General features: G+C 42.4%; 1 protein-coding gene across 1 annotated transcript; it reads right to left on the bottom strand.

Annotated features, from left to right (window-relative positions):
- Window positions 1-21,562: 21,562 nt before the first annotated feature.
- LOC106580923 (ubiquitin-associated and SH3 domain-containing protein B) lies at window positions 21,563-65,495 on the bottom strand. The gene is made up of 14 exons (XM_014162481.3): window positions 65,180-65,495; window positions 35,702-35,755; window positions 34,843-35,029; window positions 34,111-34,309; window positions 31,645-31,814; window positions 31,121-31,329; window positions 30,710-30,857; window positions 29,718-29,841; window positions 26,769-26,891; window positions 26,560-26,652; window positions 25,555-25,699; window positions 24,141-24,247; window positions 23,763-23,872; window positions 21,563-23,516 (listed from the first exon to the last, which is right to left on the bottom strand). Exons 1-14 carry the CDS (start codon window positions 65,305-65,307, stop codon window positions 23,379-23,381), a joined length of 1,935 nt encoding a protein of 644 aa, XP_014017956.1. The 5' UTR covers window positions 65,308-65,495; the 3' UTR covers window positions 21,563-23,378.
- Window positions 65,496-72,089: the final 6,594 nt, after the last annotated feature.

The following is a 72,089-nucleotide window of genomic DNA, read 5'->3' as shown; positions in this document are numbered from 1 at the left end:
TGATGACTTTTACAACTGTAATTAAGCTTATGAGATAGACAATAATGTGTGATTTGATCATGTCCACTGTCACATCTGAAAACATTCAGTCTAAATCTTTTAATTTACTCATAATCACTGCTGTCATTTGATCAAAACCAGCCTAACGTGTTTCTGCCTCAATGTTTTTTTTATCTATCAAATGATTGAAAGATTGATCATATATCCTCTTGGCAATTCATCAGGCTACCAGCCTGCTATCTGTCAAATCTACTGACAAATCTACTGACCAGGCAGGTAGCCTAGCGGTTAAGAGTGCTGGGACAGTAACCGAAAGGTTGCTGGTTTGAATCCCCGAGCCAGCAAGGTGGTGGAAAAATCTGCCGTTCTGCCCTTGAGCAAGACAATTAACCCGACAGAACATCTGCTCTCTGTGGATGTGGATTAAGGTATCCCCTGCACCTCTCTGATTTAGAGGGGTTGGGTTACATTTCAGCTGAATGTATTCAGTTGTGCAACTGACTAGGTATCCCCTAGTGTAGCTGTTGGTTCATAGTCAAATACTCAGTGTAAAGAGGACAACAGGGTGGTTCATAGTCAAATACTCAGTGTAAAGAGGACAACAGGGTGGTTCATAGTCAAATACTCAGTGTAAAGAGGACAACAGGGTGGTTCATAGTCAAATACTCAGTGTAAAGAGGACAACAGGGTGGTTCAAAGAAATGCCTGTGATGTTGTGTTTCAGTCAGAGCATAACCTGACATTGGGGTAGGTGGGAGGGATAAATATGTCTGTTCGAATGTCCCCATAGCAGAACCCTTTTTGGTTCCAAGTAGAACCCTTTTTGTTTCCAGGTATAACTATTTGGGGTTCCATGTTGAACCCTCTGTGTAAAGGGTTCTACATGGAACTCAAAAGGGTTTTTATCTGAAACCAAAAGGGTTCTGCCTGGAACCAAAAAGGGTTCTTCAAAGAGTTATCCTATGGGGACAGCTGAAGAAACCTTTTAGGTTCTAGATAGAACCTTTTTTTCTAAGAGTGTATTGAAGAAAACCAGTTTTCACTCATTCAATGACCACTGTCAAATAAGATTGACCAGAGCCATGTACTATATCTCTACATACTGCTCCAACCTGCACGCCCACGCGATAGTCATTTCTCAGTGATTTTTCCTTTATTAAAACCACTTGGCTTCGGTCAAGACAGCAAGACAAATCCTTCTACGGCTAAGGCTCTGGACTCCTATTCCAAGTCTCTCCAAAAAAAGGGTCACATAATATGCTGTGGAAGAATGCAGGCAGTTAAACCAGTGACAGCCTACAGTAGGTGCCACTCAGCAACACTGAAGGGCATAAAGAGCGTCCACGTGTCTGTCTGCTCACCCTGTAACGTTGCACAATTCTCAACCAATAAATCCTTTCCAGGACGGTGCACCCTATAACACCACATTTCCACATACAAGCAAACATGAGATGAAAGAACTGTGCAATAACCAGGAAAAATAGATGAAATTGAAACTCCTGTCCCTTGCTCGAGAATCTCATAGTACTGACCTTAACAGAAGACCACAGGTTTCTCATCTCTCCTTCCTGCTCATACTTCACACCAGCTCCCTCTTGCCTTTCTTTTGAAGTTAGTCCCTCCAGATCCACTGTTTCTGAGGAAAAGTTAGTGGAGGAAAAGAACAACAGTCCAGACATTTTCTTCTCTTCATTTTCTTGCTTCTTTCAGCTGTTTTGTCTAGTCTTCCTCCCTCGGCTATCTCTCCACACCAAAACAAAAGGGGTAGAGAAAACAAAAGGAGAGAGCTGTGCAGCGAGAGAGCATGACAGAGACAGAGAATGTGTGGCACAAAAGTCTGCTCGGACACAGTCACCTCACAACTCTCCTGTTCAAATTTAGAGGCTGGACCTGGTAGAGTAGAGCCGAGCCCCGCTGAGCATGCTCAGAACTGAGAAGCACACTTTTAAATGAACATTAGTTCCTTTCCAGTCCCTGGCTTCCCCTCCCTCTCTCCAATATCTCTCTCTCTCTCTCCCTACCTCCTCCCGCATGCCTCACAGTTGAACAGGAATCAGGAATGCTACTCTTATACCAGAGTCAAGCCATTTTCCCTACCTCTCTGGATCAACACGTATAGCCCCCCTCTGACTGACAGACAGTCAGAGAGACAGCGGAAACAGTATTTAGTAATATTGGAGCAAGACATGCTCTACTTACAGGAACTCACAGCCTCAAGCTCATTTTCAATCCAGATCACTTGCAACAGTCTTTTCATCTTTCTGTGAAGTCTGGACAGGAATGACAGTTGATTTGAGGGTTTCTAATACTACAACCAAAATGCTAAGTCCAGTGTTCCATAGGTCAAGTCAGAAATAAGGTCAGAATGATGTCACATGTGACCTTTCTCATTTCCCCAACATATCTCCACACGCAGCACCTTGTCGGTTATCACAAAAACACAATTGCTTGCAAATGCTTTATGAAAACATGAAATGTTTAAACAATCATATATCTATTTAACTCTCTTTTTCTCTCTCTGGTCCCTTATATCTGGGCTTGACTGATAACAACATAATCTCTTCCTATGTGTGAGCCCCCTATTTGGCATCAGACTGGTGATCCAGCAGAACCTCAGCTTACTGTTCACTGTGTCCCACACCACTACCTCCCACAGATGGGTGACTTACTCCCACCACTTTTCACTGTTCCCACACACACACACACACACACACACACACACACACACCACACCACACACACACACACACACACACACACACACACACACACACACACACACACACACACACACACACACACACACACACACACACACACACACACACACACACACACACACACACACACACACACTGGAATCAGTGCAGTGTACTTGGCTGATAGCTTGGGAAATGGAGAGTCATTCTGTAGAGACTGTTTATATTGCACAGTGAGAGAAGCAGCAAGTTAGATCCTGAACAGGGGGGACTAACACTGACTAGTACATATGGCACATAATGTACTGACAACAACCTAAGCATTTTATAAACATTGAGCCACCTTAACACAAAATTACGTAACTGCCTAAAGGTAGAAATATTGGTTATTCCTTTAAATTGTTGATCTTCTGAGACCATGTTATGCAGTTAGGTGCCTGTGTAATCTCAAGACTCCATATTGACCCAATTCCTCTGTTTCATGGAATCTGTATGTATTGAAACCAGGCTATGCAACCAGGACAGCAGTTGGAAGACAAAAACATTCCTAATACATCTGTCCTCTGGTAGTATACAGTAGCAAGGACCACATCACAAAAACATATACACTCAAATGGAAAAGCAAAGCTATTCAATGTTTGTGACACAGAAGGGTTCACTGCTTAATTATTTGGTTCAAGATGCACTGATATTTTTCTCTAATAATAATATAGTATAAATGATTTATCTTTCATTTTTAAAGGACTGTTATCACAACAACGAAAATAGGAATTTCTGTAAAACGAAAATAAATTACATTTCAATGTATCTTGTTGACATTATAGCATTAAAGCAATCTGTCCAATGTATTGGAGCTAACCTGACTGATCATGCTCTCAACACTCTCAACAAGCTCTCAGTCTCACGTCAGAATTAAATGTTAATCCATGCTTCTCAAAAGTCAAATTTCGAAGCGTTTAAGGTTAAGTTTAGGCGTTAACTCCAAAATCTTAAGGTTAGGCATTAACTCTGAATGGTTAACGTAAGGGTTAAGGTTTGGGATAGGCTTAAAACTAAAATCTCAAAAACAACTTTCCATTACTGGATTCGAACATGCAACCTTTTGCATGAGAGGCAGACGCTTATGCCCACCCACCATCCCCCTAGCAAAACCAAAGCCTATTTGAAGGTAACAGCGCTCACTGGTGCCCGTAGTGGCCGGTTTCCACATCATCTCTCGACGTCCTCAGACATGGATGGACGTCTAATACTGACTTGTATCACGGGTGACCTGGCTAAACACGCTATCTTCCCAAATAAAGGGGAGCTCAGATTCAAATTCACAAAAGTCTGTTAATATGGGGGGGTGGACAAGATGGGGGTGAGGATCGGGGGAGGGGGTGTCAGTCAAGCTCCAGACGGTTATGGACTGGTCCTAAAGGTCAAAGGTCAATCAAAGGTCGTGGGAACGCACAGGTCTATATGGTGATGTCAGGGTGGTGTTCCAACTGACCAGGGAGCAGACAGACAGGCTAGGGGGGAGAAGGGTCCTAGCTACTAATTAATTACCTCCCAGCTTCATTTTTGAAGGTGAGGTTTCGAGCTGCGCGTCCCCCCGTGGTGGTCTCAGAGCAGCGTCACTATGTCACAATGGGATGCTGGAGTATCGCGTCTCAGCATCTGTGGACTATGAATTATGCTTTAGGGATTCCTTGGGATAGCTGTTTGGGGCATTGTGAGGTAGTTTATGGTAATTAACCGGACCTGGGGAGAGAAGGAGGCGAATCATCAACAAAGTGACTAAAACTAAGACCCTTTAGAGATAGGGCTTGCTATGCCTATCTGAGCTTCAGGAGATCCCCAGTAGGATAGTGGCCAGTCCCTCTTAGCTCCATGCTGCCTCATTAGCTTTCTTTTACGGGGGACATGGGGGCCGGAGGCCGAACATGACCTCTGACATTGTGTGCTGACAAGCTGTGCACCGAGAACAAAGCACTGTCATTAAGAGTAGCTCAGAAGGGGCTGAGCCTTACAATGTGCAGCAGTGTCAGTCTGTAATGAAATGAAATGGCCGAATGCATTAGTTCACCCAAACGCACTGCTTGTCAAATTAAGTCTGGCACTGAAAAGGGAAGGCAGGCGGCAACAACATGCTGTTAATAAACCACACTTAACGTCCACCTGTTCCTGTGCAAATACATGTGTAAAGTCTATTGTTTTTTGTTTTTGACCATCAAGTGCCTAAAATTCCCATAATCATGGTAGTCCACGGTAGTATATTTCCCCTCTCTTTAAGTCAATAAATCAAGAACCAAGAAAAAAAAAACATGTCTAAGGTGCGCAGAGAATCTAAAGCCAAGAGCCATTCAAATTGGAGCTCAAAACAATCTGATCTTAAGAGGTTGTGAACCAGCCTAGGGCTTGTTGTCGAGAGTGGTAGAGCAGTTGACTTGAAAACATTGAGGAGAAAAACATGTTTGGCCTGCCAAAGACCACTTCTACCATTAAGAGAGGGGGGGGGGGTCAGGAAAGGTTCACTAAGGTCTGCTGTGTTTTCTATGTGGAAAGTCCCCAAGGCAATAGCAAAATGAGGGAGATGGAGAGGAAACACGTTGCATTCTCCTGATAATAGCTACAGTATGAGGACCTAACCTCGGAGACCACTTTATGTATTGACATATCAATTAAAACCTCTTAGGGATAGGGGGCAGTATTTTCACGGCCGGATGAAAAACGTACCCAAATTAAACTGCCTGCTACTCGGGCCCAGGAGGTAGGATATGCATATTAGTAGATTTGGATAGAAAACACTCTGAAGTTTCTAAAACTGTTTGAATGATGTCTGTGAGTATAACAGAACTCATATGGCAGGCAAAAAGCTGAGAAAAATCCAACCAGGAAGTGGGAAATCTGAGGTTGTAGTTTTTTCAAGTGATTGCCTTTACAGTATACAGTGACTTAGGGTTCATTTTGCACTTCCTGAAGCTTCCACTAGATGTCAACAGTCTTTAGAACCTTGTTTGAGGATTCTATGGTGAATTTGATGGGAATAACAGCCCAAGGAAGTAGGTGTCCCATTACAAGGCATGGGCTCAGTCACACGCAAAGACTTGGGAGCGAGCTGAGTTCATATTCACACCTAAAGAGAACGGATAGGTCCGGTTGGAATTTTATTGAAGATATATGTTAAAAACAACCTAAAGATTGATTCTATACATCGTTTGACATGTTTATACAAACTGTAGTATAACTTTTTTGACTTTTCGTCTGGACTAAGTAAGCACGCGCATTGTGGATTTTTTTATTTTTATTTTTATTTTCACCTTTATTTAACCAGATAGGCAAGTTGAGAACAAGTTCTCATTTACAATTGCGACCTGGCCAAGATAAAGCAAAGCAGTTCGACAACATAAAAAAACACAGAGTTACACATGGAGTAAAACAACATACAATCAATGATACAGTAGAAAAAAATAAGACTATATACAATGTGAGCAAATGATGTGAGATAAGGGAGGTAAAGGCAAAAAAGGCCATGGTGGCAAAGTAAATAAAGTATAGCAAGTAAAACACTGGAATGGTAGGTTTGTAATTTGAAGAAAGTTCAAAGTTGAAATATAAATAAATATGGTGCAAAGGAGCAAAATAAATAAAATAAATAAATACAGTAGGGGAAGAGGTAGTAGTTTGGGCTAAATTATAGATGGGCTATGTACAGGTGCAGTGATCTGGGAGCTGCTCTGATAGCTGGTGCTTAAAGCTAGTGAGGGAGATAAGTGTTTCCAGTTTCAGAGATTTTTGTAGTTCGTTCCAGTCATTGGCAGCAGAGAACTGGAAGGAGAGACGAAGATTAGGAGATTTGGATAGTGAACCTAACGCGCGAACAAAATGGATGTATTTGGACATAAATATAAACTTTATCGAACATTTATTGTGGAGCTGGGGTTCCTGGGAGTGCCTTCTGATGAAGATAATCAAAGGTAAGTGAATATTTATAATATCATTTCTTAGTTTTATTGACTCCAAAATGGCGGGTTTCTGTTTGCTTGTTGTTGGTGTCTTCTGGGCTGTACTCAGATTATTGCAAATTGTGCTTTCGCCGTGAACCTTTTTTGAAATCTGACAAAGCGGTTACATTTAGGAGAAGTGTATCTATAATTCCGTGCATAACACTTGCATATTGATCAAAGTTTATGATGAGTATTTCTGTAATATGTGTGCTCATTCACCGGAAGGTTTGGAGGTTAGTGAATCAAAGGTTAGTGAATATGTTAGCTGTATTTCTGTTTTTTGTGATGCATCTAGTTGCTTGGAAAATGGCTGTGGCTTTTCTTGTTTATGTGGTGTCCTAACATAATCTAATGTTTTGCTTTCGCCGTAAAGCCTTTTTGAAATAGGACAATGTGGTTAGATTAAGGAGAATCTTATCTTCAAAATGGTGTATAATACTTGTATGTGTGAGTAATTTTAATTATGAGATTCTTGCTGTTTTGAGTTTGGCGCTCTGATTTTTCACTGGCTGTTGTCAAATCAATCCCGCTAACGGGATTTGCGTGTAAGGGGTCACTAACAGGTTAATGGATATACAGCTAACCTCTTACATCTAGACGTTCCGCTAGCGGAACACCTGCTCCAATATCCAATGATAGGCGTGGCGCGAATTACAAATTCCTCAAAAACACAAAAACTTCAATTTTTCAAACATATGACTATTTTCCAGCATTTTAAAGACAAGACTCTCCTTTATCTAACCACACTGTCCGATTTCAAAAAGGCTTTACAGCGAAAGCAAAACATTAGATTATGTCAGCAGAGTACCCAGCCAGAAATAATCAGACACCCATTTTTCAAGCTAGCATATAATGTCACAAAAAACAAAACCACAGCTAAATGCAGCACTAACCTTTGATGATCTTCATCAGATGACACACCTAGGACATTATGTTATACAATACATGCATGTTTTGTTCAATCAAGTTCATATTTATATCAAAAACCAGCTTTTTACATTAGCATGTGACGTTCAGAACTAGCATACCCCCCGCAAACCTCCGGTGAATTTACTAAATTACTCACGATAAACGTTCACAAAAAACATAACAATTATTTTAAGAATTATAGATACAGAACTCCTTTGTGCAATCGAGGTGTCTGATTTTAAAATAGCTTTTCGGTGAAAGCACATTTTACAATATTCTGAGTAGATAGCCCAGCCATCACGGCTAGCTATTTAGACACCCACCAAGTTTAGCCCTGACCAAACTCCGATTTACTATTAGAAAAGTTTGATTACCTTTGGTGTTCTTCATCAGAATGCACTCCCAGGACTGCTACTTCAATAACAAATGTTGGTTTGGTTCATCGCAACAAAGCATCCTTCACTCATGCTGCGAAACATACCCTCGTAAAACTGACCATCCTACCGATCCTCGACTTCGGTGATGTCATCTATAAAATAGCCTCCAACCCTCTACTCAACAAACTGGATGCAGTCTATCACAGTGCCATCCGTTTTGTCACCAAAGCCCCATACACTACCCACCATTGCGACCTGTACGCTCTCGTTGGTTGGCCCTCGCTTCATACTCGTCGCCAAACCCACTGGCTACAGGTTATCTACAAGTCTCTGCTAGGTAAAGCCCCGCCTTATCTCAGCTCACTGGTCACCATAGCAGCACCCACTCGTAGCACGCGCTCCAGCAGGTATATCTCACTGGTCAGCCCCAAAGCCAATTCCTCCTTTGGTCGTCTTTCCTTCCAGTTCTCTGCGGCCAATGACTGGAACGAACTGCAAAAATCTCTGAAGCTGGAGACTCATATCTCCCTCACTAGCTTTAAGCAACAGCTGTCAGAGCAGCTCACAGATCACTGCACCTGTACATAGCCCATCTGTAAACAGCCCATCTATCTACCTACCTCATCCCCATACTGTATTTATTTATTTATCTTGCTCCTTTGCACCCCAGTATCTCTACTTGCACATTCATCTTCTGCACATCTACCATTCCAGTGGTTAATTGCTGTATTGTAAATACTTCGCCACCATGGCCTATTTATTGCGTTAACTTACCTCATTTGCACTCACTGTATATAGACTGTTTGTTTTCTTTTGTTCTACTGTATTATTGACTGTATGTTTTGTTTATTCCATGTGTAACTCTGTGTTGTTGTATGTGTCGAATTGCTATGCTTTATCTTGGCCAGGTCGCAGTTGTAAATGAGAACTTGTTCTCAACTAGCCTACCTGGTTAAATAAAGGTGAAATAAAAAATAAAAAACGATGCCAGTTGATTCATGATTTCGACTGGCTGAGAAACGCTGCCTGCTTGTCTGTCTTGTCCCGACACGTTCATTACTATGGGACAGCTGGAGATCGAATTTGAATATTGAAACAATGTTGCAAATGTCGGAGAGACAGAAAGCAAGGTTTATACAAATCTCCACTGTTGAAAACTAAATGTTTGTCACACCCTGACCATAGAGAGCCCTTGGTTCTCTATGGTGTAGTAGCTCAGGGCGTGACTAGGGGGTGGTCTAGTATGCTTATTTCTATGTTGGTGCTAATATGGTTCCCAATTAGAGGTATCTGTTTATCTTTGCCTCTGATTGGGGATCATATTTAGGTAGCCATTTCCCCACCTGTGTTTTGTGGGATATTGTTTGTGTTTAGTTGCCTGTGTGCACATCATGACTTCACGTTTCGTTGTTTCTTTATTGTTTTGTTTCTTTCACAGAGATAAAAAATATGTGGAACTATACTCACGCTGCGTCTTGGTCCGTCACTCCACACGATCATGACAGAATATCCCACCAAACCAGGACCAAGCAGCGTGTTCACCAGGTAAAGGAGTTTTGGACATGGGAAGAAGTGATGGGTGGATGCTAAACCCTTCCTTGGCGGCAGACGGAAGGTAATAATGGAGGACAGCGACGACGCCAGGGTTCGTGGCCACAGAAAGCCCAAGGACAACTCCAAGTTTTTATTTGGGGGGGGGGGGGGGGGGGGGCACAACGGGTGGCCGGTCGATCCAAGGAGAGTGCCAGAGCCCAAATGGCAAACTCTGGAGGAGCGTTCGTCAGACCACGGCCACAGAAACCCCAAGTTTTTTTTGGGGGGGGGGGGGGCACATGGAGCTGGCGGCTGAGCCGCGGGAAGAGCCAGAGACTGTCAGGGAGGCAATGGAGAAGTTGGGAGGGAGAGAGAGAGATGTTGTGCAGTGTGTTCTTCTCAACATCCGACCAGAAGATCCGGTTAGCAGTCTGGTGAAACCTGTGTTGGCTCCACGCATCTGGCCTCCAGTGCGCCTCCCCAGTCCGGTACGTCCTGTGCCTGCTCCTCGCATTCACCCTGAAGTGCGTGTCCCCAGTCCGGTACGTCCTGTGCCTGCTCCTCGCACTCGTCCTGAAGTGCGTGGAGCCAGTCCGGTGCCACCTGTACCGGCTCCACGCATCAGGCCTCCAGTGTGCCTCCCCAGTCCGGTACATCCTGTGCCTATTCCCCGCACTTGCCCTGAAGTGCGTGTCCCCAGTCCGGTACATCCTGTACCTGCTCCTCGCACTCGTCCTGAAGTGCGTGGAACCAGTCGGTGCCACCTGTACCGGCTCCACGCACTAGGCCTCCAGTGCGCAATCACAGTCCAGAGCTTCCAGCGATGTTTCACAGACCAGCGCTTCCAGCGACGTTTCACAGTCCAGAACCTCCTGCGATGGTCCACAGTCCGGAACCTCCTGCGACGGTCAACGGTCCGTAACCTCCTGCGACGGTCAACGGTCCGGAACCTCCTGCGAAGGTCAACGGTCCGGAACCTCCAGTGACGGTCAACGGTCCGGAACCTCCAGCGACGGTCAACGGTCCGGAACCTCCAGCGACGGTCCATGGTCCGGAACCTCCTGCGACGGTCAACGGTCCGGAACCTCCAGCGACGGTCAACGGTCCGGAACCTCCAGTGACGGTCAACGGTCCGGAACCTCCAGCGACGGTCAACGGTCCGGAACCTCCAGCGACGGTCCATGGTCCGGAACCTCCTGCGACGGTCAACACAACACACCTCCTGCTCCAAGGCCGGAGCCTTCCTCTGCTCCGATACCCAGTCCAGGCACGGTGTCCAGTCCTGCTCCATGGCCGGAGCCTTCTTCTGCGCCGGTGCTCAGTCCAGGCACGGCGTCCAGTCCAGCTCCGGGGCGGGAGCCTTCCTCTGCGCCGGTGCCCAGTCCAGGCACGGCGTCCAGTCCAGCTCCAAGGCAGGAGCCTTCCTCTGCGCCGGGGGACAGTCCAGGCACGGCGTCCAACCCAGCTCCAGGGCCGGAGTCCTCCTTTGCGCCGGTGCCCAGTCCAGGCACGGCGTCCAACCCAGCTCCATGGCCGGAGTCTTCCTTTGTGCCGATGCCCAGTCCAGGTACGGCGTTCAGCCTGGCGAGATGGCCGGATCCGGGGTCTGGACGGGGGCTACGACCTGCACCGGAGCCGCCACCAACACTAGTCACCCCCCTACCCTCCCCATTTGGTTTCAGGTTTTGCGGCCGGAGTCCGCACCTTTGGGGGGGTTACTGTCACACCCTGACCATAGAGAGCCCTTGGTTCTCTATGGTGTAGTAGGTCAGGGCGTGACTAGGGGGTGATCTAGTATGTTTATTCCTATGTTGGTGCTAATATGGTTCCCAATTAGAGGCAGCTGTTTATCATTGCCTCTGATTGGGGATCATATTTAGGTAGCCATTTCCCCACCTGTGTTTTGTGGGATATTGTTTGTGTTTAGTTGCCTGTGTGCACGTCATGACTTCACATTTTGTTGTTTCTTTATTGTTTTGTTTGTTTCACGGAGATTAAAAATATGTGGAACTATACTCACGCTGCGCCTTGGTCCGCTCATTTTCAAGAACGTGACAATGTTAGTCTAAAAGAAATGTGAGATAATGTCTAGATGCTTTTTATAGTGGAGATCAAGTGTATAAATTGCCTGGCTGGGCTGTTGAGACAGTGGATTGTGCAGTCAGAGTAAATAGTCATTTTAACGTCATAGATTTAGCCAGTGGTAACTGGTGGAATAGACACCGGCTGGAATGCGGTTTTAACCAATAAGCATTCAGGATTAGACCCACCCGTTGAATAAATGTAATTATAAACTGGGTGGTTCGAGGCCTGAATGCTGATTTGGCTGAAAGACGTGGTATATTAGAAGTTATAAACTGGGTGGTTGGAGCCCTGAATGCTGATTGGCTGACAGCTGTTGTATATCAGACAGTATACCACTGGTATGACAAAGTCATTTTTACTGCTCTATTTACATTGATAACCAGTTTATAATAGCAATAAGGCACCTCTGGGATTTGTGATATATGGCCAATATACCACGGCTAAGGGCTGCGTCCTAGCACTCCGCATTGCGTCGTACTTAAGAACAGCCCTTAGCCATGGTATATTGGCCTTATACCGACCCCATCGGGCATTATTGCTTAAGTATACCACGGGTATGACAAATCATTTATTTGTACTGTTCTAATTACCTTGGTAACCAGTTTAGAACAGCAATAAGGCACCTCAGGGGTTTGTGGTATAAGACCAATATACCACGGCTAAGGGCTGTATCCAGGTACACCGTATTAATTATCTCTCAGTGATCCAAGCCATTTTGAGTCAGTTGAATTGTCAATCAGACTTATAGTATGCATATTACATACAGTAGTATGCCTTGTTATATATAAGATTATAACAAGTTATACAACATTAATGCATACCTGCATTGAAAATAAAATGTTACACAAAGAAAACAAGGCAACCACGTTGTCCCCTGGAATTTGGGCCAATCAGAGCCCTCCACACGACCTCTCCAATCTGTCTTGCAAGAGAGAGGACTTGATGACAGCTTGGTAAATGTTCTGTCTCCTATGACTGCTGGGTGTATCACTAACCGTGATCAAAAAAGGCAACAGTAAACATGTAGTCCCCCACGAATTATGCAGCGCCCCCCTTGGGCCAATCATTGTAATTTTGTTAATGATCGCTCTCTATGGCAAGATGCATCATTCACCCAAGTTTTGTCAAAATCGGGCCAGTGCTGTCTGAGATATCACATGTGATTTATGTAGAAACGGACAGACTGAGACAGATCCACAGTCCCTTCCCCGATTTCATTGTAGGTGACAATACAAATACATGCCTACTTACTGTACATTATTTCAAACAATGTAACAACAATATTCACAATTCTCCAAGTGCGGCAGCGTAGCCTAGTGGTTAGAGCGTTGGACTTGTAACTGAAAGGTTGCAAGCTCGAATCCCCGAGCTGACAAGGTATAAATCTGTCATTCTGCCCCTGAACAAGGCATCACATTGTATATCAGCCTTCATATGCTGCTTTTAAACAAAGTCCAATGCAATTGAGCAAATAGATTTCCAAGACGGGCAAAAGCAGACCTAAATCGATCTATCCCTGAAAACAAATACATTGACGACACCCATTATTAATGTTTTTCTTAGTGGGGAATAGCGACTCATATCCAAATTGCGCAAGCCATTGAGAGCACCTCGTGTCACGTGCCTCCTGGAGAATGGAATAATTTCAGGGGTTCTTGAGTCAACATTTTTGACACTCCAATCAACAGTTTGGAATCGTTTCTTGTACTATTTCACTGTGATATTTGTACATGTTTAGCGATCTTCTAGGTCTAGGACATAAACCTAGGAAGCAGCAGTAGCCTAGACTATGGAACCATATTCAATTGTAATAATATGGAACCATATTCAATTATAATAATATGGAACCATATTAAATGAATGTACGATTAATGCACTCTTCCTAGGCCGTCATTGAAAATAAGAATTTGTTCTTAACTAGCCTAGTTAAATAAAGGTAAAATAAAAAAAAATAAAAAAAGTGCAATGACATACATTACCATGAAATAACAGTTAAAAGATAATCAAAACATAGACCTACATCAATGCCAATTTAACAGCGTTTTCAACTGTAGGTCCTAAGGTCCAAGACAGATTACAACATAGTTCGAACCAGAGCAACCAACAACAGTGACTGGATTGTCGAGGGCGCTAGCTTGGCTAGAGGGGTTGGAGCGTCATGTCTACACCTCATAAAATGGAGCTCTAGTGACACTCACTGGATTTAAATTGCACATCATCTCACAGGCGTTTCGCTTTCAGATGTTCTATCACTCATTTGCCTAACGTCCATGCCTGATCATGTATCCAAGTAATCGACAGTGAAAGCCACCAAGTTCATTCTAGGAAAAACTAGAAATAGAAATGATAACCTCTCACCCCTCATTGCATTAGAATACCAGCATCTACAACCAGTCTCTCCACTGATGCAGTCGTCACCAAAACATTTGCAGAAAGTCCATTCAATAAGAGAGGGCCTTATGTGAAATGTATCCATTATTTACTGTATGTAAAGTGTACACCTTATTATTGTCAAACTACCATTTTCATCTTGAAACCCATATATTTTGCAAATATAAACGTTCCTGGAAAAATTCTGAACGTTAAGACACAATTAACCGGACTAATGCTGAAATGACCTCTTGAATATGTTTGCCATAGACAACTGAATTCAAACAATACAGGCAGACAATAAACATAGACCCAGATTTCGACCTACATGTTTACGTTAATTGCCTGATTACTGAAATTTGAATTGATTAATAATTAGGCTATTATTATCATTATGAGCATTATCATTATTATTATCATTAATATACTACCATTATTATTATTATTACAGGATTTGATAATCAAATAGGCCTATAAATCAAGAATGGTATAACATTACATACCTGGCTCTTACAGCCTATCGCGTAGCCAACGTGTCAAGTGCAGCGCATGGTTTGGTCCTCTTTTGGTCCCTAATTTTGTCAGAGAATGGTCAGGAGATATTCTTTGGTCACCTGTTACGGTAGACAAGCCTGCAACTGAGTTTGCCAGCATCACTGATGCAGGCTAGCCTTTATACGCTGCTTTAAAACGAAGTCCACTTTTATAGCCTAAGGCTCGAGGCAATGCAATTGAGCGAATAGATTTCCAAGACAGACAAAAGCAGACCTCAATTGATCTAGCGCTGAAAACAAATACATTGTCATTGACGACACCCATTATTAATGTTTTTCTTAGTGGGAGAATAGCGATTCATATCCAAATAGCGCACATCAATTGCGCAAGCCATTGAGAGCACCTCGTGTCACGTGCCTCCTGGAGAACGGAATAATTTCAGGGGTTCTTGAGCCAACATTTTTGACACTCCAATCAATATTTTGCCAATTTGGAATCGTTTCTTGTACTATTTCACTGTGATATTTGTGCATGTTTAGCGATCTTCTAGGTCTAGAATAAAAACCTAGGAAGCAGCAGTAGCCTAGACTATGGAACCATATTAAATTGTAATAATATGGAACCATATTAAATTGTAATAACAATGCAATATTGATTTATTTCATTCTAAATTGTGTTTTTTTTAGCAGTGCTTACCATTATTGCACCATACATAATGTAATATTGGGTGCCCGGTGCTTTATTGTTGTGAAGCAACCTTCTTTATCGGGAAAGAGCACAATGATTATTCAAACGTCTGGAAGTCTATTGACTCCCCCAAACAACGAACAGAGTCCACCGTTGGAAAGTTATAGCTCCTTCAATATGTGAAAAGGCGGGGGAGATGTTTGAGGTGGGAAGTATAGCTGTCTCGAGAGCCTCCGTCGCCGATAATTAGCGATCAATCACGAATTAGTTTAAAAGCTTGAGAAGAACACCGAGAGCACTATTAGATTGCAAAGATTCACTGCTCTCCGATAATTACTTGTTTTTTTTTAGAGGAATGAAACCGCCTGTGCTTTTATCAGCGTCTTCGGTGGCCTATCACTCCATAAATCAAGTGGAAATTTAAGGCAACAAACACAGGCCTACAGTGAATGAGACGTGGGTAGGCCTATGGAAAACTGTTGCTTGCTAATGTAGTAAGGGCTTAAAAAAACGTTCTAATCAACTGCAACTAGTTCATTATTTCATGAGGATCCATTTTTTTTTTTACAAGTATTATTTATTTTCTGATCATTAAGACCAGCCTGAAAGACATCTGTACAACAACCCTAAGTCAATATCATTACTGTACGATCAGTACTTCAGCTGCTGGAGCTTCATTTCATTGATAGTGTTGTATGAGAACATGCACTGGAATTAGAAAAGGTCTGTAGCCACCAAAACCTATTCACTACGTTGTCCAAATAATATGGCATCTTCAACATATATTGTGAGGAAAAGCAAGATAAACACAGCGCATGGACAACTACCAGCTCATGGTAGATTGGATATACAAACTACCATGACATTTGGCGCTTGTCATTATAAAGTGTGTGACATGATGGATAATCAACACAAAGCTACCTACTACATTTGCATTCATACATATGATAGTTCCATTATGTATATCATCCCCGCGATATGTGAACAAAAATATGAATCCTTTCATAAAAGCATGAAAATTGGCACAGGCCTGAATTCCCAAATGAATACCGTTGCCATGACTCTATCTCAGTCACACCTTCTCAAAATCATTATTTGGGGTGTAGGCCAATGCGATAATCAACTTACAACATTTCCCTTTTTTAAATATTGGTCAATAAATGGGCATAGTGTATTCTTGTGGAAGTTCCATAAAAATAACACTCATCCTGTATCCTGTCCAATACAAATGAGGTTTCAGGCAATAAGAGAAGATAAACTGTGATGCATTTAATTGGGTCCCTCAGACATCCGTGAGGAATTCGTGTGGTTTAGAGCTTGGCATAAAACAAAAGGCTAAACAAATTAAGCAACATCAAACTAATGAGAGACTGGAATATAGCAATCACTGAGGATAGCTTCGGGAATAATATAGACACAGCCCAATCCAGCGGGGATAAGAGTTTCTTCAAAGTTGACATCTGCCCACGTAAACATTGGCATTACTAGAAACATGCAAAAATGTAGTTCTTCAGAGGCAACGCAGGCCTACTCTTCCAGGCTGAGTTTGTGGAGATTGGAGAGTGCAGTAGCCTTGCTGGGTCCCTGTAATTGGTTGTACAATGATGCCAAAGCCAGCAGCTACCTCAGCCACAAAAAACAACTTGTCGGTGAGTTCACTACAGAGGCATTGAGTGGAGTTTTCCTTATTCAACATTGCACAACTTTGATTTTTTAGCCTTACTTCAATCCCTAACCCTAAAATGAACCAATCACATATATTGCCTGAATTTAACTAATCCCATTTGTTTCTGCCCTCAAGACAGACATGCCCTCAGAACAAAACGGAATAAGGAAAACTCCAATCTGCAACAGAGGCTGGACATTGACGTACCACACTCACACAGGTTTGGGGGTCGACTGCCCCTTATCTGCATGCTAGACAGCGTTGTCAACTCAGGTCTCATTCTGGCTCCAGGCAGGCGGCAGCTGGAGGAAGGTGGTGGTGGTGTTTGTGTTGGTGGACTGGAAGCACCATTTGAAGGAGCTCAGGAAAGCTTGTTAGTCAACAGGCACAGTTGTAGCAGACCTTGACCAACTCCCGTCTCCAAGGTGACCAGCCAGGGGGCAGGAGTCTACAATAAATCAAGTAGGGAAAACAAAAAGAGAAGCACAGCAAAGCAAGTTAAATCTTACAAAACTAAAAATACACAATTGCTAATAAAAAGTCACTGCAAACTCAAAATAATTCATAGATGCACACAATAATTGCTGGTCTTCAATTTTGGGGCGAATATACTATTGTAGATGGGGAATAGATGAAAAGGTATTGCCTAAACAACACTTTTGTTTTCACAGGAAGATTACTCAGACTGAACTCTATATTTACGTTGAATATCTACATAAGTACATCTAACTGATATCTACCTTGAGATCAATTTCTTCAATAAAATGTTTTGTTGTTGACCTAGTTGTATATAGGTTTTCAACAAAGTTGTATATTCAGCAATTTTTTTAAATCATGCATCAATATGCATTTAAAATACAGTATGTCTGTCTGTCTGGAAGATTTAATGTAAACTTGTTTGTTTTTAGACGGTTGCAGAGGTTTTCTGCACTGCAGCAGTAGATGAGGCTTTGCTGAGTGGAGATGTTAGCCCTAGGTAATAAAAAGTCCTGTTTACATCCAAGTGGGTCAATGCTTCACTTCTCTCATTCCCCAGTCTACTTTAGGTATTTTAGAAGAAGGCAATCATAGCACAGACAAGAAATCTAACTAATACATTTAATTTGGCCTCCAAATTTCAGGTCTGTTGGGGATGGGGGAGGACTGGCACACTACAGGAGAGTCCAGGCTAAATCAGGACAAGAGTGGCAGAGATCGAATATCCCCAGCTCGGATAAACCCGTTGGCCAGGATTTTTAAGCTCCTGCCGGTGCTGAGACAGTTTCTGAAATCAGAGCCCCAAAGCCCCAGGTGTATTTATACACTGGAGTAAATAGGGGTGAGCAGGCCACCAAATATAATTACAAGTCTGTGCAACAATAACTCAACATCAGAGGTCTCTTTGGGTCTCCTTTTGGGGTATAATTATACAGAGATAAGTACTTAATGAGCGAGAAAGATGCTATTGATGGAAGGATGCTGTTTCTTTCCCAAAAAATTCAACAAGATGATTGATACACAATTGACTCTCATTCAAGTTTTATGCACATAATCAGAGGTATGAGTTGGTTGTCAAATTTGTAGTCATCACAGAGTACGCCAGTATGAGGAAATTACGTGTACTGCGAGCATGCGCTGACCAACTGGCAAGTGTCTTCACTGACATTTTCTAACTCTTCCTGTCCAAGTCTGTAATACCAACATGTTTTAAGCAGACTACCATAGTCCTTGTGCCCAAGAACACTAAGGTAACCAGCCTAAATGACTACCGACCCGTAGCGCTCACGTCTGTAGCTATGACGTGCTTTGAAAGACTGGTCATGGCTCACATCAACACCATTATCCCAGAAACCCTAGACCCACTCCAATTCGCATACCGCCCTAACAGATCCACAGATGCAACTGGATCCTGGACTTCCTGACGGGCCGCCCCCAGGTGGTGAGGGTAGGTAATAACACATCCGCCACGCTGATCCTCAACACAGGGGCCCCTCAGGGGTGCGTGCTCAGTCCCCTCCTGTATTCCCTGTTTACTGCACAACTCCAACACCATCATTAAGTTTGCCGATGACACAACAGAGGTAGCCCTGATCACCAACAATGATGAGACAGCCTATAGGGAGGAGGTCAGAGACCTGGCCATGTGGTGCCAGGACAACAACCTCTCCCTCAACGTGATCAAGACAAAGGAAATGATTGTGGACTACAGGAAAAAGAGGACAGAGCATGCCCCCATTCTCATCGACGGGGCTGTGGTGGAGCAGATTGAGAGCTTCAAGTTCCTTGGTGTCCACATCACCAACAAACTAACATGGTCCAAGCACTCAAAGATAGTCGTGAAGAGGGCACGACAAAACCTATTCTTCCTCAGGAGATTGAAAAGATTTAGCATGGGTCTTCAGATCCTCAAAAGGTTCTACAGCTTCACCTTCGAGAGCATCCTGACTGGTTGCATCACTGCCTGGTATGGCAACTGCTCGGCCTCCGACCACAAGGCACTGCAGAGGGTAGTGCGTATGGCCCAGTACATCACTGGGGCCAAGCTTCCTGCCATCCAGGACCTCTATACCAGGCGGTGTCAGAGGAAGGCCTTAAAAATAGTCAAAGACTCCAGCCACCCTAGTCATAGACTGTTCTCCCTGCTACCATACGACAAGCGGTACCGGAGCGCCAAGTCCAGGTCCAAGAGGCTTCTAAACAGCTTCTATCCCCAAGCCATAAGACTCCTGAACATCTAATCAAATGGCCACCCAGACTATTTGCATTGCCCCCCCCCCCCCCCCCCCCCCCAATTTTACACACCGCTGCTACTCTCTGTTGTTATCATCTATGCAAAGTCACTTTAATAACTCTACCTACATGTACATATTACCTCAACTAACCGGTGCCCTCGCACATTGACTCTGTACCGGTACCCCCCTGTATATAGTCTCGCTATTGTTATTTTACTGCTGCTCTTTAATTACTTTTATTTCTTATTCATATTTTTTTTTTTACTTCATTGTTGGTTAAGGCTTGTAAGTAAGCATTTCACTGTAAGGTCTACACCTGTTGTATTTGGTGCATGTGACTAATAACACTTGATTTGATTTGATTCCAGTCTTTTTTCCACCATACATTTTTACCATAGGTTATTTAAAAAACACTTAAAATAAGGTCTGTGTTTCGTGTAGGATAAATCTGTTTTGATAACTGTGTAAATCTCTCTAGGACAAGGTGACTTTTATCAATATATTTGCCTGTATTTACCCCCCCAAAATGAAATGCTAATTAGATGCTAATGTGGCTATCATAAAGAACTACAAATGCCATGATGATCTGAACAAGACAATACCTGAAGACAAAGGTGTCAGCTAGAGATGACATGCAGGAGCTTGCAAGGATTTGAAGTCTTGCATGATGTTTACTTTGATGCAAATTAGCATGTTTGAATCTGAGAGTAAATAGTCTAATATATTGATAAAAGTCACCTTTTCAGAGAGATTTACATGGTTATCAAAATGTCACGCCAAGGTAAGCCTACACGAAACACAGCCCTTCATTTAAGTGTTTCTAAAATTCTCTACGGAAAAAATGAATGGTGGAAAAATTATTGGAGCCATTTACCTGTTTGACCACTAGGTTTTATGAGGTTTTATAGCCTACTTGTATGCATGATTATTTGTGTGGCAAGGTACGTTATCAGTGGTGCTGACATGCATGCATCATCATCATCAGGTGTGATAGGGTCACTTTTGCCTGGTAAATTAGACTGACAGCAGAGTTCATTCTGGTTTAACCAGGCTTGGGTCGCTTAACCTGAGGAGTTTGGCAATGAGGCCCTTTATCTGCTTCCCCAGATTCAAATTAACTTGTGGATAACATTTTTATGTCTCTGCGTGCCTTTTGAAGGAAGTTGTTAACTAGTGCTAGAGCAATTGCTAACTAGCGTGATACCCATAGACTTCCAGTCATTGCACTTTCACTAGTTAGCATTGACTCATGAAACTACCTCTAATTTCCCTTATACTGGACACAGAGACATAACAATTGCTAAATCCTGAAGTATCCCTTTAAAGGTCCAATGCGGCTGTTTGTATCCTAATATTATGTAATTTTTAGGTAACAATTAAGTACCTTACTGTGATTGTTTTCAATTAAAATGGTCAAAAAGAAACAAAACTAACTTAATGCAAAGAGCACTTTCTCAAGCAAGAATTTTGCTAGGACTGTCTGGGAGTGGTCTGAGTGTGGAGGGGAAAACTAGCTATTATTGGCAAAGATGTTTGGAGCTCTCTTTCTTATCAGTCTATTAACTAATTTCATTCATGGTGATGTCACCAGGCAGACCAAAACTCCAACTATTTTTTTTACAAACAATATGACTGTATCTTATTCCATTCAGTTCGTTATTTATGTCTACTTACTGCATCATTTTCTAAGGATTTCTTTGATTTTAAATCACTTCAGGCCAGGGGTGTCATGCACCTATTATTTTATAGGGGGCACCCAACACCTGAAGCATATTTTTCCTGCAATCTAGAGCCATAAGTTTAGTAATTAATTTAACATCTGAAAAGAAATTACAAGACAAATCTGAGGGGTCACGTTTCCGTGTGCCCCATGTGGGGATGTCGCCTCTGCTTCAGGCTAATTTTCTCCCTAAGATATGTAGTCAACTCCAAAGGTCTTATACCTACACCTAGTGGCTAAACCATAATCCTATTGAACAAGGTGTTGAAGGAGTTCTCGATCTAATAAAATAAAAATAGATAACAATACAAAAAGAAATTACCAGATTTTTTTATTTATTTGATATGTAACTTCTACATATCTGAAACAGTGATAATGTCTGTATCATATAGAGAGGGGAATTCAGACAATTTTTGAATCAAAATAAAGAACACGCCTCAGATATGCTCATATCTGAATATACAAGTGGCAATCTTTTCAATCGTTTGCAAATCTTCGCCCAAACATAAAGAATATGTTTGACTTAACTTTTAGCATTTTGGTGAAAAACTTAAATTACTTAAATTAACGTTTATATACATTTGGAAATATAATATTTGAGACAATAAATTAACACAAATTGACACAGATGGCTTCCTCCTCAGTTTCCAGGGTTTCCTCAACAGTGCATGTGGCAAACCTCTGATGTAGGCCTGCTTTGTTCCTCACTGACACCTTAATCACAAATTTCTAATTGTACTTGTAAGTATTATATTTGCATGTATCAATGGAAGAACATTGTTTTAGAGCCTCCTCAATAATAAATGCATTATTTGCAGAAAGATTAGAGCAGATAGATTTAGATGAGGCTAAACAAAAGCATTCAAGTTGACATAATGAACAGAGAACTTCCCTCTGATTTCACCACTGAGACATCAAGAGAAATCAGGTTCAATCTTAAGAGGCACTCACAACAATTTTCATGACCCAATGAAATGCACATACTGTATTAGGTCACAATGAAAACTGCACCTGAGAAAAACGTATTTTCCTACCACGGAACAGGTCTTTTTAATATGATATGATAAAAGCTCTTCAATTGTTACGTATCTGAATAAAATATAAATGGTCACAACTGGAAGACTGAAAGATATTTTCTAGTGCAGTGGTCGACAACTATTCTGCCATAAGACTTACATTATGTAAAACAAACACATACAGTATAAGTTCCTAACTTCTGGTTATTAGACCTGCCTCACCAAGGCTCACCTGTGATTGTCAATAGTGCATTTTGTGCCATCGAGACTGTTTCAAACAAACCGGGTGAAAACCAAGTGGAAAACATTTGGCACATGCCATCTTAATGACGTCATTTTCTGGTTGTAAACTGTTTTTCTGGTTGTGAAGAAGTCAGAAAACCAGATTTTCAACTAGTCTCTGTTACAACCACGTAAAGACGCATTTCTTTATGACGAGATCATGATGTCAAAGTAAATCCGTCATATGTTGGTTGTTATCTGGTCACATAACAACCAGGCAGATAGATTTTTCTGGTTACCTTCGTTAACAAAACGTTAGTATACAACCAGCATACAACGTGACCATAAAGTCATAGAAGACATCATACTGACCACATTGCAAGAGATCATGAACTAAATTTTGCATGTTTTCTCCCAAAATGAGTTAAACTTTATACACACAGAAACACAGATTCCACACTGGGAAACATCCGAGACATGACTTGAGGCTACAATCAAGGGCTTTTGAGGATAACATCTGCAAGCGGGACAAGGGATACAATTGCTTATCGAAACACAAACTACTCTGTTCGTTTTTTTAGGTCAATGTTCTCAACCTTGTGACTTCCTTCTGGCACGCAGTTGACGATATAATATGTAATGGTTCATGTGCTAGCCTCCACGATCAACCAGGCCGAGACTTAGCCCTGCCCTCTCCACTCTCTTCTACCTCTGCTCTCACTAACAACAATACTGTCAAATTAGAAATGTCAACGATACTGTCAAATTACAATATGTACAGTACAGTACATCCAGGTCCAACCACCCATTGACCCTGGTGGGGTCTTTCAGTGCGGTTTGACCAGAAACGAAATCCTCGGGATGGGTCTGAGCAAGTCTGCTCTCCAGGGAAGCGGATGTCATTCCTGGAGGAGGGTCTCCCTCCAGTTGAAGCTGTGGTTGGGTCCGTGTGTGAGGGGCAGGATGGGCGGGTCCACCAGCTGCCAGACCCCCGTGTCGCTCTGCTCCTCGCAGGAACAGAAACCCAGGTAGGGGATCTACAGGAGGGAAAGAGGCTCTCGTCAGCCGCAATAAAGGCAGAATGAAAGTTAGGAAGTGGGGTGGAAAGGCAGAGGGGGAGAAAGAGAGAGAGAGGCAGACAAAGAGAGAGACAGACAGACAGAAACACAGATACAGAGAGACAGGCACAGAGTGAAAGTAAGAGTGAAAAAGAGTGAGTGGGAAGACACAATGAGATCAAAATAAAATATCACATTGAGCGAGTAAAATAAACTTCAGCTGACCTTCCTGACTACTTGGATGAAGTCCTTGGAGGTCTGGGGGCTGCGGCCCTGGAGCTGTCGCGTGCAGGCCTCCAGGGAGGAAGCATGGGCCACAAACAGTATGTTGTTTCCTACAGAGTGAGAGATGAGGAGATGAGGGAAGGGAAGAACAACACGGACCAGATGAATCCCAATGTCCATCCCACACAAGATGTTTGGAGTGGGAGATGAACAGGGTTTTCACTTTTGGGACTATTCCGTTGATTCCATTGCGCCAGGCAAGCTCAATCGAGCACAGCTAAAGGATTTGAAAGATAAGTACTAATTGAACGCAGGACTGTTTTTTATACACATCCCATCAAAAGCCACAGCAGTGACTGAACCCTGCATCATAATTACCCATGTTTTTGCAGTCAGACAGAATGTCTTTGGTCACTTGGTAGCTCCGGCTCATGTACGTGTCATAGGACTCCGACACGCTAAGTTTGCATATTGGGATGAGAGGTCTGTGGGAAGAAGGAGTGAGAACATGTGAGACAGAGGCATGGCTGAAAAGGCTCCGGCCCCGCCCAGCAACAACCCTTAGCCCCTACCTTTACCACTTCATGTACATTGGTCAGAAGGAATTAAATAAACATATGCAACATGGTAGTAGCTCCATACTTTTCTTTGATAGGCTTAATGGAATGTTAACCATATTATTTGTACATATCTGGTTGTCTTTATACCTGTGCCTAGGCCCAAGGTTAAAGGGACTAGGGGTTGTTTCTGGATGGAGCCTAACTCTGCGTTTACACATGGAAGCGGCATCGCGCTGTGAAACATCGGAAGCCATTCACCTTCAATGGAAGAAAAGCGAGAGAAGTGGAGAGTGGGCGGGGGACCGTTGATAGATGCGAGCATGGGCGCAGGAGCTGAAAAGGGCAGGACTAAAGCTGGGGAAAGGAGAATTTTCATCAAAAGCGACTGACCAATCAAATCTCACCATAGCTTCCAACCCCTACTGGATTGGCTGACAGTGGCTGTTAATTAGGGTGACCATATTTTAGTTTTCAAAAAAGAGGACATGTCCGGGAAAAAGAGGACGTATGGTCACCCTAAGTAACAGCATCTTCTGTTTTACCTGCTCTCACAAAATAGTCAGTTAATTTACCTGACGAACTCTCTCCTTTAGCTGCAATTTTGTGTTTTGCGGAGCTTATGTGGGCTTCTAGGTCGCTAGCACCTTTATTTGACACTGACACGTACGTGCCAGCTTTGCAGGTCATGCATTCTGCTTCACACGGATCCCGACCAAGACGAAAACACGGGAATTTTCTCTGTAAATCGTCTGTGAATTTACATTTGCGTTGACAAGCAAGCTGCTGCTCTGTCTCTTGGCTGTTGCCATGGTGAGGGTAATGATTGAGATGCAGTTTGACCAATGTTTGCGTAGGCCTACATGACCCACCAATGGTGGCGTGTGAGAAGGCGGGACCTAAAGAGAAAGGTCAAAGCAATGCAAAACCCCAAAAACGCACACAATGAATGGCCGACTGTAGAAATCAAAAGCCGAATCCCGGACATTTTGGGCAATTTAGAAATCCCGGCCGGACGCATTTTTTTTAGGTCCAAAAAGAGGACATGTCCGGGAAAAAGAGGACGTATGGTCACCCTATGTTAATACGTAGCACAACTTAGCTTGCTTGCTAGCTTGTTAGCACACACATGAGGGCGAGGCTAGCGTGGCTAGGCAAGTGCCGCTTGTATAGTGTAAATGGCCAGTAAGAGTACAGTATGGAGGTGAACCAGGAAACAGTCTTGCCTGTATCACCTGTATGTTGTGTCAACACTGAAGTGGGATGCAGCCAGGTCTGTGGGAGGGATCCAGGCAGGAAGAGAGCTCCCAGAGACCCACTTGGTCCACTCGAATAGCCCTGGCTCCACTCTGATCTTCAGCTTGCCATCCTGCTGCAGACCTGCAAGGGGAGACAGAGAGGCGCGTAAGCAACAGAGGAAGTCTGCAGCCTCTGCTGCACACACCAGCCCTGTCCAAAAACAACCCCTAGTCCCCTAGTCACTTATGTAGATCTGAAATGATTGGATTGAATAGATTGGACTTAGATAAGCAATATGGAGACAATTTCACTTAGCCTATCAGAAGGAAAGGGAACTACTACCATATTGGCTAAACTTATCAACCCCCTCTCAGATCTACATAAGTGCCTTGGAGGAAAGGGTTGGACCAGAACACATGATATGCTCTCAACTATGTTCATTGACAACATTTCAACCACTAAAGGGGCAATCCACAGTTGAAACAATAACAAAGCGTTTTCCCTGCCACTGTTTCGGGATGGGGCTGGAGAAATGTAACCATGTTCTAATTCATAGACAGAGCTATGGATGCAAGAACTGACCATCCCTGATATCAAATGATAGTGTTAACCATGTTTGTAGGCTATATAGTGTATGTTTACATTTACTTTGTTTACAAACACTGGAGTGAAAAAAGCGTATATTTTGGTTCTGATGGGGTACAACAGTTGCTAAACTCATGAAGCTTTTATAAATCAGATTGTTCAAGAATCAATGGGTACATATAATTCATTTGTAAATTAGATTGTTCTCGAATCAATTGGTACATACAATTCATTTATAAGTTATACTCTTCTAGAATCAGTGGGTACATATCATTCATTTATAAGCCCCAAAATGGATGTAGCAACTGCAGATCACCCTTTTAAGTCTTCATCAGGGGTTAGAGAGGCAAACATTATCGATAAGGCTTTTTATCCTAAGCAGGATTTGTGGTGGCAAGTAACTACATGCTGGTTACCTTTGAGGATGTTCTGAGCAGTCTGGACACAGCGCAGAGAAGGCGAACAGTACACAAAGTCTATCACTGTGTTGCTCTCCAACAACGCCTGACCTGCAACAGACAGACAGATAGACAGAGGAATAGATTGTTTTCACGCTGTAATGAAACATTAAACATGGAATTGGGCAGATAACATAGCCTACAACTATGTGTTGACAACCACATACCCACTATTTGTGCTTGTGTGGAACCAAACACAGTGATTGGGGTGTCCATGTCGTAATCTCGGTGTCCTCCATTCCACATGGGCAGGCTGACTGGCATGTTCAGGTTAGTGCGCACATATCTACCTGTAGAACGGAACACCACAACCCAGCACACTGCTGTTAAGGTTTCAAAACCTACAAACAATACTGCCCTTTTATCTATCCAATCAAAACATCAGATTCATCCAACTCAAAATGTGACTCCTTTGAAAGCACACTTGCTTTTAGGATTGATGCACGATGTCTAATATTAAAGAAGTCTCAAGTTATTGTTCGCGTACCTTATGATAAGCTGTAGACCACATTATCTACCAAGAGAGTTCTCATTTATATTATTCGTAGCCGTCTATTTACCACCACAGACTGATGTTGGCACTAAAACCGCACTCAGCCAACTCTATAAGGCCATAAGCAAACAAGAAAATGCTCATCCAGAAGCGGCGCTCCTAGTGGCCGGGGACTTTAATGTAGGCAAACTTAAATCAGTTTTACCAAATTTTTACCAGCATGTCACATGTGCAACCAGAGGAAAAAAAACTCTAGACCACCTTTACTCCACACACAGAGATGCATACAAAGCTCTCCCCCGCCCTCCATTTGACAAATCTATCCTCCTGATTCCTGCTTACAAGCAAAAACTAAAGCAGGAAGTACCAGTGACTCGCTCAATACGGATGTGGTCAGATGACGTGGATGCTACGCTACAGGACTGTTTTGCTAGCACAGACTGGAATATGTTCCGGGATTCATCCTGAGGAGTATACCACCTCAGTCATCAATAAGCATATCGACAACGTCGTCCCCACAGTGACCGTACGTACATATCCTAACCAGAAGCCATGGATTACAGGCAACATCTGCATCGAGCTAAAGGCTAGAGCTGCCGCTTTCAAGGAGCGGGACACTAATCCGGATGCTTATAAGAATCCCGCTATGCCCTCAGAAGAACCATCGATCAAGCAAATCAAGCATCAATACAGGATTAAGACTGAATCTTACTACACCGGCTCTGATGCTCGTCGGATGTGTCAGGGCTTGAAAACTATTATGGACTACAAAGGGAAACCTAGACGCGAGCTGCCCAGTGAAGCGAGCCTACCAGACGAGCTAAATGCCTTTTATGCTCGCTTCGAGGCAAGCAACACTGAAGCATGTGTGACGACCCTCCCACTCTGTCTGCCGTATTCTCTCTCTTTGTTCTTGTTTCTTTATTAGGATGCCGGTGGGCGGAGTTGGAAGGGTTGTCAGCTAAATGGGAAACACCTGGGCTCGGGTGTGTCCCAGGATAAAGGCACCTCTTCCACAGTCATTGAGGAGTCTCTCTCCACGCAGACACTTTGTTGATTTTGGTTGTGTAGTTTTGTGGCTTTTTGGTTATTTGCTTTGGCACTTTTCAACACCCTGCATTATTACATTCAGGTATGCAAAACACTCACTTACACTACTGATTACTGATTACACACACCATTGTTAATTACTTAGTTACTTTATTTAATAAATATATATTTTGATACTCCTTGTCTCCACGTTGTCTCCTTTTTGTTGCGAACTCTGAGCCGGTTCGTAACACATGCATGAGAGCACCAGCTGTTCTGGATGACTGTGTGATAACGCTCTCGGTAGCCAATGTGAGCAAGACCTTTAAACAGGTCAACACTCACAAAGCCGCGGGACCAGATGGATTACCAGGACGTGTACTCAAAGCATGCACGGACTAACTGGCAAGTGTCTTCACTGGCATTTTCAACATCTCCCTGACTGAGTCTGTAATACCTACATGTTTCAAACAGACCACCATAGTCCCTGTGCCCAAGGAAGCGAAGGTAACCTGCCTAAATGATTACCGACCCATAGTACTCACGCCGGTAGCCATGAAGTACTTTGAAAGGCTGGTCATGGCTCACATCAACAGCATCCTTGCGGATACCCTAGGCCCACTCCAATTCGCATACCACCCCAACAGATCCACAGATGACGCAATCTCAATCGCACTCCACACTGCCCATTCCCACCTGGAAAAAAGGAACACCTATGTGAGAATGCTGTTCATTCAACATTCAACACCATAGTGCCCACGAAGCTCATCACTAAGCTAAGGACCCTGGGACTAAACACCTCCCTCTGCAACTGGATCCTGGACTTCCTGTCGGGCCGCCCCCAGGTGGTGAGGGTAGGCAACAACACGTCTGCTACACTGATCCTCAACACTGGGGTCCCTCAGGGGTGTGTACTTAGTCCCCTCCTGTACTCCCTGTTCACCCACGATTGTTCGGCCAAACACGACTCCAACACCATCATTACGTTTGCTGACGACACAACAGTGGTAGGCCTGATCACCAACAACGGCGATACTATAGGGAGGAGGTCAGAGAACTGGCAGTGTGGTGCCAGGACAACAATCTCTCCCTCAATGTGATCAAGACAAAGGAGCTGATCATGTACTACAGGAAAAGGCAGGCCGAACAGGCCCCCATTAACATCGACGGGTTGTAATGGAGCGGGTCGAGAGTTTCAAGTTCCTTGGTGTCCACATCACCAACGAACTATCATGGTCCAAACACACCAAGACAGTCATGAAGAGGGCACGACAAAACCTTTTCCCCCCAGGTGACTATTATCTATGCGTAGTCACTTCACCCCTACCTACATCTACAAATTACCTCAACTAACCTGTACTCCAGCACACTGACTCGGTACCGGTACCCCCTGTATATAGCCTCGTTACTGTTACGTTATTGTGTTACTTTTTATTATTTTTAATTTTAGTTTATTTGGTAAATATTTTCTTAACTCTTCTTGAACTGTTGGTTAATGGCTTGTACTGTAAGTAAGCATTTCACGGTAAGGTCTACACTTGTTGTATTCGGCGCATATGACAAATAAAGTTTGATTTGATTCGACTCTGCTCACCTTTGGAGTCAGAGCACAGTGAAAGCCACTGTTTCCCAAACACCACATCCATCCTCTCACCGTGCCGACAGACAAACAGTGTCCGCTTGGGCAGCCGAGAGTGATTGCTGCCGACCCGAAGGACCTAAGAAACAATACAGTGAATTGGTGCATCAAATCCATAACATTCCCCAACATTTTCAAGAATTGATCAGTACACCAGAAGAACAGCTTTTGTATTGGAGCAAGGTTATTATAGTTTTGTGTTTTTACATTAGTTTTTTTTTATATTAGTTTATATTTTTTTATTTGAAGTTCAGTTTAGTTTCCTTTTCAGACCTGATTTGCTAGTTTTAATTCAGTTATAGTTGTATACAAATATTTACATTTTGTTTTTATATTATTTAGTTTCAGTTTTAGGGGTGGCAGGTAGCCTAGTGGTTATCGCGTTGGGCCAGAAACCAAAAGGTTGCTAAATCGAATCCCTGAGCTGACAAGGTAAAAATCTGTCGTTCTGTCCCTGAACAAGGCAGTTAACCCACTGTTCCTAGGCTGTCATTGTAAATTAAGAATTTGTTCTTAACTGACTTGCCTAGTTAAATAAAGGTTAAATAAATAAATAGAAATGTAGTGTTAGGGACAGAAAGCATGCGTGGAAGGCTAGGAGCCATTGGTGTTATATAGTGTTTTGGGGATGTCATTTCTTGCAACTGAGGGCAGTAGTACATAAATTATAAAGTCAATCTCAATGTGACTTGGATTTAATAGGAATAGCGCAAAGACTGGTGCAAAAAAATATGGTGGAAGGATTCGTTTATGTTTTCGTTTACTATGATAACCTTGAATTGAAGTCATTCTTCAAGAATAATAAGAATCCTGTTGCATATCATAACCAGGACCAGGAATTTTTCCTGATCAGGATGAAACGCTAGGCACTAGTTATCCTGGTTAGGAAAAGCTGTGTGGTTTAGTTAAAGAGACTTCTTTCTGTTCTTTGGAAAAAGTACCAGTACCTGCATTGGATGACAGATGAGGCTCGAAGTGGGTGTGTCCTCAGGGCTTGCGTTGTCGAGGCGACGGCTGTCCAGCAGCCCATTGAATAGGCCCCTTTCCCTGCTCTCTTTGTCGGAGGGGGCGGAGCAATTGAAGAAGGAGTGTGATCTGCACAGGATAGAAGACAAGAGTTAACACACATACTCACTACTACTCATTCATCACTACTGACTACTGAGCAGAACTCTCCACGCTCTTCTACAGTGTTCTGGCCCTGGGTACGGGTCAATTCCAATTCAAGATGCAAACAGTTCCTTCTGGTTGACTGAATTGAAATGGAATTGACCCCTGCCCCTATGTTCTGGACCCAGGACTGTAAGTAAGAAGCTGGTGAAAGTAATACATTCTCAAAGCACATTCTGAGTGCTCACCCGTGGAAGACCCATGTGTCACACTCGTCTGCCCGGCTGACGTAGTTCTCAGGCAATAGGCCGGACAGCCCCGTGGCCAGGGAGGACCCGTAGACCCAGCCCTCGCTGGTGTTTTTCTGCTCCAAGGGAGAAGTGAAGACAAAGTCACCCAGGACCAGCTCCAGCTCATCCTCATTCTGAGGGGCGTAGGGATACATCACGCGCAGCGTCTGCAACAGAGGGAGGGAAGGACTCAGCTTGAGCACACCAATGCCGTATCTGACACCAGAATACAGTACAATGCAAGGCTATAGGTCTAAATGGGCAAGCTCGTAAAGGGCCACTGTGATATTTACAGCCATTTCTAAATTAATTATACTGTATATTCCCATGAATTCTTGAAGAATATCACTTATTATAAATGCCTCATGAGCTTGTCTTGTAGAAGGTACAAGGTCCATGTCATGGTACTGATTAGTAGAAAGTACAAGAGTAGTATTGGATTTGAAATGAAGGTGGACAGAAAACAAAGTGGTTATTATTACCTCATGATTGGCAAACCGAATGTCCCGGGAGAAAAGGACAGCCAGCCAATCACAGCCTAGCTTCACCTCGATTCCCTTGGCCAGCTTTTCCAGGGAGGACAGGTGATTGGTGGGGAAGTAGTAGGCTAACGTCACATGGAGCTGCTTCTTATGGGGCTCTAAATGGACATCTGAGACAGAGAGAGGAGCACGAGTGAATAAAGGTAAAGAATATAAAGAAAGTCATTTCTGTGGGGCAAACTACAACAGCGGGAATCTAGCTCAGCAAATCATAGAACTACAAACATCTACAGAGTGGAGCAAAATGTCCCAATATTTTCGGTGAGGATAATCTCTTTAGGATTAAGCATTACAGTCAGGGCCAGCGCCAGAACGAATCAGTTGGACAGGCATTTGATTTTTATTCACGGGCACATCCTGTGTGCTTGCGCACGTACACATTTTGTTAATGGGTGTTATGATAAAGACCATACACTCTTAGAAAAAAAGGTGCTATCTAGAACCCAGAAGGGTTCTTTGGCTGTACCCATAGGAGAACCCTTTGAAGAACCTTTTTGGTTCCAGGTAGAACCCCTTTGTGTTCAATATAGAACCCTTTCCACAGAGGGTTCTACATGGAACCCAAAGGGGTTCTACCTGGAACCAAATATGGTTCTACCAGCAACCAAAAAGGCTTCTCCTATGGGGACAGCCGAAGAACCGTTTTGGAACCCTTTTCTCTAAGAGTGTAGGCAGCTCGTGAGTTTCAAGTTTGAGGAAGCTAACAATTTATCCTACCATTTCAACCTATCTGCGTGCAATATAACTATAGGCCAATGCAGCAGTAGGCCTATAACTTCCATCATCACCTAAATAAAATACATAGGACTAAAGCCGAAAAAAAAGAGTAGAAAATATCCTGATGAAAATTCTGGTTCTTTCAATCACATTAATATCTCTGCCTCCCTTTCTGTCTTTCTTGACTTGAGCTATCGCTAGTGAAATGCAACATTGTATCAACTCAGCAGGTGGGCGAACTCAGACACGTGAGCTCCCTCAATGTTGTCAGAACAGAGAAACCACACACATGCTCATTGCTCACATGGAGCACTCCAAACAAAAGACAGTGAAAAAATTTACAAAACTCCTCAATGATGGTTCTGAAATAAACCAAAACGTGTTTCTCACAAGTGTAGCAGGTTGTGAACTCTGCAAACAACGTTTCCACTCCGAGAATGAGAATGGTAAATTACTGTAATACATGCATTAACCAAAATGAATGTAACCAAATGACAGAGATGAACGGTACATTTACTAGACCTACTGGTTACATATGTAATGTTGAATTGACAAAAAGAAACAATCAAAGGGCAAACAATTCACACAATGAAACAATGACTGCAAGATTTGGCGGGAGACACCGGAGAACATTCTGGAGTGCTGAGTGCAAGCATTCTGGAGAGAGATGCCCATATCTTCGCCACACACCCAGACCCTTCTTCTAGTCTCAACATTTTATACTCAAGGCACATTATCTTCACACATTTGAGATGCTTTTCACTGACAGCCGCAACTCAATAATCAGCTAGGCCTATTGCCACGCGCTCTGCCCAAATTGCTGGCTACCCCAATAGACATAGGCCTATACACTTGTGATTTGAAACAATCCACAGCAAAAACTATTTTAAGAAGATAATGATCCTCTGTGGCCAAGTCAAGCTCTCTGGTAAAGTATTTTTGAATGATTTTATTTAGACAGGAGTAATTATATAATTTTGGCAAAACATCAATTTACTTTAGGAGAAGCCAGCATCCGAACAGTGCACTGTGCACCCGCCAACTTTCCTTTCTAATTTTCAAGTGGCTGAAACCAAAGATCTGTATATAATGACGAGATGCTCATGTCTCCACCCTAACAATGTGAGTCGTTGTCCCAAAGGCCGGAATGCAGGTGACAAGTTTAGGTCTGCATATAAACGCAATGGGCTTATTCAGGACAGATTTGCGCGAGAGCAAGCCCTCTCACTTCGCCTCTTCCTCTCTGCTGAAACTAGCGAGCGAAACAGCACCCCTCTGTCTTACTATAATGTAGCCCATGTATCTGATGCTGTCTGGCCAGAAAAAGTATGACATGCCATACCCTTTTGTCCAGACAGCATCAAATACATGGTCCACACATACAGAGACAGAGGGGTGCTGTTTCACTCGCTCAGATGCTTAATCTGAGATTGATGCGTCTTTCTTTCTTTGCGTGTCTCAGTCAAATAAATGATCAGTAGGTTGGGCCAGGCCCCCTAGGGCCCGCCAATAAATTCAGCCCTGATTACAGTCATCCCTTACCAGCTTAAAATATGTAATTTTCTGACCAAAGCGTGTGGAGAGATAGATTGCCTGTAAAAAGGCAATGTGTGCATGCTTGTGTGTGTGTCTGGCGTGCTTGCGTGCGTGGGTGTGTGTCCATGTGTCACAGGCAGAGATAGTCCCTACCTGCTTTTCTGGCAGCCTCGGAAGCAAAGTCAGCAGCAAACTGCTTGAGGACCTCTGCGATCTGCTCCTCAACGAAGAGGCCTATGAAGTTGAAGGAGGTGTAGAGCTCCAGGGGCAGGGGGCTAGGGAAACGACCCCTCCATTGGCCCACCGTGGCCTGCAGGGCCTCCAACAGGGCATCCACCTTCTTGTCTGCACACTGCGGGACAGGGTTGAGTCTGAGTACCACACAAACACTGAGTCTTACATCAACATTTAGGGCCAGTTTTCCAGACACAGATTAGTCCTAGTCCTGGACTTCTGCTCAATAGAGAATCGCCATTAAAAGCACGTTTTAGTCCAGGACTAGGCTTAATGTCTGGAAACTGGCCCTTACTAGACAGATGTTACAGTCTCTTGACCTCAACGGGACTTCCTGGATAAATACACACTTAGAAAAAAGGGTTCCAAAAGGGTTCTTCGGCTGTCCCCATAGAAGAACTATTTTTGGTTACAGGTGGAACTTTTTTAGGTACCATGTAGAATACTCTGTGTAAAGGGTTCTACATGGAACCAAAAAGTGTTTTTCAAAGGCTTCACCTATTGGGACAGTCAAAGAACACCTTCAGCATCTTTTTTTCCATAAGTCTTAAGTAATATAATTACAATACATCATGGCGAGCTGAATTCGAAGGGAGAAGCATCCATGTGTTGATGTATGACGTGAGGCATGTCATTTCCCCCTGGGCTCACCATGAAGAACTGGCAGAGCGTGATGTGGGGGAAGATGTTGTGGGCCTTGTTCTTGCCGCAGGAGACGCGGGACTGCTGCCAGAAGTGATGGAGCTGATTCTGCAGAGGTCCGCTGGGGCGCAGGTACAGGACGTACTCTCTGGGCAACGGGTCATCCAGGAAGGGGTCATCCACATGGGAGAACAGCCTGAGGAAGAGCAGGAGAAGAAGAAGAGGAGGAGGAGGCTTATCAATGATTGAGGAAGAAGATATGTGTGTGTGGGTGGGGGGCCGGGGGGGGCTCCAATGCAGCTGTTTTAATCTCAATATGAAATCCTTTCTGGGTAACAATTAAGTACCTTACTGTGATTGTTTTCAATTAAAATGGTCAAAAATAAACAAAAAATTGCTTCTTAGAATATAGCCATTTCTCAAGCAAGAACTTAGCTAGGACTGTCTGGGCGTGGTCTGAGTAGGGAGGGGAAAATGGAAAAACTAGCTGTTATTAGCAGAGAGGTTTGGAACTCTCTTTCTTATTGGTCTATTAACTCATTTACCATTTGGTGATGTCACCAGGCAGGCCAAAACTCCATCCCAAACAGGCTGAAACTTCAGACGGTCTTTTCAAACAGCTCTTACACTAAAAGGGCATTATCATACTTTTCACAATTTCACAGTATTATTCCAACCTCATAGTGTGGAAATATATATAAAACCCAGGAAATGTTGACTGCACTGGGCCTTTAAAGAATTGTAGTCATTCACACATGGCTATATAGTAAGAGCACACACATATGCAGTACAGCAGAGGGCAGCATAACACACATGGTTTATCTCTGGGAGTGTGTTTGTATACCTGTGCGTGTGTGTTAGAACTCACCAGTCACATGCTGCCTGTACACTCTTGCCTCCTGTTGATACTAGTGCCTTCAATCTGCAAATACAGAAAACAGTGATGGCTACAATGCTTCCTTTTGAAGGTTTTATTTCCAATGCATGTATGCAGTTTCCTTATTTGCATCCCCTTATGGTATATTGTGACATTGTTACTAAAATACTATTTAAGAAATGTTTTATGGTAAAGGTGTATATAGCCTACTTATAGTGGATTGAATCTCACTTCTTTATAGCCAAACTGAGCGGCACAAAATCAGAGTTCACCATCTCTGTTCCCTATTTGTCTGAGATAAGTGACCCAGGCTACGTCCCAGGCTACGTCAAAAGTAGTACACAATATATGGAAAAGGCTCCCATTTGGGAGGCACAGATTCACACAGTTGTAATAAGCACTACTGAGGTAGAGTTCATACACTGTATCTTTAGTCATGTGGAGCATGGTTCAGCAGGAGTAACACAGCCTTTATTATAATAAACAGTGGGGTCTTGATACAATGGACAGTTATGCTAAGTTAATCATATCTTTTCAATAAGACACTCCATAGGAAAGTGTGGAGGAGATTCCTTGATACAGTATGAATATGAATAAAACATAAAGGTGTGAAGTGAACAACTCACCACACATCCTTTCCACCAAGCCATTTCAAATGTCAAAACCAATTCAATCCATGAAAATAGACACACATGCTCAGTCACTCTCCAAAATAGCAGACAACCGCATCGTGAGACAGCTTCCTAAATCCAGCAGCACCTGGAGGCCTGGTTAACAAGCAGCGGAGGGAGCATGCTGATTCTTATTAGGCCATCAGAACCTAATTACAAAATACTTAAGGGAAGAAAAAAAAAATGGAAACTGTTAATGCGATTCGCCTCTCTGGGGACTATAGTCTCCATGGCATCCGCAGCGGTGGAAACCAAGAGAGCACCTAGTACTGAGACCTGGGGGACACCAGTAGTGTAGAGACAGACCCTCTCCAATGTAAATGTAGATGTACATTGCTGACTAACTGGAATTATGCAGAGCATCTCAGGGCTACTGATCTGTGTTTGGTTGGTTTGGACAGGGCCTCTTGGCCATACCTTTTGGCTCACTTAAAAGTGCAAATACAATGTTGATCCAGTTTAACTTACTTCTGTATCTGCAAACACAGGTTGACGCAATAGAGTCAAAAGATATTAACCAACCAGTTTAACGTTTGAGCTCTGCCAGACACCCAAGTCAATCTGTGGAAAAGGGTAGTACAGATGCTTAATGGTATACCTACCTTAAGTATGTAAGACATATTTCACCTTTCACCCAGGCCCTTCAACAGTATTAGTTTAAAGTTGACAATACTAGGATAGTGTGAAGGTGTAATGTTGCGGAGAGGGAGTGTCCACAGAGGATTAATTTCATGCATTACAACAGCCAAACATATGAGGCCACAGGGGAGCAGCTACATAGGAACAACAAACACTCTACCCTCACACAGGAAATGCTCAATACGTGTGCATGTATCTCTTTAATCTTTGATCATTCGCTCCAACTCAACATAGGGCTCCCATATTGAGTTCATTCAAATGTCTCCCTACATCAGAGGCAGTGTCACAGGTTACAAGGCCTGAAGTTCGTCATTACACCAGTCACAGATATGAAGACATGGGAGAGCAACTACATAGGAACCACAAACACTCTACCATCACACAGTAAAGGCTCAATGTGTGCATGTGTCTCTTATATTTCAATATTTCTTCATACTCCATGCAACAGAGGTAGAGTGTCCCAGAGATGTGTTGCCTGGAATTCTTCCCCTGCATCCCTTTCCCCATCAGAAGCCCCTGGGGAACCCTCAAGGGCCAAGTCCTCTGGAAGAACGATATCACAGCTGAAAAGGGAGATTGTTCAGATGTACTCTGCAAACAGCAACTTGAGTCAATAACTACCTCTCCGCTGAGGATCCCACACAGTCCCTGATCGCTCGTTCCTCCTTCTCTTCAACCTGAATATCTGCCATTGTTTTATTCATCTTGTCTATCAACAGAATCCCCACTCAAGTGGGATAGTTTACTACTTGTTACTTGTACTTCTTTAAAGTAACTGTTCAGTGAAAATCTCACTTTTAAAAGTTAATATTCTGTTAACTCATACCCAAATAACGTTGTTGACTCATCCTATACTCATATTTGTGGCCAAAGCATAAATTGGAGAAAAAAGAAAGAAAAACAACACCTCAAACAGACCGTTTCAAATGTCATCCAATCAGCGGTCTACTCACATGAATATCTTTAAGGACCATATACACCCACATCATTCTATTGTTGGGGTATACCCACATGATTCCAACACAGAAAAGCTGCTTTTTAACATACTTAAACATTTTTGGAAGGAAAACTATTTCACTCATATTGTAATGAATTATATTTTTTTATTATATATTAATGATCATATTTCATAAAAATCTGGAAACATTGGACAGTTACTTTAAAGGAGGCTACAATTGTCAGATCAACTGGGTGTCCTGCCACAAGACTGGCTTTAGCCCGAGCTAAAACTGAATACGACTGAGCTAAAACCTGGGCATTAGTTTAGGTAGCTAATGCTAGTCTTCAGGTCTAAGGCGCGGTTACTCCTTAGACCTAAAGTGAGTGTGTATACAGTTGTATAGTCAGAAGTTTACATACACCTTAGCCAAATACATTTAAACTCAGTTTTTCACAATACCTGACATGTAATCCTCGTAAAAATGTCCCTGTCTTAGGTCTGTTAGGAACCCCACTTTATTTTAAGAATGTGAAATGTCAGAATAGTAGAGCGAATGATTTATTTCAGCTTTTATTTCTTTCATCACATTCCCAGTGGGTCAGAAGTTTACATACACTCAATTAGTATTTGGTAGCATTGTCTTTCAATTGTTTAACTTGGGTCAAACGTTTCGGGTAGCCTTCCACAAACTTCCCACAATAAGGGGTGAATTTTGGCCCATTCCTCCTGACAGAGCTGGTGTAACTGTTTCAGGTTTGTAGGCCTCCTTGCTCGCACACACATTTTCAGTTCTGCCCACAAATTTTCTATAGGATTGAGGTCAGGGCTTTGTGATGGCCACTCCAATACCTTGACTTTGTTGTCCTTAAGCCATTTTACCACAACTTTGGAAGTATGCATGGGGTCATTGTCCATTTCGAAGTCCCATATGCGACCAAGCTTTAACTTCCTGACTGACGTCTTGAGATATTGCTTCAATATATGCACATAATTTTCCTTCCTCGTGATGCCATCTATTTTATGAAGTGCACCAGTCCCTCCTGCAGCAAAGCACCCCCGGAACATGATGCTGCCATCCCCGTTCTTTACGGTTGGGATGGTGTTCTTCGGCTTGCAAGCCTCCCCCTTTTCCTCCAAACATAATGATGGTCAATATGGCCAAACAGATCTATTTTGGCCAGAGGACATTTCTCCAAAAAGTATAATCTTTGTCCCCATGAGCAGTTGCAAACTGTTGTCTGGCTTTTTTATGGCGGTTTTGGAGCAGTGGCTTCTTCCTTGCTGAGCGGCCTTTCAGGTTATGTCGATATAGGACTCGTTTTACTGTGAATATAGATACTTTTGTACCCATTTCCTCCAGCATCTTCACAAGGTCCTTTGCTGTTGTTCTGGGATTTATTTGCACTTTTCGCACCAAAGTACGTTCATTTCTAGGAGACAGAACGCGTCTCCTTCCTGAGCGGTATGACGGCTGTGTGGTACCATGGTGTTTATACTTGCATACTATTGTTTGTACAGATGAACGTGGTACCTTTCAGGTGTTTGGAAATTGCTCCCAAGGATGAACCAGACTTGTGGAAGTCTACAATTTTTATTCTGGGGTCTTGGCTGATTTATTTTGATTTTCCCATGATGTCAAGCAAAGAGGCACTGAGTTTGAAGGTAGGCCTTGAAATACATCCACAGGTACACCTCCAATTGACTCAAATGATGTCAATTAGCCTATCAGAAGCTTCTAAAGCCATGACATAATTTTCTGCAATTTTCCAAGCTGTTTAAAGGCACAGTCAACTTAGTGTATGTAAAAATCTGACCCACTGGAATTGTGATACAGTGAATAATAAGTGAAATAATCTGTCTGCAAACAATTGTTGGAAAAATGACCTGTGTCATGCACAAAGTAGATATCCTAACCAACTTGCCAAAACTATAGTTTGTTAACAAGAAATTTGTGGAGTGGTTGAAAAACTAGTTTTAATGACTCCAACCTAAGTGTATGTAAACTTCCAACTTCAACTGTATATGACAAGCCCTGTTCCAGAGTGGAAGCTAAATGTGGCCTATGTACCAAGTGTGTATCAAACTCTGAATCAGAGGAGGTGCAGCGATCAGGTCTCTGTAACTGAATATGGTATGTGCATAACACAATCATACATACAAAAGCCACAGTTGTGTTAGTTCAGCTACATTCAGCTCAGTATTGTTCCAACCTCAATGGAAAAAACAGGCAGCTGCTTTTGACTTGTGGCCTGCTCTCTGTTCTAGAGATCCTCTGTGAACCGCACAGGCCTCAGCCAAACATCCTGAAACAGGTAGCGAAAGCATTCTCCCTGTCAGGCTGTCTATGGGCTGCGCTGAAGTGAAACCCTTAAGAGTATCGCAGTGCTTCCCCATCTACACTTCAGATGCTTCTGACAGGAAACGCTTCAGAAGTAAATCAGCTGAGGGGACTGTGGTCTGTCTTTCTCAGATCTGAACCAGGCATAAAATAAGCTGTGGTCACTGGTATTTAAAGGTTTGCAATCAACTGAAATGGTGTGAATGAAGAGAGAACCAGTGTGACAGTTAGATCACTCCCACATGTGAACACATCATAGCCCAGGGTTCCCCAACAAATTGGTTTTATTTGTCCCTCCAAGTTTTTTTTGTTTTTTTTTATGAAAAAAAAAAGAGTATATATTATTTTGGGGGCTTGGTGGGTTGTTTTCTTTGTTTGACATAAAAGACTGTAAAAACATCAGGAAATTTTTCTCCCCAATTTCGTGGTATCCAATTGGTAGCTAGAGTCTTGTCCCATCGCTGCAACTCCCGTACAATCTCGGGAGAGGCGAAAGTCGAGAGCCATGCGTCCTCCGAAACACAACCCTGCCAAGCCGCACTGCTTCTTGACATACTGCTGGCTTAACCAGGAAGCCAGCCGCACCAATGTGTTGGAGAAAACACTGTACAACTGGCGACTGTAGTCAGCGTGCATGCACCCGGCCCGCCACAGGAGTCGCTAGAGCGCAATGGGACAAGGATATCCCAGCCGGCCAAACCCTCCCCTAACCCAGACAACACTGGGACAATTGTGTGTCGCCTCATGTATCCCGATCGCGGCCGGCTTCGACACAGCCCAGGATCGAACCCGGATCTGTAGTGACGCCTCAAGCACTGCAGTGCCTTAGACCGCCTCACCACTCAGGAAGCCCTGCGATTTTAATTTTAGAAATCTGTTCCCAAGTATTCCCACACATAATAGAGAGACGTGATCGTACACAAATAATAATTAATAATAATTGATTGGATTTATATATCCCTTTTCTACTAACTGAGGTATTCAAAGCGCTTTACATAGTAGGGGGAAACTCACCTCATCCACCATCAATGTGTAGCACCCACCTCAGTGATGCACAGGGACTATTTTTGTGACAGAACCACACATCAGCTTTCAGATGGAGAGCTGAGGAGTGATATATGCCAATTAGGAATGAAGGGGATGATTAGGTGGCCATGATGGAATGTGGCCAGGTTGGGAATTTAGCCATGACACCGAGGTGAACACTCCTACTCTTACAATAAGCGCCATGGGATTTTGAGTGACCACAGAGAGTCAGGACACCCGTTTTAACGTCCTATCTGAAAGACGGCACCCTACGCACGACAATGTTCCCAAATGTAATTAAGGTTTGAAATTATTCAATTTTTGTCAAATATTATATCCTTTTAGGCTTCTTGTGGTCAGTTTGCAGTCTAAATGATTTTTTTTATTATTATGTTCCGGACCCCCGACCGTCCGCTCAAGAACAAATTGGCCCGTGGCTGAATCTAGTTGATGATGCCTGTCATAGCCTAAGTTGACAGAGACACAGAGCCAGCAACAGCAGGATGAGAACTACATCAAGTATGAACATGAACAGACTCTTAATTGAGCATAACTGCTGTTTTTTCTGGTCCCTGAATTAATTTAAATTCAATTCAACTTTATTTGTCCCTACGGCTATTGCAATTAATGATGTTCCCAAAATAGACCTTTGATTGAGGAGTAAAGTAGTTTTACCAGAGCTGGGGTCAATTTAGAAATGGAATTCAAATGAATTTCAATATGACTGAGCTACTGTAATAGTGTTGTGTGTCTGTAGCATGGAAGAGCTCAGCTTCATCCTGAGGTATGTATTTACACACACCCATGTCTTCCGCTCAGTTTCTCAACCTATCACATCTGTCCAGCAATAACATGACATCAACCATCACACAAGTCCATATGCACTTGTAATTGACTACATTTTGATCTGTGAGTTTGTGTGCAAGGGAACCGAGAGGCTTGGACCCAGTTGGATCCACTTTCCTCCAGAGCTGATGAAGTACAGATTCTGTACAACATTCTGTTTTGTGAGCTAATCTAACTTTAGTCCAATCTCTCTGGGAAAAATTAAATAAATATGAACATTTCAAAACACACAATGTTGTCTGCAACTGATCAAGGTATGGGGGAAATCAACGTAGAAGACCGTCCTTGAGAGCCTTCTCACCAATCCCCAAGTTACCACTCCCTAGGAGTCTACAGATCATATACCAACTTTAATTTGTGTAATTTGGTTGTGGGTGCCGAGACTAGTGCAATAATAACTGTTCATATAGTGCTGAAATACTTCCTCTACTACAGTGTATGGAGCGACATGGGAAGTCAGCTTGTCTCAGTCCATGGTTCATGATCTATTCTAGTGTATTTCTATACCCATTGATCATTTAACCTTGTGTTACGTGGATTGCTTGTTATTCAGATCACATTCAGTGGTTGTAAAAGACTTTATCACACAAACTATACATTCTTGAAGGTTAGAAAACCACTTGATTTTTCTAACGCCCACTACGCTATGTAAGTGAGATTTTCCAACCAGAAAGTTTCTGTGAGCTTCTCAAGACAGGAAGAGGAACAGATGAGCCTCTAAGCAGGACACCCCCACAATCAGCACACTCATGTATAGTACACCGAGTGTATGTGTGTGTCTGTGTGCACGTTTTTGAGGTGCACAAAAAAACTAACACGTACTTATGTAGCACTGTAGACAACATTATGTTCCTCCTTCTGAGTAATACAATGTAGGACTGCACACATAATTGGGCAGAGATATAAGTACACATGGAGACAATGACTAATATTGTCCAAAAGTTCTGAAAAAGAACTAACTATGAAGCAGAGGAAACCAGGGGTTAGTTAGTCAACCTTTAAGCTGAACTTTAGTCACTTCATTTCCACGTGTTGAAAGACTGAATCATAAGGAATATTTGATAACCAAAAGGTGTTGTGAAGACCCCGAGATGAACAAGGAGACAATCAAATGTCAAGTTGGTCAGGACAGGCTGAGATAGCAATAAAGGGCACCAACCAGACCTGTGATTAAGGCCGGGTTTCAACCCAAGGCACGGCATAGGGCAGCACAATAGACAGCTGACAATTCACATTTTAAAGGCAACTTATGTTTGAGCCAACGTTTCCAGTGCGAACATCGGGGGAAATTACCTTTAAAAAGGTGTATTGTCAGCTGTTTAGTGTGCTGCTCTATAACGCGCCTTGTATTGAATCATGGACAAAGTCAACGAAAGGAGGTGGGGAAGGATGCAATTCTTAAATATTGGAACAGGGCCTTTGTTTCATGCCAAAGTTACCATGTGCACTAAAGCCTTCCAATGTGATATTTACAGCTGAGAACACTACTGTGTGTATGATTATCATCCCTGGCTTCCTCTCCTCTCAGTCTACTCTTGGCCAACCAGGGCAGCAGACAGACAGTGTGAAGTCACAAATGCAGACACAAATGCAGACACTACATGGAATGTCCAAGTCTTAAGACCCTGAGATATTTCTGAGCTGTCAATTAAATTCAGATGGCATTATTGGCATGGGAAACATGTGTTTACATTGCCAAAGTAAGTTAAATAGATAATAAACAAAAGTGAAATAATCAACCAAAAATGAACAGTAAACATTACACTCACAAGTTTCAAAAGAATAGACACATTTCAAATGTCATATTATGGCTATGTACAGTCTTGTAATGATGTGCAAATAGTTAAAGTACAAAAGGGAAAATAAATAAACATAAATATGGATTGTATTTACAATGGTGTTTGTTCTTCACTAGTTGCCCTTTTCTGGCAACAAGTCACAAATCTTCCTGCTGTGACAGCAAACTGTGGTATTTCACCTAACAGATATGGGAGTTTATCAGAATTTTATTTGTTTTGGAATTCTTTGTGGGTCTGTGTAATCTGAGGGAAATATGTGTCTCTAATATGGTCATACATTTGGCAGGAGGTTAGGAAGTGCAGCTCAGTTTCCACCTCATTTTGTGGGCAGTGTGCAAATAGAGTAGCCTGTTTTCTCTTGAGAGCCATGTCTGCCTACATCAGCTTTTCTCAATACCAAGGCCATGCTCTCTGAGTCTGTACATAGTCAAAGCTTTCCTTATTTTTGGGTCAGTCGCAGTTGTCAGGTATTCTGCCACTGTGTACTCTCTGTTTAGGGCCAAGTAGCATTCCAGTTTGGTTAGTTTTTTGGTAAATTCTTTCCAATTTGTTAAGTAATTACATTTTTGTTGATTTGGTTGGGTCTAATTGTGTTGCTGTCCTGGGGCTCTGTGGGGTTTGATTGTGTTTGTGAACAGAACCGCAGGACCAGCTTGCTTAGGGGGTTCTTCTCCCGGTTCATTTCTCTGTAGGTGATGGCTTTGTTATGCAAGGTTTGGGAATCACTTCCTTTTGTAGAAAGGAAGCGAAAGAAAGCGGTTGTAGAATTTAACGGCTCTTTTCTGGATTTTGATAATTAGCGGGTATGCGCTAATTATTCAGCTCTGCGTGCATTATTGGTGAGTTACATTGTATACTGAGGATGTTTTTGCAGAATTCTGCATGCAAGTCTTAATTAGGTGTTTGTCCCATTATGTGAATCTTTGGTTGGTGAGCAGACCCCAGACCTCACAACCATAAAGGGCAATGGGTTCTATAACTGATTCAAGTATTTTTAGCCAGATCCTAAATAGGATGTCAAATGTTTTGTTCCTTTTGATGGCGTAGTAGGCCCTTCTTGCCTTGTCTCTCAGATCGTTCACAGCTTTGTGGAAGTTACCCGTGGTGCTGATGTTTAGGCCGAGGTAAGTATCCTTTTTTGTGTGCTCTAGGGCAATGGTGTCTAGACAGAATTAATATTTGTGGTCCTGGCAATATGTGCTGACGATCTAGGTGCTGCTGTAGGCCCTGCTTGGTTGGGGACAGAATAACCTGATAAAAACCTGCTCCAGAGCACTCAGGACCTCAGACTGGGGCGAAGGTTCACATTCCAACAGGACAATGACCCTAAGCACAAAACCAAGACAACCAGAGCACGGACTTGAACCCAATCGAACATCTCTGGAGAGACCTGAAAATAGCTTTGCAGCAACACTCCCCATCCAACCTGACAGAGCTTGAGAGGATCAGCAGAGAAGAATGGGAGAAGCTCCCCAAATACAGGTTTGCCAAGCTTGTAGAGCAGTGGTTCTTAACCTGGGTTCGATCGAACCCCAGGGGTTCGGTGAGTCAGTCTCAGGGGTTCGGCGGAGGTCAAGACACATACCCGACTCATATGATTCGTGATGACACACCCCGCTTGGCCATCATTGGCTGCAGGTGATCACGCAACATCGCTTGGCCTATCTGTGCTGCAGGGAATTTGGCGCGCTCAGTAGTCGAATTGTGACTGTCGTGATGGTACGTCGTGTGATTTCTTTCTTAATATTTTAATCCCTTCATACTAACTATGTCGAGCAAAAAAAGAAAGTGGTCGGACGAATATGTACAATATGGATTCACATGTATAACGGAACGTGATGAGAGTCAGCGTCCTAACTGCATGATTTGCAATGCCAAGTTGAGCAATTCTAGTCTAGCACCGGCAAAACTAAGAGAACACTTCCTTAAGCTGCATGGAGATGGACAATACAAGAACACAACGCTCGCTGAATTCAAGGTGAAGAGAGCCAGATTCGATGAAAAGGCTACTCTGCCTGTTCTCGGCTTTGTACCCATCAACAAACCGATCCTCACAGCATCGTACGTAGTTGCTTACCTGATCGCAAAGCAGGGCAAACCACACACCATTTGTTGCGAAAATGACATGAGAGTGGCACTTGCCAAGGTGAAGCCGCGCATTTCTGAACTGGTCTCTGAAAGGCAACAGCAGAAGTCACACTGATTTGCAGTAAATATTCATTATTATGTTTTTGTTTTTGTGTGAAAATCATGTTTTAATGGTTTTGTTCTTTGAACACTGATGTTGATGCACGGTTCATTTTGTGCACCAGTAAAATATATACCTATGTTTTGAATTTTATTTTTCCAATTAAGAAGGGTTCGGTGAATGCGCATATGAAACTGGTGGGGGTCAGTACCTCCAACAAGGTTAAGAACCACTGTTGTAGAGTCATACAAAAGAAGACTCGAGGCTGTAATCGCTGCCACAGGTGCTTCAACAAAGTACTGATTAAAGGGTCTGAATACTTTTGATATTTCCGTTTTTTTATTTTTTATAAATTAGCAAACATTTCTAAAAACCAGTTTTTGCTTTGTCATTATGGGGTATTGTGTGTAGATTGATGAGGAATTAAAAAAAAAAATCTATTTTAGAATAAGGCTGTAACGTAACAAAATGAGGAAAAAGTCATGGGGTCTGAATACTTTCCGAATGTACTGTATATGTTGAAGAGGGTGGGGCCAAAGCTGCATCCCTGTCTCAAAAGCTTATTTCTCTCTCTCTCTCTCTCTCTCTCTCTCTCTCTCTCTGTCACTTATCTCTTTTCAAAAGGATGACACGCTGATCATTACTGCACTGTAAAATAGAAAACTGCATTGCTGGAAATGGTAAACTAATGAGAATGGAGGTTGAGTTAGTATTTATTATAGCCTGTCAGTATCAGACAGACAGGGAACTCTCATAATTTGTGAAATAGGGCTTTACTTTATAACTGGGCTATCTCTGTGAGGGCTGATCGGAGCAATGAGAAGGCTCCCGAATTCAGCTCTGACATCCCATTCAAAAGGAAGTTGTCTATGTGCTAGAAAATGTAACTAATTTTGTATATTCAATGGCCCCTCCTCATTGTTTAACAACAGTTGTGCCCCATCACCTCCCACCCTGCCAGTCACACACAAACACCACCCATCACCCATTCACAAGAAATGTCCCATACCATTTCAACACCAGCTGACCTCCACCCAGACAGACACACTCTCACCCCTCCCACCTCAGCTCTGTGGGGAAATCTCATGGCTCTGGCCCCTGCATACGGACAGTTCCTGATTACAAACCTGCCGGAGACCTTGAGGCCCTGTCACACTGAAGCTAAGCCACTGACCACTAGAGCATGACCAGAGTGAAACACCATGGGCTGCACCCCCTCTCTCGCTCTGATTATGTTCCTCTTTCGAAATCTCAAATAGTAAATCATGCAAAGATGACTGACAGCACCATAAAAATATAAAGAAAATAGAAATATCGATAATGATAATGGCAATATGTGAACTTGTTCATGATCTGGGTCCTGTGATTATCTGGGACAGGTCAATGTGGGGTGTAACTGCTTTGTTCTATTCACAGAAGGTTACATTTCTTCTGGGAGACTTTGTTTCCTCCTGCATTGTGCTGTGATGGTGGGAGAATTCTGTCCCCCTAACGTTAATAGACCTGATCATCTTTTTCCTGTTTTCCTGTACATTGTTACAGCCTCTATGTGTTTGCCTGCCTCTACTCTCAGACAGTCACACAGAAACACGAGGAAGTAGTATAATAACTTGAGAGGCATTTGTTGATCTACTCACAGGAGCAGTGAAGATGTGTTTTGAATTGAAAGTTAGGGGGTGGTGAATTTAATGATTTATATTTAATTGAACTAAATATTGAACTGCACAATTTGAACGACATTGGAACATTGGAATAACACATCTTACTGCACTGTGGCTTACAGACATACACACGCAGGCAGGCAGGCACGCACGCACACACATATTCTTATTGATAACATGTGTCAATGTAGAATATTTGTATGCCCACTCTCACATGCAGACTCTCGCTGGATTCAGAGCCCTATGAGCAACAACATTGAGGCTTTTACTGACGACTAATTCTCTGCTGTGTTTTCCTCTCATTATGCATTTCATTGATGTCTAGAGGAAGACTTGAGGGGTAAATGAAGGACTTACTGTTCAGACAAAACTCCCCTCACTGTGCTCTACCACACTGACTGCAATTATCTTCCACGCTGCAAATGATGCTCAAATTATTTGTGAGGGAGGTCTTTACTTATCTACAGATCGAACATCTCTGGAGAGACCTGAAAATAGCTGTGCAGAGACACTCCCCATCCAACCTGACAGAGATTGAGAGAATTTGCAGAGAGAATGGGAAAAATTGCCCAATTACAGGCATGCCAAGCTTGTACCGTCATACCCAAGAAGACTCGAGGCTGAATACTTAAATGTGGTAGTTCTGTTTTTTTTAAATAAATTAGCAAACATTTCTAAAAAACAGTTTTTGCTTTGTCATTATGGGGTATTGTGTGTAGATTGATGAGGGGGAAAAAAACGATTTACTACATTTTAGAATACTTACCGAATGCACTGTACAGCATGCGTTATACATTTAAATGCTAGCCTCTTTGATAAAAATCAGATGAAGAGACTGCTGGTTAAGGAAGGAACCATCCAGTTCAGAAAGACAGTGTGCACAGCCACAGCCCGTAAAAGATGCTCCACAGCTGTAAGTACCTTGTGCTTGCCAAACCATGCCTCAAACACACTTGCCTTGTCATTACGGCTCTAGTACAGAGTCAAGAAACCCCCTCTGGTTCAGTGCCTAGTCTACATTCACAGAAATCAGGGGAATCTCTGTCACTAATCCTAATGACATTATTTAGGCTAGAAAACACATTGCTGTTTCTCCAGTGAGTTGTTTCTGACTCTGGGTTGGTACACACCTTTATTTTTCACACAACCCGGTCACAACTTGCAGACTTGTTTACGCTGCTGTGCGTTTTTGTTGCCGATCTTACTTTGATACCTGACGGTTTTTTACTTTTTCATTACCGTATATTTTTACTTTTTCCCTCACTCAACTTTTTTTATTCAACTTTTTCACCCCGGAGGTTTTATCTGGACATGGTTCGTCAGGACTTCAAACAGCCGAAGCTAAGTAACATTAACATGATGCCTTCTAATTGCAGTCGTTGTACTTATAATATACAGGAGAACGATCGCCTTACGGCAAGGATAGCTGTGCTGCAAGCCCAGCTTCAGACGCGATCGTTAGGCAAGGGTAATTTCAGTGTAGGAAAGGATGAAACAGCGTCTGTGCCACCAGTAAGTACAGATAGTAACGTTAGTATAAACCCCCTCGCACGGTCCCCGCAGCCGGACATCTTTCTCATGGCTTCTGGAGGGAAACGCTGTAGGAATGCTCAACCGGTGTCGCTTATTCAGCCGACAGAAACTTTCAACCGGTTCTCCCCATTAAGCGAGTCGGAGTCGGAGGCCGAGACTTCTCTGGTCTCTACTCCTCCCGTTGTGGGGTCTGAGACGCCGACGGCTCCCACCATTAGCTCTGACAAATTGAAAACCCTAGTCATTGGCGACTCCATTACCCGCAGTATTAGACTTAAAACTAATCATCCAGCGATCATACACTGTTTACCAGGGGGCAGGGCTACCGACGTTAAGGCTAATCTAAAGACGGTGCTGGCTAAAGCTAAAACTGGCGAGTGTAGAGAGTATAGAGATATTGTTATCCACGTCGGCACCAACGATGTTAGGATGAAACAGTCAGAGGTCACCAAGCGCAACATAGCTTCAGCGTGTAAATCAGCTAGAAAGATGTGTCGGCATCGATTAATTGTCTCTGTGAATGGTTTGTCCTCTGACAAATCAATTGTAAATTTCGGTGTTCCTCAAGGTTCCGTTTTAGGACCACTATTGTTTTCACTATATATTTTACCTCTTGGGGATGTCATTCGAAAACATAATGTTAAATTTCACTGCTATGCGGACGACACACAGCTGTACATTTCAATGAAACATGGTGAAGCCCCAAAATTGCCCTCGCTAGAAGCCTGTGTTTCAGACATAAAGAAGTGGATGGCTGCAAACTTTCTACTTTTAAACTCGGACAAAACAGAGATGCTTGTTCTAGGTCCCAAGAAACAAAGAGATCTTCTGTTGAATCTGACAATTAATCTGGATGGCTGTACAGTCGTCTCAAATAAAACTGTGAAGGACCTCGGCGTTACTCTGGACCCTGATCTCTCTTTTGAAGAACATATCAAGACTGTTTCAAGGACAGCTTTTTTCCATCTACGTAACATTGCAAAAATCAGAAATTTTCTGTCCAAAAATGACGCAGAAAAATTAATCCATGCTTTTGTTACTTCTAGGCTGGACTACTGCAATGCTCTACTTTCCGGCTACCCGGATAAAGCACTAAATAAACTTCAGTTAGTGCTAAATACGGCTGCTAGAATCCTGACTAGAACCAAAAAATTTGATCATATTACTCCAGTGCTAGCCTCCCTACACTGGCTTCCTGTTAAGGCAAGGGCTGATTTCAAGGTTTTACTGCTAACCTACAAAGCATTACATGGGCTTGCTCCTACCTATCTTTCCGATTTGGTCCTGCCGTACATACCTACACGTACGCTACGGTCACAAGACGCAGGCCTCCTAATTGTCCCTAGAATTTCTAAGCAAACGGCTGGAGGTAGGGCTTTCTCCTATAGAGCTCCATTTTTATTGAATGGTCTGCCTACCAATGTGAGAGATGCAGACTCAGTCTCAACCTTTAAGTCTTTACTGAAGACTTATCTCTTCAGTAGGTCCTATGATTAAGTATAGTCTGGCCCAGGAGTGTGAAGGTGAACGGAAAGGCTGGAGCAACGAACCGCCCTTGCTGTCTCTGCCTTGCCGGTTCCCCTCTTTCCACTGGGATTCTCTGCCTCTAACCCTTTTACAGAGGCTGAGTCACTGGCCTACTGGTGTTCTTCCATGCCGTCCATGGGAGGGGTGCGTCACTTGAGTGGGTTGAGTCACTGACGTGGTCTTCCTGTCTGGGTTGGCGCCCCCCCCCCCCCCCCCCCCCCCTTGGGTTGTGCCATGGCGGAGATCGTTGTGGGCTATACTCGGCCTTGTCTTAGGACGGTAAGTTGGTGGTTGGAGACATCCCTCTAGTGGTGTGGGGGCTGTGCTTTGGCAAAGTGGGTGGGGTTATATCCTGCCTGTTTGGCCCTGTCCGGGGGTATCATCGGATGGGGCCACAGTGTCTTCTGATCCCTCCTGTCTCAGCCTCCAGTATTTATGCTGCAGTAGTTTATGTGTCGGGGGGCTAGGGTCAGTCTGTTACATCTGGAGTATTTCTCTTGTCTTATCCGGTGTCCTGTGTGTATTTAAATATGCTCTCTCTAACTCTCTCTTTCTCTCTTTCTGTCTTTCTCTCGGAGGACCTGAGCCCTAGGACCATGCCTCAGGACTACCTGGTATGATGACTCCTTGCTGTCCCCAGTCCACCTGGCCGTGCTGCTGCTCCAGTTTCAACTGTTCTGCCTGCGGCTATGGAACCCTGACCTGTTCACCGGACGTGCTTGTTGCACCCTCGACAACTACTATGATTATTATTATTTGACCATGCTGGTCATTTATGAACATTTTAACATTTTAACATTTTGACCATGTTCTGTTATAATATCCACCCTGCACAGCCAGAAGAGGACTGGCCACCCCTCATAGCCTGGTTCCTCTCTAGGTTTCTTCCTAGGTTTTTGGCCTTTCTAGGGAGTTTTTCCTAGGGAGTTTTTCCTAGCCACCGTGCTTCTTTCACATGCTTTGCTTGCTGTTTGGGGTTTTAGGCTGGGTTTCTGTACAGCACTTTGAGATTATCAGCTGATGTACGAAGGGCTATATAAAAATAAATTTGATTTGAAATTTGATTGCTAGTAGGGCAGTAGGTGAAAACTGGATACAGTATGCTACACATATGTATAAATGTTTACAGTATACATACAGTAGCTATGTACTGTGTACATAACAATGATAAAGTAGACTGCATCATATATGGGCATCTGCATATCATTGCACAGGCACACAGTATGAGGGCAAATGCATTTTGACATAATCATTTTGTCATTCACGCACGCCCGTCATCATATCAAATTGTAATTAAAAGCGCATCAATTGTGATTTCATCTCTAATCATTTGGACCCAATGTCCAGCAAACTGACAGGGAGTTGGAGCTCCCTAAGTCCAAACATAGTGACTCCAGTCAGCGGTTTGGATGCCGCAGTATGCTGGAAGCATGAGGCTGGAAGGACACTAGCTTTTGGATTGGCTGTCGTAGTTCTGGCAAAGATAGCACAGACACATATGGCGCAGCCACAACTATACAAACAAACACAGACACATACACAGAATACACACACACACAGAGTACACACACACACACAGAGTACACACACACACACACACACAGAGTACACACACAGAGTACACACACACATACGGAGTACACACACATACAGAGTACACACACACACACACAGAGAGAGTACACACACACACACAGAGTACACCCACACACACAGAGTACACACACACACACAGAGTACACACACACACACAGAGTACACACACAAAGACAAATACATAAAGAGGGAAAAAGGATGGCAAGCTGAAAAGCAGTTACCAATGGACCACGTTGCATCCACACAAGATGGTGTATTTCCAAGCAGGATCAGCTCAGCTACTGCTAGTGCATGTGTGAGGTGAAGGTACAGATGGATTGTAAATGTGCTTTGTCCCCCATGTGTCTGTTGCAAAGCTCCTAGTGGTCTGTTGCTGGTGGCATCACTGAACAGATGCAACGCAGTCAGTCTCACGCTGAACGAACCCTGTACGGCTTAATGCCATCAACAGCTGCCTCGCAGGCCAGGGGGACAGAAGGGGGCAGAGACGGTACTAGCAGCAGAGGGGACCGAAGGAGCACAGCTGTCAGTCCCAAAATATGCCAAGGCGGGCACCTGCGGGTATGTCAGCAACTGTGGCCAGGCCTCGTCAGACTGGCGAGACAATAGGCAGCATTGAGGAGAGCAGACTGGCACACTTCTCTCTTTGTGCTGGTCACCCATGGGATTTTAAAGAAGAGTCTTCTTAACTGACCATACTGTGTGATATTGGAGACAACAATGACAACATGATATGGTATCTGAGTGTCTGGACAGACTAAAGATACACTATGGAGGTTTAGTTGCTAATAATTTACATTCAATGTTTGCTTGAATCTTGGCTGTGAGGTTCATGATATAATATGAATCAATTTATTATCTCATGAAACCACACAAATCCTTTGGAACGTTTGCCACTTTGCCACTCTCTGGCCATTGAGGTCATTTCAGGACAATATTTCTATCCAAAGGTCCTGTATAGCCTCTATAACTGTTCCTGTTGCGTGATATTGGAGAACAATGATTACATTATGTGGTGTCCTGAGTTTCCAGACAGAACTTTAAAGGCATTACGGACATGAGGGTTATATTCAGTGATGTACCTCTCTTAGGAAGGAAACACATGACATTTACACACCCTAGGTTGATCCTCCTGCTACAGAGTGATGCAGTGATGCAGCATTAATGCAACGTTAGTGCAAAGTTGGCATATAAATGTAACGTTTGCTCTTAGAATTGTAATATGTATGATAAAATGCCTAATGGCTCCTGTGGCAAAAAAAGTGAACCCCACTGATATGTTAAACAATATGTTAAGCAATCCAAGGAACTCTCATTTACATAACTATTTCAAAGACAGAGACAATCACCTGAAGAAAAACACAAAAAAAGAATCATGGATAATAATAAAAGCGCTATTCTACATCTAATGTTGCTGCTTAAGAAAGGGGAGGCAGATAGAGCAATTCCCTTGAAAATATAGGTTCCACTGTGTCAGCCCCTATGTCGTCCACTCATGCTCCAACACTTCAGACTTTCCAGCCACAGTTAACAGATATGTCCCACTCATCATCACAGTGGAAGGCAAGACAGGAACAGCACATAGGTACCAGCATATTTACACAATTTTCCACAAACCTCTTCGGCAAATACTCAGAACAATACAGAGGTGTGGAGATAAAAAATGATCAATTAAACTGCTCAGAAACCGGGGGGAATGCTCTAAGACAGCATTCGTCGCATACTGTGTTACTTGAACTGCGACTATGCTGCAATGTTCAGAGATTTCAAAAACAGTGTTTGCCTGCACTAAACCAAATCGTATGAGCCAGAAATATCCCTAGAAGCTGCAGTGCATTGCATTTTTGGATTATGCGGTGAGCATAGTTAATTGGTGAAAGCCGCATTTACTATTACACACGAAATGTGTGGTGAACATCCCTGGAAAAGAGTCATGTGCAGAATAATGAGATATTATATACCTACTCTTTTCCAGCTTTTCCTTAGAGTAAATGTAATCATAAAAACATATACAGTACACAGTTATACAGAATATAGATATAGAGTAAATATATTGTTATAAAGAAACTGTACAGGCTATGTCTTCCGAAATATATTTTTGATCATCATCAGCTTAAACCAAGTAGTAGAAGACTTGGAAGAGAATCTGAAAGCCCGCATCAGACCAAGCCATGGAACTCAGTATAAATGAAGTCCCCAGAGAGTATTGGGAACTCAGAGCCTGATTATGAGATAGCAGCTCAAGAACAGAGGAATTCAGATGGGAAGAATACTGTCCAATGCCAGACTAGCTGTCGCCATTGGCGTCGGCTAATGAGGATGCTAATGAATCAAATCAAAACTGTACCAATGTGTTCCAATTAATGAACACTGTTTTAGTCAGTCGTAGCAGACACTGAGGGAGAAACGACAAACCTCAAGGGAAGCATTTCACAAAAGCATTTCTGAGGCGTATTGTTTTGAACCCTTGGTGTAAACGCAAACCAAAAGAGTAATTTGTTTGTAGACTGTGAGAATGATGTCAGTCAGTGGCAGCAAATAGGGTATCTGGTCATTGTTGGAATCCAAGCAATTGCCATAAACATTTTCTTTGCTAAATGCCATTTTAATTGATTGTCTTTAGACAATTATGCACTAAACATACAACACAAGAATATAAGGTTTCATACCCTCTGTTCATGGTTTCATACCCTCTATTCTTGTGTTGTATGTTTAGTGCATTATTTACTATCAACCAAATAAAAAGGAACCGATGCCAAACAGACAGTGAAGTGAAATGAGAGAGGGCTTTTCCCCCTAAGAGCAGAGTTGTACATTAGACACAACTACACCAGTATACTGAGTGCATGGCACAACCAACCGAGAAGCCTCAAGTGCAGGGTCAAATCATTGGCCCTTGGGGTGCCCTAATAAAATGTACAGTCATTAGGGATTCAAGCAGCGAAGCTGGGTGAAACCCTATTATATTTGTAGGCGTTCATTATTCCGGTTCTCCGTGGCTTTAAAATGGTGCTGGAAGGGATGGCTGCCGTTTTACAGGCTCCTAACCGACTGTGCTATTTTTTGTGATTTTACGCATTGTTTGTAACTTATTTTGTACATAATGTTGCTGCTACCGTTACTTAGGACCGAAAACAGCTTCTGGATATCAGAACAGAGATTACTCACCTCGAACTGGACGAAGATTTTTCCTTTAATGAGTACGACGCAAAGGATATACTGCTTCTCCGAGACCAGGCCCAAATCCCCGTCATTCGCGTGAAGAAAATATGGAAATATAGAGGGCAGAGATCGGGATGCCTTATGAGAATTTGTCGGCGAGTGGGTAACCCGCCTCTAACATATGTTCTATTGGCCAACGTGCAATCACTGTAAAATAAACTGGATGATCTCTGTTCGAGACTATCCTACCAACGGGACATTAAAAACGAATGTCTGCCCCACGAGTGGCAGTTTCTTTTACATTTATTTTATTTTTATTTAACTAGGCAAGTCAGTTAAGAACAAGTCAGTTAACTGCCTTGTTTAGGGGCAGAACGACAGATTTTTACCTTGTCAGCTCGGGGATTTGATCTTGCAACCTTTCGGTTACTAGTCCAACGCTCTAACCACTAGGCTACCTGCCGCACCGTGGTCAAAGGCACTGCATCGCAGTGCTAGCTGTGCCACTAGAGATCCTGATTCGAGTCCAGGCTCTGTCGCAGCCGGCCACGACCGGGAGACCCATGGGGTGGTGCACAATTGGCCCAGTGTCTTCCGGGTTAGGGGAGGGTTTGGCCGTCAGGGATGTTCTTGCCCCATTGCGCTCTAGCGACTCTTGTGGTGGGACGGGCGCAATGGACGCTGACACGGTCGCCAGGTGTACGGTGTTTCCTCCGACACATTGGTGCAGCTGGGTTCCGGGTTAAGCGGGCATTGTGTCAAGAAGCAATGCAGCTTGGCTGGGTTGTGTTTTGGAGGACGCACGCTCTCGACCTTTGCCTCTCGAGTCCGTACAGGAGTTGCAGCGATGAGACAAAACTGTAACTACCAATTGGATACCACGACATTGTAATGTCTTATGTTTCACCGAGTCAGGGCTGAAAGATGACACGGATAATATACATTTGGCTGGGTTTTCTGTGCAGCGGCAGGACAGAACAGCGGGAATTAAGGGGAATATATGGGAATTAATGGGAATATATGGGAATTAACGGAAATATATGCAAATTAATATTAATACCATTTAAATGTAGATGTTGTTTGCATTGGATATATTTACCATATCATATGGAGACTGAAACATAAACCTTTTACCTTATCATAAGTAGACATAATTGCCAATGATTAAATCCTTCCAATAGAAATACAAAAATGTTTTGTTACGAATTTAACTTTAATTAAATGAGTTGACTCTTCACATGGGATGATTTCACTGAACAACAAAAGAAAGGGAATATTGAATGATCCCCAATGATCCATCGCATCTCCCAAAAATGTTTTCAACATACATCTGTAAAATGATAGTCCAGAAACTAAAGCTTTGGTTTTCTTGTCTTCTCCCTGGACCTCCTCAGTGTCCACCTCTTGAACATCAGACTCTGAGGCCTCATCTTCACTGTCACTTTCCAACCTTGTTGAGGATGGCTCGTTGTCAGGCTCAAAAAGCCTCAAATTTGGATGGCCACCAATTTTTCGACCTTTGTATTGATCAGCCTGTTGCGTGCTTTGGTGTGTGTGTTCCCAAACAAGGACCAGTTGCGCTTTGAGGTGGCTGATGTTGGTGGGATTTGGAGGATGATGGAGAGGCAACAGGGGAAAGAGCCTCAGATCCACAAAGTCCCTTCCACCAGGTGGCTGATGAGATATGTTGGCACGACTGCCCTATTGAATCTCCATCCCAAAGTCCTTGCTTGGATGTGTACTTCGCCAGACTGCCAAGAACCTTGCCCTCATCCATGCCAAGGTGGCGAGACACGGTAGTGATGACACCATAAGCCTTGTGGATTTCTGCACCAGACAGGATGCTCTTGCCAGCATACTTAGGGTCCAACATGTACTCTACGGCATGTAGGGCTTCAGGCAGAAGTCTTCACGCTTTTTTACCTATTTCACAACTGCAGTTTCCTCTGCTTGGAGCAACAGTGAAGTGGGCAGGGCAGTACGGATTTATTCTCTTACATCTACAAGCAGAGTCTGAACATCAGACAGGATGGAATTGTCTCCCTCAATCCGAGCAATGGCTACTGCTATAGGTTTCAGGAGTTTCAGGCTGCTTACCACTCTCTCCCAAAATACATCATCCAGGAGGATCCTCTTGATGGGGCTGTTCATATCGGCAGACTGTGATTTGGCCATTTCTTGGAGAGACTCCTTCCCCTCCAGGAGACTGTCAAACATGATGACAACACCACCCCAATGGGTGTTGCTAGGCAGCTTCAATGTAGTGCTCTTATTCTTCTCACTTTGCTTGGTGAGGTAGATTGCTGCTATAACTTGATGACCCTTCAAATACCTAACCATTTCCTTGGCTCTCTTGTATACTGTATCCATTGTTTTCAGTGCCATGATGTGCTTGAGGAGCAGATTCAATGCATGAGCAGCACAGCCAATGGATGTGATGTGAGGGAAGGACTCCTCCACTTTAGACCAAACAGCCTTCATGTTCGTGGCATTGTCTTTCACCAGTGCAAATACCTTCTGTGGTCCAAGGTCATTGATGACTGCCTTCAGCTCATCTGCAATGTAGAGACCGGTGTGTCTGTTGTCCCTTGTGTCTGTGCTCTTGTAGAATACTGGTTGAGTGGTGGAGATGATGTAGTTAATTATTCCTTGCTCACGAATATTTGACCACACATCAGAGATGATTGCAATACAGTCTGCTTTCTCTATGATTTACTTGACCTTCACTTGAACTCTGTTGAACTCTGCATCCAGCAAATGAGTAGATAAAGCATGTTTGGTTGGAGGGGTGTATGCTGGGAGAAGAACATTCAGAAATCTCTTCCAATACACATTGCCTGTGAGTATCAGAGGTGAACCAGTTGCATACACAGCTCAAGCAAGATATTCATCAGCATTTCTCTGACTACTTTCCTCCATTGCGTCAAAAAAACGTATGATTCCAGGAGGACCATGAGCTGTTGCTATTGATAAGTCATCTGATTCATCATTTTCACCTCGAATAGAAGTAGTGGGACTTAAGTCAGAGATTGCTTGTTGTGAGCGCTGAGGGAATTTTATGCACTTGGCCAGATGATTCTGCATCTTTGTTAAATTCTTCACATATGATTTGGCACAGTATTTAAAAATTTACACAGCTTTTCCTTCTACATTAGCTGCAGTGAAATGTCTCCACACATCAGATAGTGCCCGTGGCATTTTCCTGTAAAGATTAGGAGAAAATGAGTAAAAAAAAACAAATACAATTCCATGTACAGATAAATAGCTAAGCAGTTAGATTAAACAACTCCTTTGTAAGATAAATGTTTTAAAATGAAACATGTAAGGAAACAGGTGAATTAACACTCCTCAGTTAGCAGTCTCAAGCAAGCTAAAACCCACATGGTAGCAAAAACTATCAGAAATTGTTAACAAGTTAGAAATTATTTAAACACTCTTTGCTGTAGGCTATTATTTACTAGTTAACAAAAAAATCATGTATGTCATATAATATATATTCACCCCACCCAGTATTGTAATCAAAACTTACCAGAAAGCATGTAGTCCTTGGCTCAGACAGTGTAGTAGTGTGGGCTCAATAGCATCTCATTAGTGTGCAAGATCTTGAGAATCAGCTGTACATGTGATGGAAGAATGCACTGTGCATGCAAAGGGTTGCAATTCCATTGAATTGGGAATAGTTTAACCAAAATATGCCACAAGACCTAGAATTGCATTGTGTATCCTACAAAAAAGATTCACTGTTATAAGCCTACTTTTTTGATGAATTTAAGCAAAATTCCCCAAATTCCAGGGCTTTACTTCCCATGGAAATTTCAGCAAATTTACCAGAAAGTTTCCGACCCTCTGCAACCCTAGTCGGTACATAGGTCCCTCTCCTCACAAGGAACAAATTAGCCTCAAGAACCCATAAGGTCCGCAATGATGGATTTTCTGACATTTATAATTCTTTGTTAAGACACTACTCCTCTGGCAGCGAATGACCGATTTGCGCGAAACATGATATATAGCATGTATGGACCAGGGTCTCTCAACCCAATATTTTCCAGGCTAGCATCTCAAACAACATGGCCGCTACTGACCAATAAATATTAATGTGGGCGTGGTCTGGCACATAAATGCATATAAATCACACACAGATATTTGTATTGTAACAAAATGTGATGTTCCAAACACTGTCTATACTCAACGTATGCAAGCACATTCAGGTCAACCACACAGTGGCGCTATAACGGGCACATGCTTATATCTCTTGATCTGTTTGACTTAGAGTGATTACATTTTGCACACATGCTCAGGGATACAAGTCCAGCTAACCTGTACTGTATGGTTCAGTTTGGCCACATGGTGGCGCCGTTTGACAGGAAAAACATTAATGCAAGCTCATTGGCTCATAGCAGACATATTGTTTGAGGTAGAGTCCTGGAAAATAGTGTGTTTAAAGATATCGGTACATAGATGCTATATACCAAATTTGGTGCCAATCGGTGTAGCAGTTGTGGAGAAGAAGACATTTAAAGTAGTCAACATCATTAGAATTGGTTCAAAATCCACCAGAAGCATATTGCATGATCTTTTGATGTTGAGTTCTGATATTTGGCAAGCGTGGTAAGGACTACAGTTTATCCTAGGGAAATGTGTCAAATTTGTCCTTATGGTGGCCCTATGGGGCCAAAGTGTGAGCCCTGGCATGGCTGCTTGCAGCTATATTTATCTTTATCTTGGGAGTGCACAGCACGCACCGCCAGGTACGACTGGAATCAAAACCCTGCTGAAGGGTTGTATATTTGGAAAAATGACAATGTGTAGAAAGCAAGTCTGAAAAACAGCACCTCGTGACTGTGAGTTTCAACATCCCAGATGTTATTCGGTACATTGTTGCCTTTTGCTCTTTCACTCCTCAGGGATATCTCTCACACACTGTAGCTACTGTGGTTCATCCCACCATAGAATATCTAGTAAATGTCAGTTGATGCTGACCCAGCTTTGTTCCCCTTCTGCATTGTCATTCTCCTAAGCATCTAAGTGAATATCAGACTGCTTGACTATTTCAGTCCATTCACAGTGTCCAGTGAATCAAACATGCTCTCAGGCAACCCCTTCTCCCCCTCCCTGGACCAAAACACTAGTCAGTGACAGAGGTGACAGATATGATGTATCTCCTAGTGCATGTCCCTTTAAGTCAGTCAGGAAATGTAGTGGGTCAATACTTGAGTGAGGGAGATAGAGAGAAAGAGGAAGAGGCTATTAATAACTTGCTCTGTCATGGCCAAGCAGTCACGGGCTGTCTAATGTAAAAGAGCTTGTGGCTTCTCTCACAGCTTCTAGGCATTTTCTCTCCCTCTTTCTTTCTCTCTCTGCTGACAAAGGGAGCCTCGAGGCATTCCTACTGCCATGTGTGTGTGTACGCATGCGTAATGTCTGTGACCATTCAGCATGCAAGTCACAACAGACTCCCTATGACATCTGACCTCGGTGTCTAGGAGGTGATACAGATTTGAGACTGGGACTTAAAAGTGTGAGATGTAAAACAATACTATTGTGAATAACTATGATAATAACCACTGGGATGCATGTTTAATATTTTACTGAACAATGATGTGGGTTGTGATCCTGATCACATGGAAATTATGCAATTGACATAAGTTTGAAAAGTTAACAATGTATTTACTCTCTATAATGGTGACAACTGTAAATGCTTCCTTACATGGTGGGTCTGTCTGAGTCTGTGAGTCTCTCCAAGTGAGGACCCAGCTGACATAACAGTTGTATACTGTGTTGCAGTAATTTGGTCACATCAAGAACAGTCAATCCATTCAGCTCAAAACATAAGATTGAGCGTGATCCATATGACACACAAACAGTCTCTCTCTCTTGCTCTCTTTCAAGGTCACGTAATTTCAGTTTCTTCCAGGCTTAAAAACGATTTCTGTTAGCTATCATATCTGTGTAGGTGAAGTGTATATCTCATCTCATCAATACCATCAGCATTTATAAGAATTACAGCTTACATACAGTCTCCACCAACTACCATTAATGTCAATTGTGCATCAAACTCCAACCGAGACCAAGAGCAACATTCATGATTACAGTAGCCTATGACATGACCTATTGAGACAGCCTGGTTTCATAGAGTAGACGTTACATAGTAAACAAAAATCTGGGGCACTCAAATTAGTATGATATGTTATGTTTTGTATTGTTACATAAGACAACCTGGACTCAGGGATAGACGCGATACAGTAAAAACAAATCCGGGACACTGAAATTAGTATAATATGTTAAGTTTTGTATAGTATGTATTAACTTGTGGATCCATTTAGTATGATATGTTACACATTTCAATTTGTACAATATATTACAAATTTGCAATACGAATAATACATCACGAATTCCAATTTGTTGTGGCTAAAGTTAGCTAGGTGGCTAATGTTAGCTAGGTGGGTAATGCTAATGTTAGCTAAGTGGCTACTGTTGGCTAGGCTAGGGGTTAGGGTTAAGGTTTAATAGTTATGTTAAGGGTTAAGTTTGGGGTTAGGGGAAGGGTTAGCTAACATGCTAAGTAGCTAAAAAGTAGTAAGTAGTTGCAAAATGCTGAAGTTGTCCGTGATGAGATTCAGGTTGTGTTCACGTTATACGCAGGGGCGGTTCGGAGGGGGGGGTGTGGCAGTGCCACTGTGACAACAATTTTGGACCCCCATGTGGCCCCCCTAAATGTGGAGTATGAAATAATTTTTACATAACACATTTTTGCTATCCTTCTTTTTTCACATCCGTTATTAGACAGTGGCAACGCGGAACACTAATGATTATGAACATGGTCTTTTGCCTGCTAATGCCTGCAATGCAGTGAAGAAAATTATATGACAACAATAACGTCTAATGTAACTGGCCCCTCTAACAGTACAACTGGCCCCAGCTTGCCCCCCCCCCCCCCCCAGTTCAAATGGTCTAGAACCACCACTGGTTATACGACCATCCACCTACCTTTTGGTTTTTACCTTAAGTAACAGCCTGGCCTCATAAAATAGATATAACAATCTGGGCAATTCGGGCCACTCAAATTAGTATGATATGGTAGCCCTTTACAGTCGTACACGTATACTTGTTGAAATTGGAAGATTTGGGCACTAATAAACCTAAATTGGAAGTTAGTGGCCGTACAGTAACATGCTATACATGACATCAGATCTCTGGCTATGCGCTTCACAGCGCTGTATGGGTTTTACAAGCAGCGCATAAGTAATTTCATGTGACCACTAACGGTTGATTAAAAAACTAAAATCAACACTAGAAAATCAAGACAAACAACCAACACCATTAAAACAAGTAACCCAAAGGTTGTGTGTTCGAATCTCATCGCAGACAATTTTAGCTAATAAACGTACTACTTAGTACTTTTTAGCTACTTTGAAACTACTTTTTAGCTACTTTGCAACTATTTAGCATGTTAGCTAACCCTTCCCCTACCCTTAACCCGTTAACTTAACTCCTAACCCTAACCTTAATGCCTAGCCCCTTGCTTAGCTAACGTTAGCCACAACAAATTGGAATTCATAACATATCACACAGTGCCTTCAAAAATGTATTCATACCCCTTGACTTAATCCACATTTTGTGTTGCAGCCTGAATTCAAATGGATTAAATATATTTTTCCTTGCCCATCTACACACAATACCCCATAATGACAAAGTGAAAACATGTTATTAAAAATGTTTGCAAATGTATTGAAAATTAAATATAGAAATATCTAATTTACATAAGTATTCCACACCCCTCAGTCAACATGTTAGAATCACCTTTTGGCAGCGATTATAGCTGTGTCTTTCTGGGTAAGTCTCTAAGAGCTTTACATACCTGGATTGTACAATAATAGCACATTATTATTTATCAAATTCTTCAAGCTCTGTCAAGTTGGTTGTTGATCATTGCTAGCCAGCCATTTTCAAGCCATAGATTCTCAAGCTGATTTCAGTCAAAACTGTAACTAGGCCACTCAGGAACATTCAATGTCATATTGGTAAGCAACTCCAGTATATATTTGGCCTTGTATTTTAGGTTATTGTCCTGCTGAAAGGTGAATTTGCCTCCCATTGTCTGTTGAAAAGCCGAATGAACCACGTTTTCCTTTAGGATTTTACCTGTGCTTAGCTCTATTCCATTTCTTTCTATCCTAAAAAACTCCCTAGTCATTGCCAATGACAAGCATACCCATAACATGATGCATCCACCACCATGCTTGGAAATATGAAGAGTGGTACTCAGTGATGTGTTGGATTTTCCCCAAACATAACACTTTGCATTCTGGAAAAAAAGTTATTTTCTTTGCCTAATTTTGTATCAGTTTTACATTAGTGCGTTATTGCAAACAGGATGCATGTTTTGGAATTTTTATTCTGTAAAAGCTTCCTTCTTTTCACTCATGTAGGTTAGTACTGTGGAGTAACTATAATGTTGTTGATCCATCCTCAGTTCACAGCCATTAAACTCTGTAACTGTTTTAAAGTCACCACCATGAAATCCCTGAGCGGTTTCCTTCCTCTCCGGATGTCTGTATCTTTGTAGTAACTGGGTATATTGAAACACAATCAAAAGTGTAATTATTATCTTCACCATGCTCAAAGGGATTTTCAATGTCTAAATATTTTTTTTTTACCATCTACCAATAGGTAGCCTTCTTTGCAAGGCATTGGAAAACCTCCCTGGTCTTTGTGGTCTCTCGACTGAGAGATCTTACATATAATTGTATGTGTGGGGTACAGAGATGAGGTAGTCATTCAAAAATCCTCAAGACTATTATTGCACACAGAGTGAGTCCATGCAATTTATTATGTGACTTGTTAAGTGATACATTTTTACTTGTAAACTTATTTAGGCTTGCCATAACAAAGGGGTTGAATACTTATTGACTCGACATTTCAGCTTTTCATTTTTTATTAATTTGTAAAAAATGTCTAAAAGCATATTTCCACTGACATTATGGAGCAATGTGTGTTGGCCAGTGATAGAAAATCTTAATTTAATAAATGTTAAAATCAGGCTGTAACACAACAAAACGTGGAAAAGTCAAGGGGTGTGAATACTTTCTGAAGGCACTGTACTTCTTACAAATTCGTAACATATTGCACGAATTGTAATTCGTAACACATCATACGAATTGTAATTCGCAACACATCATATGAATTGTAATTCGTAACACATCATACGAAATGGATCCAAAAATAATACATACCATACCAACGTAACATATCATACTAACTTGAGTGTCCCGGATTTTAGTTTAGTATAATACGTCTACCCCTACCCCTGAGTCCAGGTTGCGTGAGAGTTTCTGGTCATGAGGAAAAGTAGGCAACTGCCAGCCAATTGCGCATGGTGAGAAAGAGAATGGGGATCGATACATTGCCTTCAAAGATGAAATACGACAGTGCGTTGAAAACATTACTTTTAACAATACAAATTGTCATTTTAACATGCTAAAACTATACCCAAAGAGCTAGTGTTTACCTCTACGAGTGACTCGGATAAAGTACACTACTTACGCCCTGGCTTTGGGGAAACCCATCGATAAAAGGACGTCCAAATTCGATCCATATTTCACAGTGCCCGTTACTTTCGGACGAAGGCTTCGCGGGATGATTTTGCTGAAGAGATCCTCTTTTGCAGCCATGATTCAGGATTCCATTGGTTTCAGTCTGGATCCAGTCTACGATACTGTAGCGAGTGGTGGGGAAAGATATCTAATAGTCTATAACCGATAATTTGTGTGAGCAAGTGCGGTCGCGGGCGCTCCCTCTCCGCCCCCAGAAACTCGAATTATGTCTGCTGCTGCGTTTTAAATTTAAAAAGGAAAGATATGTGCAGAGCGCACGGGATTTATTATGAATTTTCGCCTGTACTCTGTATGGGACCCATAGCAGTATCCTAAATTATAGTAGCCGAATAATAATAGGCATACTAGCATAATAATAGACTATTCAGTATAGCTTTGATGTTTACAATTTGTGTCCTCAAAACGTTTGAAACAACAATAAAAGAGAATTGTAGATAGTGAGCAATATGTAATACAGAGTAACGTATTAATATGGTAAATAAATAAATAATAAATAAGTGAAATTAGGCTACTAATAAACTGCATTTGTCTAAAAATTTATAATCCATATTTATTCAACGTTCATAAAAAGACAATGTGTTACATTTATAAAATGACTCACAAACCATTACATGGCACATTCAATTCACAACTGTCTCATCATATACCATTCATACAGGATATCATGGGCTACAAATCTGCCCACATGAAGAGAAAAATATAATGTTGTGTTATCTTAGCTACAGATTTTACATTTGATTGATTATAATGATGTCCATTATAAATCATTTAAAATCATCCTAGGCTGTTGGTTGCAATGGTACCAGATGGGTTATATGGTACAATCACACAGAACGCTTTCCTCATCTCCGCCTAGTGTCAAAGCAAAGACATGCACAGCATTACTACTGTATGGGTAACACTGGATTTGGATAGTCCTCTATAGTAGAGCCTACAGATGGACCCGTTTATAGATGCTCAAGCACTATCAACAAACTTTAGCCCTAACAGTAGGAAGCCGTGGTGTTTCAAGTTAAGTCGAGTTATATAACAGAGTTGCAGTTGATAGTTTGAGCATCAATTAACCATTTATGTGGGACTATCAAAATAAAGTGACCAAACTATGACAAATAATTAAGCTCTTTTACATTGATTTCACTGCGTACACAGTATACAGTTTTGTTTAAGATGTGAAAGTATAAGTCTTATCAGTCTTCCTTGATCCAGATACAAGCCCACTACAGCACCACCACTGCCGGGCAGTTTCGCAGCTGAGCCAAACTGCATTGACAAGCAATGTAAGCAAACACAACGAATGATGAACAAAAAGTACAAAGAAACATAATAGGAAAAGATAAGATAATCTTGAAAATTGTAACTCTATACTGTACCTGTCTTGCCAGTTGCACCATTTTGAGATTACCTGGTCCCAAACAGTCTTCTGTGTACTCAGACCTATAGGACAGAGATTGTACCAGTATTAGTGGTTTCCTGTGTGAACAAAAAGTTGCCCTTACATCTTACTATGTAAAATCATACTGTTCGTTGATGACAATCAACTCTTTAGGGCCATGAGTTTTTCCTGATCAGGTCATGTGGTCAGGAAAATCTTTCTGGCTCTATGACATTTGGTGATCATGTTTTATCTTTCCAAGGTCGCAGATATAAAAGCCTAATTCATGGGAGCAAAGAGATTAACTGCCTCAAATCAATGACAGACTCAAAGGATGTCACGCTTGTCTTTACCATCACAGTTCTAAATTCTCATCCATCAACTGGGCCAGCCTGCTCCAGTCCATTCCCTGCAGTGCAACCCTGTGGAGGACAAGAGAACCCAACCGTTACATTACCCGGTAATGCTCACTTAAAGATTCACTCTCAAACGTTTGTATAACTTCAGCCAATAGTTTTGAGTGGTGCTTACGAGCCAAAAGTGGTCCCTGTTTTTTGTGTACTCTGTCATCAAATTGTGTACTACATCATCCATTTCATATGATATGTTACATCCTACAAATACATATATACGTTTTAAACATTACGAATTTGTTGTGCTTAAGATCCTAGATTGGCTCTTTAAGCCATATCAAAATCGATGAAGTGATAATTCCATCAGTACAGGAAGAAAAACTGAAATTCCCAATGGAATTGAACTCGACCTTGGTGAACATTGCTGCCTGCCAACTGAGCTTACCGTGTGTGTGTGTGTGTGTGTGTGTCTTACAGTTGAGCCAGCGCTGTCAGATAAGCTAACCAGAACAGTGGCAGGTTGCTCATGTCCATAGGAGTGTAATCCCCTGTAGGTGGCACTATTATAAGCAGTCTAACTTAAACCCTCATATCCATCGCCCGATTTGACGTAAAGACTTGAAACTTTGTATGTAGGTGTCTTTCCTCATGTTGAACAAATTTGCCTCAATGGTCATCTCTTCACTTAGTTTGAGAAAAGATAAAGGATTGGTTAAGAGATGGCTGAGATATTGATAAATCAGAAGAAAAAAAATTTACTGGTCCATTTAAATCCTTCTTAAATCCACCCCACAATGGCCTATCAGCTCGAAACATTTTAGGGTCATCAAATATTACCATGATGTACCATGTTAAGTTTGCAATGATATCTTAAAAAATAAGGAAACTAACACTTTCTTGACTTTGTAACGCGAATGCATAAAATCATAATATCATAGACAGTCAGATTCACTCCATATTTGCTCTTTGGACTTACAATAGTCCATAAAGAGTTTGAGAAATATATGGCAACAGTATATGCATATTAGCACATACGGTAATATGCTACAATACGCAAGAAATACTTAAAAAATCTTCTTCTAGTGAACCATAGGACCAAATGACACCAAATGTGGAATGTAGGCCCATGGTACATGTCTTAACTAGTTTGAGAAAAGCTAAGGGATTGGTCAAAAGATGGCTAAGTTAATGACAAATCAAAATAGTGATAGTGGCCTATCAACTTGAAACTTGTCGTCGCTACCATGGATGTCCTTAAGATGAACCACACTGAATTTGGTATTGATATCTCATTATATCAGTCTTTTATGGTTTTGAGAGAATAAATAGTTGCATTCAAATATGGCCACACTGTACCTACAGATGTGCGTTAGCACATATACTAATGCAAAAAAAATAGTTTAAAAATCATTTTCTCATGAATGATACGTCAGATTGACTCAAGATTTGATAAAAAAAAACGAAATGAACTAGCCTATAATGAATTTGAGAATGATTAGTCACTGCATTCAAAGTCAGCCACGCCACACCACTAGATAGCAACATCTCACCCGAGGGCTATAAAAACTGAATCGATGGACATGGGGACATGACATTTGGTATGTAAACCTTAAGAACCTTTCCTTAGAAGCTGTGTGAATATAAAGTCACTGCCACCTTAGATGGCTGCACCAGACTAGTTGGTGGCACCATAGATATCATTGGCACCAGTACTAGATACAGTTGAAGTCGGAAGTTTACATACACCTTAGCCAAATACATTTAAACTCAGTTTTTCACAATTCCTGACATTTAATCCTAGTAAATATTCCCTGTCTTAGGTCAGTTATGATCACCACTTTATTTTAAGAATGTGAAATGTCAGAATAATAGTAGAGAGGATGATTTATTTCAGCTTTTATTACTTTCATCACATTCCCAGTGGGTCAGAAGTTTACATACACTCAATTAGTATTTGGTAGCATTGCCTTTCAATTGCTTAACTTAGGTCAAACGTTTAGGGTAGCCTTCCACAAGCTTCCCACAATAAGTTGGGTGAATTTTGGCCCATTCCTCCTGACAGAGCTGGTGTAACTGAGTCAGGTTTGTAGTGCCCCATGCTTGCACACACTTTTTCAGTTCTGCCCACAAATGTTCTATAGGATTGAGGTCAGGGCTTTGTGATGGCCACTCCAATACCTTGACTTTGTTGTCCTTAAGCCATTTTACCACAACTTTGGAAGTATGCTTGGGGTCATTGTCCATTTGGAAGACCCATTTGCGACCAAACTTTAACTTCCTGACTGATGTCTTGAGGTGTTGCTTCAATATATCAACATAATTTTCCTACCTCATGATGCCATCTATTTTGTGAAGTGCACCAGTCCCTCCTGCAGCAAAGCACCCCCACAACATGATGCTGCAACCCCTGTGCTTCACGGTTGGGATGGTGTTCTTCGGCTTGCAAGCCTCCACATTTTTCCTACAAACATAACGATTGTCATTATGGCCAAACAGTTCTATTTTTGTTTCATCAGACCAGAGGACATTTCTCCAAAAACTACGATCTTTGTCCCCATGTGCAGTTACAAACCGTAGTCTGGCTTTTCTATGGCGGTTTTGGAGCAGTGGCTTCTTCCTTGCTGAGCGGCCTATCAGTTTATGTCGATATAGGACTCGTTTTACTGTGGATATAGATACTTTTGTACCTGTTTCCTCCAGCTTCTTCACAAGGTCCTTTGCTGTTGTTCTGAGATTGATTTGCACTTTCGCACCAAAGTACGTTCATCTCTAGGAGACAGAACGCATCTCCTTCCTGAGCGGTATGATGGCTGCTTGGTCCCATGTTGTTTATACTTGCGTATTATTGTTTGTACAGATGAATGTGGTACCTTCAGGCATTTGGAAATTGCTCCCAAGGATGAAGCAGACTTGTGGAGGTCTTGGCTGATTTCTTTTGATTTTCCCATGACGTCAAGCAAAGAGGCACTGAGTTTGAAGGTAGGCCTAGAAATACATCCACAGGTACACCTCCACTTGACTTAAATTATGTCAATTAGCCTATCAGAAGCTTCTAAAACCATGACATCATTTTCTGCAATTTTCCAAGCTGTTTAAAGGCACAGTGAACAAGTATGTAAACTTCTGACCCACTGGAATTGTGATACAGTGAATTCTAAGTGAAATAATCTGTCTGTAAACAATTGTTGGAAAAATGACTTGTGTCATGCACAAAGTAGATGTCGTAACCAACTTGCCCAAACTATAGTTTGTTAACAAGAAATATGTGGAGTGGTTGAAAAACGAGTTTTAATAACTCCAACCTAAGTGTATGTAAACTTCCGACTTCAAAAACACGCATGCATAAACTCCCAATAACTATTGATCAAGTGGACTTTGTCTCATGCAAAATAATGTTCATTTTAATTATGCATACAAACAATTTCAAATATCGTGATTAGTAGATCAGTGTAATCACATAATGTTGCCCTATTATGTGGTATGAATAAATAGAAAAGTGGATATTTTATTTTGTAAAATAATAAACTGGAAGTTCTGCTGCTTGCACACACAATCAGCATATACAATGTGTACAAAACATTAACAACACCTTACTAATACTGAGTGTTACCTCCCCCTTTTGCCCTCAGAACAGCCTCAATTCGCCGGGGCATGGACTCTACAAGGAGTCGAAAGCAATCCACTGGGATGCTGGCCCATGTTGACTCCAATGCTTCCCACAGTTGTGTCAAGTTGGCCGGATGTCCTTTGGGTGGTGGATCATTCTTTATACACACGGGAAACTGTTGAGTATGAAAAACCCAGCAGAGTTGCAGTTCTTGACACAAACCGGTGCAACTGGCACCTACTGCCATACCCTGTTCAAAGGCACTTAAATATTTTGTCTTGCCCATTCACCCTCTGAATGGCACACATACACAATCCATGTCTCAATTGTAATTATTTAACCTGTCTCCTCCCCTTCATCTACACTGATTGAAGTGGATTTAACAAGTGATGTCAATAGTTTAAATAAAGGTTAAATTAACAACAACAAAAAAGGAATCATTGCTTTCACATGGATTCACCTGGTCAGTCTGTCCTGAAAATAGCAGGTGTTCTTAATGTTTTGTACACTCAGTGTATATATATATATATGTGTGTATAAATACTCATATTTATATATAAACTCAGTACATTAAGTATGATTACCTGCTGCATTCCAAGATAACCAACCTACACAACTAGACTTCACTTGCGTCATCCTTGTGGTATTAAGAGATAAACGTGGTAATGCTTTCACAGATTGCGCGTAAAGGAAGATAGTTCCTACATGATAGAGTGCTTGCTTTGTTACGAGACTGATCTTGTGTCATTTCTGACATCGTATGAACCCTGTTGATTGCTGCTCGCAGCTGTATTTATCATTATTGTTAGCGTTAATATACTAGCAGTCTATAGGGGCCCCACAAGTGTGCATGCTCAGCCCCCTCCTGTACTTCCTGTTCACCCATGACTGTGTGGCCACGCACGCCTCCAACTCAATCATCAAGTTTGCAGACGACACAACAGTAGTTAGCCTGATTACCAACAATGAAGAGACAGCCTACAGAGAGGAGGTGAGGGCCCTGGCAGGGTGGTGCCAGGAAAATAACCTCAACGTCAACAAAACAAAGGAGCTGATCGTGGACTTCAGGAGACAGCAGAGAGAGCACGCCAGTATCCACATCGACGGGACCACAGTGGAGAAGTGCCTTGCTGTACACATCAACTACAATCTGAAATGGTCCACCCACACAGATAGTGTGGTGAAGAAGGTGCCTCTTCAACCTCAGGAGTCTGAAGAAATTTGGCTTGGCCCCTAAGACCCTCACAAACTTTTACAGATGCACAATTAAGAGCATCCTGTTGGACTGTATCACAACAACTGCACCGCCAGCAACCACACGGCTCTCCAGAGGGTGGTGTGGTATGCCCAACGCGTCACCGGGGGCACACTGCCTGCCCTCCAGGCAGTGGTGTAAAGTACTTAAGTAAAAATACTTTTAAGTACTACTTAAGTAGTTTTTTGGGGTATCTGTACTTTACTATTTATATTTGACAACTTTTACTTCACTACATTCCTAAAGACAATA

This window comes from Salmo salar, chromosome 20, assembly GCF_965601325.2.
Source record: "Salmo salar chromosome 20, fSalSal1, whole genome shotgun sequence".
Taxonomy (NCBI): Eukaryota; Metazoa; Chordata; class Actinopteri; order Salmoniformes; family Salmonidae; genus Salmo; species Salmo salar.
This window is presented reverse-complemented; position numbering and strand designations above follow the sequence as displayed.

Bases quoted from the DNA above. Each gene is read 5' to 3' on its own strand.
- LOC106580923 (XM_014162481.3), bottom strand. From the start codon at position 65,307: ATGGCTGCAAAAGAGGATCTCTTCAGCAAAATCATCCCGCGAAGCCTT. The intron at 34,310-34,842 runs GTGAGCCCAGGG...CCTGTCCCGCAG, and splicing joins CGCTCTGCCAGTTCTTCATG to TGTGCAGACAAGAAGGTGGA. The intron at 25,700-26,559 runs GTAACCAGCATG...CTCCCCTTGCAG, and splicing joins TGCTCAGAACATCCTCAAAG to GTCTGCAGCAGGATGGCAAG.